Raw genomic sequence first — 72,089 nt, 5'->3', positions numbered from 1 at the left:
ATATATATCAAAGTATGTTCAAAATATATTTACAATACTTTTAATACATTTTGATGTTTTAAGTTTATTAAGTCAGCTGTCCTCATTAATAACCTACAACTAGTTGTCCACAGTTAGATGTACAGAAATAAATCGATAAATATTATCTTGAATCAATCCACGACCCAGTGTATACGTATCTCAGTATTGATCACAACTCAAACTATATATATTTTGAAATCAACCTCAACCCTGTATAGCTAACTCCAACATTCACATATAGAGTGTCTATGGTTGTTCCGAAATATATATAGATGTGTCGACATGATAGGTCGAAACATTGTATACGTGTCTATGGTATCTCAAGATTACATAATATACAATACAAGTTGATTAAGTTATGGTTGGAATAGATTTGTTACCAATTTTCACGTAGCTAAAATGAGAAAAATTATCCAATCTTGTTTTACCCATAACTTCTTCATTTTAAATCCGTTTTGAGTGAATCAAATTGCTATGGTTTCATATTGAACTCTATTTTATGAATCTAAACAGAAAAATTATAGGTTTATAGTCGGAAAAATAAGTTACAAGTCGTTTTTGTAAAGGTAGTCATTTCAGTCGAAAGAACGACGTCTAGATGACCATTTTAGAAAACATACTTCCACTTTTAGTTTAACCATAATTTTTGGATATAGTTTCATGTTCATAATAAAAATCATTTTCCCAGAATAACAACTTTTAAATCAAAGTTTATCATAGTTTTTAATTAACTAACCCAAAACAGCCCGCGGTGTTACTACGACGGCGTAAATCCGGTTTTACGGTGTTTTTCGTGTTTCCAGGTTTTAAATCATTAAGTTAGCATATCATATAGATATAGAACATGTGTTTAGTTGATTTTAAAAGTCAAGTTATAAGGATTAACTTTTATTTGCGAACAAGTTTAGAATTAACTAAACTATGTTCTAGTGATTACAAGTTTAAACCTTCGAATAAGATAGCTTTATATGTATGAATAGAATGATATTATGAACATCATTACTACCTCAAGTTCCTTGGATAAACCTACTGAAAATGAGAAAAATAGATCTAGCTTCAAAGGATCCTTGGATGGCTTGAAAGTTCTTGAAGCAGAATCATGACACGAAAATAATTTCAAGTAAGATTTCCACTCGAAATAAGATTGTTATAGTTATAGAAATTGAATTAAAGTTTGAATATGATTATTATATTGTATTAGAAAGATAACCTACTGTAAGTAACAAAGGTTTCTTGATCTTGGATGATTACTTGGAATGGATTTAGAAAACTTGGAAGTAAACTTGCAATCTTGGAAGTATTCTTGATTTTATGAAACTAGAACTTTTGGAATTTATGAAGAACACTTAGAACTTGAAGATAGAACTTAAGAGAGATCAATTAGATGAAGAAAATTAAAGAATGAAAGTGATTGTAGGTGTTTTTGGTCGTTGGTGTATGGATTAGATATAAAGGATATGTAATTTTGTTTTCATGTAAATAAGTCATGAATGATTACTCATATTTTTGTAATTTTATGAGATATTTTATGCTAGTTGCCAAATAATGGTTCTCAAATGTGTTAGGTGACTCACATGGGATGCTAAGAGCTGATCATTGGAGTGTATATACAAATAGTACATACATCTAAAAGCTGTGTATTGTACGAGTACGAATACGGGTGCATACGAGTAGAATTGTTGATGAAACTGAACGAGGATGTAATTGTAAGCATTTTTGTTAAGTAGAAGTATTTTGATAAGTGTCTTGAAGTCTTTCAAAAGTGTATGAATACATATTAAAACACTACATGTATATACATTTTAACTGAGTCGTTAAGTCATCGTTAGTCGTTACATGTAAATGTTGTTTTGAAACCTTTAGGTTAACGATCTTGTTGAATGTTGTTAACCCATTATTTATTATAACAAATGAGATGTTAAATTGTTATATTATCATGATATTATGATATATAATATATCTTAGTATGATATATATATACAGTTAAATGTCGTTACAACGATAATCGTTACATATATGTCTCGTTTCGAAATCATTAAGTTAGTAGTCTTATTTTTACATATATATTTCATTGTTAATACACTTAATAATATATTTACTTATCATTTAACATAATTAACTAAGTGTATCAATATCTTAATATGATTCATATGTACCTAGTAAGACGTTGTTATAACGATAATCGTTATATATATATCGTTTTCGAGTTTCTTAAATTAATAGTCTCATTTTTATGTATATAACTCATTGTTAAAATACCTAATGAGATACATACTTATAATAAAATCATGTTAACTATATATATAACCATATATATGTCATCGTATAGTTTTTACAAGTTTTAACGTTCGTGAATCACCGGTCAACTTGGGTGGTCAATTGTCTATATGAAACCTATTTCAATTAATCAAGTCTTAACAAGTTTGATTGCTTAACATGTTGGAAACACTTAATCATGTAAATAACAATTTCATTTAATATATATATATATATATATATATATATATATATATATATAAACATGGAAAAGTTCGGGTCACTACAGTACCTACCCGTTAAATAAATTTCGTCCCGAAATTTTAAGCAGTTGGAGGTGTTGACGTATCTTCTGGAAATAAATGCGGGTATTACTTCTTCATCTGATCTTCACACTCCCAGGTGAACTCAGGTCCTCTACGAGCATTCCATCGAACCTTAACAATCGGTATCTTATTTTGTTTAAGTCTCTTAACCTCACGATCCATTATTTCGACGGGTTCTTCAATGAATTGAAGTTTTTCATTGATTTGGATTTCATCCAACGGAATAGTGAGATCTTATTTAGCAAAACATTTCTTCAAATTTGAGACGTGGAAAGTGTTATGTACAGCCGTGAGTTGTTGAGGTAGCTCCAGTTGGTAAGCTACTGGTCCGACACGATCTATAATCTTGAATGGTCCAATGTACCTTGGATTTAGTTTCCCCCGTTTACCAAATCGAACAACGCCTTTCCAAGGTGAAACCTTAAGCATGACCATTTCTCCAATTTCAAACTCTATATCTTTTCTTTTACTGTCCGCGTAGCTCTTTTGTCGACTCTGGGCGGTTTTCAATCTTTGTTGAATTTGGATCATTTTCTCGGTAGTTTCTTGTATTATCTCCGGACCCGTAATCTGTCTATCCCCCACTTCACTCCAACAAATCGGAGACCTGCACTTTCTACCATAAAGTGCTTCAAACGGCGCCATCTCAATGCTTGAATGGTAGCTGTTGTTGTAGGAAAATTCTGCTAACGGTAGATGTCGATCCCAACTGTTTTCGAAATCAATAACACAAGCTCGTAGCATGTCTTCAAGCGTTTGTATCGTCCTTTCGCTCTGCCCATCAGTTTGTGGATGATAGGCAGTACTCATGTCTATACGAGTTCCCAATGCTTGCTGTAATGTCTGCCAGAATCTTGAAATAAATCTGCCATCCCTATCAGAGATAATAGAGATTGGTATTCCATGTCTGGAGACGACTTCCTTCAAATACAGTCGTGCTAACTTCTCCATCTTGTCATCTTCTCTTATTGGCAGGAAGTGTGCTGACTTGGTGAGACGATCAACTATTACCCAAATAGTATCATAACCACTTGTAGTCCTTGGCAATTTAGTAATGAAATCCATGGTAATGTTTTCCCATTTCCATTTCGGGATTTCAGGTTGTTGTAGTAGACCTGATGGTTTCTGATGTTCAGCTTTGACCTTAGAACACGTCAAACATTCTCCTACATATTTAGCAATATCGGCTTTCATACCTGGCCACCAAAAATGTTTCTTAAGATCCTTGTACATCTTCCCCGTTCCAGGATGTATTGAGTATCTGGTTTTATGAGCTTCTCTAAGTACCATTTCTCTCATATCTCCAAATTTTGGTACCCAAATTCTTTCAGCCCTATACCGGGTTCCGTCTTCCCGAATATTAAGATGCTTCTCCGATCCTTTGGGTATTTCATCCTTTAAATTTCCCGCTTTTAAAACTCCTTGTTGCGCCTCCTTTATTTAAGTAGTAAGGTTAGTGTGAATCATTATATTCATAGATTTTACTCGAATGGGTTCTCTGTACTTTCTGCTCAAGGCGTCGGCTACCACATTTGCCTTCCCCGGGTGGTAACGAATATCAAAGTCGTAATCATTCAACAATTCAATCCACCTACGCTGCCTCATATTCAGTTGTTTCTGATTAAATATGTGTTGAAGACTTTTGTGGTCGGTATATATAATACTTTTGACCCCATATAAGTAGTGCCTCCAAGTCTTTAATGCAAAAACAACCGCGCCTAATTCCAAATCATGCGTCGTATAATTTTGCTCGTGAATCTTCAATTGTCTAGACGCATAAGCAATCACCTTCGTCCGTTACATTAATACACAACCGAGACCTTGCTTTGATGCGTCACAATAAATGACAAAATCATCATTCCCTTCAGGCAATGACAATATAGGTGCCGTAGTTAGCTTTTTCTTCAATAATTGAAACGCCTTCTCTTGTTCATCCTTCCATTCAAATTTCTTCCCTTTATGCGTTAATGCAGTCAAGGGTTTTGCTATTTTGGAGAAATCTTGGATGAATCTTCTGTAGTAACCAGCCAATCCTAAAAATTGACGTATATGCTTCGGAGTTTTTGGGGTTTCCCACTTTTCAACGGTTTCGATCTTTGCCGGGTCCACCTGGATACCTTCTTTGTTCACTATGTGACCGAGGAATTGAACTTCTTCCAACTAAAATGCACACTTTGAAAACTTAGTGTACAGTTTTTCTTTCCTCAATACTTCTAGCACTTTTCTCAAATGTTCTTCGTGCTCTTGATCATTCTTTGAGTAAATAAGTATGTCATCGATGAAAACAATGACAAACTTGTCAAGATATGGCCCACACACTCGGTTTATAAGGTCCATGAACACAGCTGGTGCGTTAGTCAATCCAAACGGCATAACCATAAACTCGTAATGACCATAACGCGTCCTAAAAGCAGTTTTTGGAATATCATCCTCCTTTACTCGCATTTGATGATATCCAGAACGTAAATCGATCTTCGAATAAACTGACGAGCCTTGTAGTTGAACAAATAAGTCGTCAATTCTCGGTAGTGGATAACGGTTTTTGATGGTAAGTTTGTTCAACTCTCTGTAGTCAATACACAACCTAAATGTACCATCCTTCTTCTTGACAAACAAAACAGGAGCTCCCCATGGTGATGTGCTTGGTCGAATGAAACCACGTTCTAATAGTTCTTGCAGTTGGCTTTGCAGTTCTTTCATCTCGCTGGGTGCGAGTCTATAAGGAGCACGAGCTATTGGTGCAGTTCCTGGTACAAGATCTATTTGAAATTCAACAGATCGATGTGGAGGTAGTCCCAGTAATTCTTTCAGAAATACATCAGGAAATTCTTTTGTGACGGGAACATCATTGATGCTCTTTTCTTCAGTTTGTACTTTCTCGACGTGTGCTAGAACAGCATAGCAACCTTTTCTTATTAGTTTTTGTGCCTTCAAATTACTAATAAGATGTAGCTTCATGTTGCCCTTTTCTTCGTACACCATTAAGGGTTCTCCTTCTTCTCGTACAATGCGAATTGCATTTTTATAACATACGATCTCTGCTTTCACCTTCTTCAGCCAGTCCATGCCAACTATTACATCAAAACTCCCTAACTCTACTGGTATCAAATCAATCTTAAATATTTCGCTACCCAGTTTAATTTCTCGATTTCGGCATATATTATCTGCTGAAATTAATTTACCGTTTGCTAATTTGAGTAAAAATTTACTATCCAACGGCGTCAATGGACAACTTAATTTAGCACAAAAATCTCTACTCATATAGCTTCTATCCGCACCCGAATCAAATAAAACGTAAGTAGATTTATTGTCAATAAGAAACGTACCCGTAACAAGCTCCGGGTCTTCCTGTGCCTCTGCCGCATTAATATTGAAAACTCTTCCGTGGCCTTGTCCATTCGTGTTCTCCTGGTTCGGGCAATTTCTAATAATGTGGCCCGGTTTTCCACATTTATAACAAACTACATTGGCATAACTTGCTCCGACACTACTTGCTCCGCCATTACTCGTTTCGACACCATTTGTTCCTTTCGTTCTGTTAAACCCTGGTCCGTAGACCTCACACTTCGCCGCGCTATGACCATTTCTTTTACACTTGTTGCAAAATTTGGTGCAGAACCCCGAGTGATACTTTTCACACCTTTGGCATAGCTGCTTCTGATTGTTGTTGTTTTTGCAGTTGTTATTGTTGTTGGGATGATTGTTATAGTTGCTGTTGTTGTTGTTGTTGTTGTTGTTGTTGTTGTTGTTGTTGTTGTTGTTGTTGTTGTTGTTGTTTTTGGGCCGTTTGTTGTAGTTTCGATTGATGTTGCGATTGTTGGGATAATTGTTGCGATTATTATTGTAATTGCTGTTGTTGTTGTATTGGTGATTCTTATCACCGTTTTCCTCCCACTTTCTTTTGACTTGCTTCACATTGGCCTCTTCAGCCGTCTGTTCTTTAATTCTTTCCTCAATCTGGTTCACTAGTTTGTGAGCCATTCTACATGCCTGTTGTATGGAGGCGGGCTCGTGTGAACTTATATCTTCTTGGATTCTTTCCGGTAATCCTTTCACAAACGTGTCTATCTTCTCTTCCTCATCTTCGAACGCTCCCGGACACAATAGGCACAATTCTGTGAATCGTCTTTCGTACGTGGTAATATCAAATCCTTGGGTTCGTAACCCTCTAAGTTCTGTCTTGAGCTTATTGACCTCGGTTCTGGGACGGAACTTCTCGTTCATCAAGTGCTTGAATGCTGACCACGGTAGTGCGTACGCATCATCTTGTCCCACTTGCTTTAGATAGGTATTCCACCATGTTAACGCAGAACCTGTGAAGGTATGCGTAGCGTACTTCACTTTGTCCTCTTTAGTACACTTACTTATGGCAAACACCGATTCGACCTTCTCGGTCCACCGTTTCAATCCGATCGGTCTTTCAGTTCCATCAAATTCCAAAGGTTTACAGACAGTGAATTCTTTGTAGGTGCATCCTACACGATTTCCTGTACTGCTAGATCCAAGGTTATTGTTGGTATGTAGCGCAGCTGTACTGCGGCTATGTTTGAAGCTAGAAAAGTACGGAATTCCTCTTCATTCATATTCACGGTGTGTCGAGTAGTCGGTGCCATTTCCTTCATAATAGTCAAATGGAACAAGTTAATCATACAGAATATTAAGAGTAGTTAATATTATTTCGTAGCATAATATGAACTCATTTATAAAAGCTTTTTCTTCATATTAGCGTTTTATAAGTTTAAATTCGGGTAGTACCTACCCGTTAAGTTCATACTTAGTAGCTAATATACAATTCAACTACTACAATTCTATATGAAAAACTAATTATAATAATATTTCACGTTCAAACTTTTATACAATATTTTAAAAACTTACAATACCGCTTATTTTACATAAAGCATGAAATATAGCACACAATAACTTTGATACAAGATAGTTATGAAGATAATTCTAGCTAGTACACAAGTCATTCAGCAAAGGCAATAAAGACACGTAATTCATACGTCCAGAAACAAGTCATGCATTCTGGTTTTACTAGGACTACTTCCCATCCTTGGTCTTGTGGAACATAACCGTTATGGCCGTTGATAAGACAGCGTGTTGTAACGTCGTCAAAGGGACGAGGGTTACGTAATGACCAACAGTCTCGTAATAACCTAAAAACCTCATTTCTTACCCCAATTACCGACTCCGTCACTTGTGGGAACGTTTTTTTTAATAGTTGTAGCCCGATGTTCTTTTTCTCACTTTGGTGAGAAGCGAACATTACTAACCCGTAAGCATAGCATGCTTCTTTATGTTGCATGTTAGCCGCTTTTTCTAAATCATGAAGTCCTATATTCGGATACATTGAGTCAAAATAATTTCTTAACCCGTTGCGTAAAATAGCATTTGGGTTCCCCGCAATATATGCGTCAAAGTAAACACATCGTAACTTATGGGTTTCCCAATGTGATATCCCCCATCTTTCAAATGAAAGTCTCTTATAAACCAAGACATTCTTGGAACGTTCTTCGAATGTCTTACAAACTGATTTCGCAGTAAATAGTTGTGCCGAAGAATTCTGACCGACTCTAGACAAGATTTCATCAATCATGTCTCCCGGGTAGGTCTCTTAAAATATTGGGTTGTCTATCCATTTTGTGTTTTTAAACTGTAAAATAGACAAGAGTTAGATTCATAAAAAAATACTTATTAATACAAGCAATTTTTACATATATCATAAAGCATAAGCACACTATATTACATATATTACACCACACGAATACAACTATCTTATTCCGACTCGCTCGTTTCTTCTTCTTCGGTTTTGGTTCATTTTACCAAGTTTCTAGGGATATATGATGTTCCCCTAATACTAGCTGTCGTTTTCCACAACGGTTTAGAAAAACCTGGTGGTTTAGAGGTTCCCGGGTCATTGTTACAACTTAAGGACTTCGGGGGTTGACGATACATATAAAGTTCATCGGGGTTGGAATTAAATTTCTCTATTTTTATGCCCTTTCCCTTATTATTTTCTTTTGCTTTTTTAAATTCAGTTGGGGTAATTTCTATAACATCATCGGAATTCTCGTCGGAATCCGATTCATCAGAGAATTGGTAATCCTCCCAATATTTTGCTTCCTTGGCGGAAACACCATTGACCATAATTAACCTTGTTCGGTTGGTTGAGGATTTTCTTTTACTTAACCGTTTTATTATTTCCCCCACCGGTTCTATTTCCTCCTCCAGTTCCTCCTCTTCCGGTTCTGATTCTTCTTTCGGTTCTGATTCTTCTTCCGGTTCCTCTTCGGGAACTTGTGAATCAGTCCAATATATATTCGACTCTTCGTTATTATTAGGTGAGTCAATGGGATTTGTGCTAGAGGTAGACATCTATCACACAATATCAAACATGTTAAGAGATTAATATATCACATAATATATACATGTTAATAATATATAGTTTCCAACAAAAATGTTAAGCAATCATTTTTAAAGAAAACACGGTCGAAGTCCAGACTCACAAATGCATCCTAACAAACTCGATAAGACACACTAATGCAAATTTTCTGGTTCTCTAAGACCAACGCTCGGATACCAACTGAAATGTCCCGTTCTTATTGATTAAAAACGTTCCATATTAATTGATTTCGTTGCGAGGTTTTGACCTCTATATGAGACGTTTTTCAAAGACTGCATTCATTTTTAAAACAAACCATAACCTTTATTTCATAAATAAAGGTTTAAAAAGCTTTACGTAGATTATCAAATAATGATAATCTAAAATATCCTGTTTACACACTACCATTACATAATGGTTTACAATACAAATATGTTACATCGAAATCAGTTTCTTGAATGCAGTTTTTACACAATATCATACAAACATGGACTCCAAATCTTGTCCTTATTTTAGTATGCAACAGCGGAAGCTCTTAGTATTCACCTGAGAATAAACATGCTTTAAACGTCAACAAAAATGTTGGTGAGTTATAGGTTTAACCTATATATATCAAATCGTAACAATAGACCACAAGATTTCATATTTCAATACACATCCCATACATAGAGATAAAAATCATTCATATGGTGAACACCTGGTAACCGACATTAACAAGATGCATATATAAGAATATCCCCATCATTCCGGGATCCTCCTTCGGACATGATATAAATTTCGAAGTACTAAAGCATCCGGTACTTTGGATGGGGCTTGTTGGGCCCAATAGATCTATCTTTAGGATTCGCGTCAATTAGGGTGTCTGTTCCCTAATTCTTAGATTACCAGACTTAATAAAAAGGGGCATATTCGATTTCGATAATTCAACCATAGAATGTAGTTTCACGTACTTGTGTCTATTTTGTAAATCATTTATAAAACCTGCATGTATTCTCATCCCAAAAATATTAGATTTTAAAAGTGGGACTATAACTCACTTTCACATATTTTTACTTCGTCGGGAAGTAAGACTTGGCCACTGGTTGATTCACGAACCTATAACAATATATACATATATATCAAAGTATGTTCAAAATATATTTACAATACTTTTAATACATTTTGATGTTTTAAGTTTATTAAGTCAGCTGTCCTCGTTAATAACCTACAACTAGTTGTCCACAGTTAGATGTACAGAAATAAATCGATAAATATTATCTTGAATCAATCCACGACCCAGTGTATACGTATCTCAGTATTGATCACAACTCAAACTATATATATTTTGGAATCAACCTCAACCCTGTATAGCTAACTCCAACATTCACATATAGAGTGTCTATGGTTGTTTCAAAATATATATAGATGTGTCGACATGATAGGTCGAAACATTGTATACGTGTCTATGGTATCTCAAGATTACATAATATACAATACAAGTTGATTAAGTTATGGTTGGAATAGATTTGTTACCAATTTTCACGTAGCTAAAATGAGAAAAATTATCCAATCTTGTTTTACCCATAACTTCTTCATTTTAAATCCGTTTTGAGTGAATCAAATTGCTATGGTTTCATATTGAACTCTATTTTATGAATCTAAACAGAAAAAGTATAGATTTATAGTCAGAAAAATAAGTTACAAGTTGTTTTTGTAAAGGTAGTCATTTCAGTCGAAAGAACGACGTCTAGATGACCATTTTAGAAAACATACTTCCACTTTTAGTTTAACCATAATTTTTGGATATAGTTTCATGTTCATAATAAAAATAATTTTCCCAGAATAACAACTTTTAAATCAAAGTTTATCATAGTTTTTAATTAACTAACCCAAAACAGCCCGCGGTGTTACTACGACGGCGTAAATCCGGTTTTACGGTGTTTTTCGTGTTTCCAGGTTTTAAATCATTAAGTTAGCATATCATATAGATATAGAACATGTGTTTAGTTGATTTTAAAAGTCAAGTTATAAGGATTAACTTTTATTTGCGAACAAGTTTAGAATTAACTAAACTATGTTCTAGTGATTACAAGTTTAAACCTTCGAATAAGATAGCTTTATATGTATGAATAGAATGATGTTATGAACATCATTACTACCTCAAGTTCCTTGGATAAACCTACTGAAAATGAGAAAAATAGATCTAGCTTCAAAGGATCCTTGGATGGCTTGAAAGTTCTTGAAGCAGAATCATGACACGAAAACAATTTCAAGTAAGATTTCCACTCGAAATAAGATTGTTATAGTTATAGAAATTGAATTAAAGTTTGAATATGATTATTACATTGTATTAGAAAGATAACCTACTGTAAGTAACAAAGGTTTCTTGATCTTGGATGATTACTTGGAATGGATTTAGAAAACTTGGAAGTAAACTTGCAATCTTGGAAGTATTCTTGATTTTATGAAACTAGAACTTTTGGAATTTATGAAGAACACTTAGAACTTGAAGATAGAACTTGAGAGAGATCAATTAGATGAAGAAAATTGAAGAATGAAAGTGATTGTAGGTGTTTTTGGTCGTTGGTGTATGGATTAGATATAAAGGATATGTAATTTTGTTTTCATGTAAATAAGTCATGAATGATTACTCATATTTTTGTAATTTTATGAGATATTTTATGCTAGTTGCCAAATGATGGTTCTCACATGTGTTAGGTGACTCACATGGGATGCTAAGAGCTGATCATTAGAGTGTATATACCAATAGTACATACATCTAAAAGCTGTGTATTGTACGAGTACGAATACGGGTGCATACGAGTAGAATTGTTGATGAAACTGAACGAGGATGTAATTGTAAGCATTTTTGTTAAGTAGAAGTATTTTGATAAGTGTCTTGAAGTCTTTCAAAAGTGTATGAATACATATTAAAACACTACATGTATATACATTTTAACTGAGTCGTTAAGTCATCGTTAGTCGTTACATGTAAATGTTGTTTTGAAACCTTTAGGTTAACGATCTTGTTGAATGTTGTTAACCCATTATTTATTATAACAAATGAGATGTTAAATTGTTATATTATCATGATATTATGATATATAATATATCTTAGTATGATATATATACAGTTAAATGTCGTTACAACGATAATCGTTACATATATGTCTCGTTTCGAAATCATTAAGTTAGTAGTCTTATTTTTACATATATATTTCATTGTTAATACACTTAATAATATATTTACTTATCATTTAACATAATTAACTAAGTGTATCAATATCTTAATATGATTCATATGTACCTAGTAAGACGTTGTTATAACGATAATCGTTATATATATATCGTTTTCGAGTTTCTTAAATTAATAGTCTCATTTTTATGTATATAACTCATTGTTAAAATACCTAATGAGATACATACTTATAATAAAATCATGTTAACTATATATATAACCATATATATGTCATCGTATAGTTTTTACAAGTTTTAACGTTCGTGAATCACCGGTCAACTTGGGTGGTCAATTGTCTATATGAAACATATTTCAATTAATCAAGTCTTAACAAGTTTGATTGCTTAACATGTTGGAAACACTTAATCATGTAAATAACAATTTCATTTAATATATATATATATAAACATGGAAAAGTTCGGGCCACTACAACAATCGAGCAAGAACCACCTATATCAAACATAGGCACAAAAACAATGATTCTCTACAAGAGAATCCGACACACACCTCCCTTAACCGAAGGATTTCACCTTGCTCGCCAAACACGTCCACTTTCTCTCAATCGAGATTTACCGCATTACCACCTTGGTGATAATTCAAATCCAAACCATAAGTACAATTTATCCGAAATTGTACTCTACCCCACTTGGAACTACGTTCCATAACCGCATCTTGTACAACCGTACAATGCTACCAAAGGTAGATTTTACCAATAATTGGGTTGACACTACCCATCACCATATCTTCTCCAACCTTGAGCATACCAAGGATCTTAACAAATCCTTAAACGCTTCGAACGAAAAGTGTACCGCAAATTACACAAACTCTACTCTCGCAATCATCCAATTGCTATAGTTCGTCAACTTCCAACTAGTCACTCATGTACCTAAGGGTTTCTCTCTGGTACCCTAAGTATAATGTAACCGCAGCACCATCGGAGTCGAACACCATGCTAGTAGGTATAAAAGAGGCACCTAATGTCGCGTCATGTAAACTCCATTACCAACCTACATCGAGATCCAAAACACTCGATCTCAAGGGTTCCAATCCACCCGACGAACCCCATGGTTCATTGACTTCAACACGAGAGCGAACACGCTCTAACAACCAAACACCAAAACCATTTACATGGCTTGGTAGAAACATTTCCCAAATACTAAGGAATGCTTGGTTACACCAAGTCTTACGCCCTTCGCCCGACATTCAAAACGTCACCTTAGGGTAATTCCATTGGGAACGTCACCCATAACAATATGCACAACACAAAGCATTAACAAACCCGAACTCATCGGCACAAAATAAATAATCAAAGGACGTATCTATTAAAACGAAACGTACTTTAACGTCTCCTTGCGGCATTCGCCGCCGCCAACTCGGGACAATCCGGCTTGCGATGTCCCTCTTTATGATAATAGTAGCACATTCCGTCATCACTTCTCGGCATTGTGCATTCCCATAACTTGTGGCCCCTAACACCACAATTGAAACATCTAGGCGCATGAGAACTCGTCAAACCTTTCTCCACGTTACCCATACTCGCACTCGCGCCCTTAGTTTTCTTACTTGGAGCACCATACGAATCAACCCTTCTCTTACTTGAAAGCTCCCTAACCTTTGATCGCGAATAAGATTCGAAACCCCTAGCCATGTTAAATAACTCCGCAAACGAGTTCACTTGGCCTACGCTAATTTTGCCCTGCAACTCATCATTCAAAGTCCGATAGAAATCTTCCATAAACATCCGATCATTCCCAATATACTCCGGGCAAAAACGAGCCTTCGACATAAAGGTCGTCTTTAGAGTATTCAAGTCCATCGATCCTTGTTGCAAATTTCGCAACTCATTTCGCATTTCCGACAAATCGGCTGAAGTCCGGAACTCCTCGAAGAATTCCTTCTTAAACTCGTCCCACGACAACGCCATTAACGGTTCACCACCGACAAGATCGATCTTACCATCCAACCAATCCTTCGCCCTACCCCGCAACAAACTAGTAGCGAGTCTCGTCTTTTTCTCAGGAGGGCATTCAATAGTACGAAAACACCCTTCGACATCCGAGACCCAAGTTGTGCTTACCAAAGGATCCGGTTTCCCGTCATACATCGGGGGTTTAGTCCTCATGAAGCTCTTAAGACAACGCTCCATTTCACCACTACACTGAAGTTCGGAATACTTCCTATCCATCTCTTCTCGAAACGCACTCATTTGCTCCGCAACGGCGGCAGCAACTCTAGCGTTAAACTCCACGTCGTTCATCTCGATCCCATTTACCGTCGCCATTCTAAGGAATGAAAAGCGATTAGATTACGAACGTATAAAACCACACACAGAGCACAGCCCCATCTTGCTAAACACTCGTCGTACATCATTTGCTAGACACGATTTGCACCCGTAATAAGGTTTGCAAGTCCTTATTACGCACACACGCCGTATCAACTCGTTAGTACAACGACCGCCTCGCTCGATGGTATAAACAAACACAAACAGAATTCTACGCTATATAAACACACGCAAGAATTAATATCACAACACAATAATATATTAATAATATCCGCATTACTAATATAAACGTTAGTCCACCTACAAACAAGGCACTAACTATAACCTATTCCGACCTGTAATCCTACAAGTCCCGCAACAAATTAAGCACACACAAAAGTCTAAGTCTAGGCACCTATCTCAAGTTACCTAAATCCCTTAGACCATGCTCTGATACCACTTGTAACGACCCAACCCGTTATCCTTCCAAAAACGTGCCATAAAAAAAAATTGGAACAGCACATCTGGACGGCGTCCAGATTTCTGGACGGCGTCCAGCTCTGAAGGACTGGACGGCGTCCAAGCCTTTTGGACGGCGTCCAAATGGTCTGCCAGATTCTGATCAGTTTTACAATTACACGCGGGCGAAAAACCCGCTTCCCGACTTTTAAACCAAAACACTTTCACAATATGTTATAATAGTTAAACCTAAGAGTTTTCCACAATAAAAACGAGTTTTACAACACCGAGCCCACATCGACCCATATTACTACAAAGTGACCATTTCGACCCAATTTAGTTTATACAAAACATAGACCGAGCATGGGATTTGGGATACGCTACCCAATCCTAATCGAACCAAAAGCAAGTCTTCTAAAGCAAACTACGCAAGCTCGCTAGTTCCCGCGCTTACCCGAGCCACCGCACCTAAGCAAATCTATAAAAATGTAAACAACGAGAGGGTAAGCTAAAGCTTAGTGAGTGAGAATATACTACATACATATATATGCATAAAATGGACACGCCACACAAAATATCAAATACCGCATACCGGAGTATCAAAGCATAAAGGCAAGCTAGTCTAAGCATACCGTAAAATCACTAAGCAACGAGCTAAAGATACAATAACAAATATAAGTTCACCAACGACGATGTGAACAACGCCAAAGAGCTACACCCGGAGGGTTAGCTACATCACAACAATACATTAATATATATATAACAATATATAAACGTCCAAGGTTAACCCTTAACCCAATACCGAGAACCGACAACCGATTACCACATGAAGATTGGCCGAACTACACGAGCCTTAGTAATCTGTATCCACACGAGACTACTATCTTCACTAACACAACAACATCGAGGTTGGCCGAACTACCCGAGCCTTAGTGAATCCGAACAACACGAGATCACTACCTCAATAAGATGACCGAACTACACACGTCATCGTGAATCCGAACTACACGAGACTCACTTCCGATAAGATGACCGAACTACACGAGTCATCGTGAATCCGCATCCACACGTGATCCACTTCTCCAACTCAAAACCCACGGTCACGGGATTATAAAATCCACCACATCGGGGTTATCCACATCACAACAATATCAACCCTTCGCCATTGGGGTTATATACTCCACATCACAAACACGTGTGATAACTTACACACAAAACGTGTACCTCGCCAAAGGTGGTCAACCAAAATGCACAACCGTGCCAATTGGACCTAAACGCAAGTCCGTTAAAATCCACCTATATGTGAAGTGAGCTCTATAACCGAGAACCACTTCACCCGACCCGCACCCATCCTACACATACACATGTACATAGGATATTAACACTCACCTTGTCACCTTGAAGAATGCTACTGAATATTCCGCAACTCGCCGATGGAATGTACCTATTCCATTATCACAATACAAACAACACAATTAGGGTTGACTTACAAACCAACCCAATCGACACTTAGTGCAATTTCGACCCAAATGCACTTCTAAGCACAAACCGCGCCCATACTAACCAACATTCACTAACACGAGTGAATATGGTCCTAACACACCGATTAAACACGAAAACAAGTGTTAAACACGTGTCTTACCCATTTTGACACCAAAACCCTAATTCGACCCATTTCAAAATTAGGTAACCAAACACACCCAAAAGTGTTCCAACACTTCCATAATTACTAAACCTAGTGATTAAACTCAAGATCAAAGCCTAATCAAGGCCAATTCGTCAACCAACCCAAAACCCGCCAAGTGATAAGAATAACTAGTCACCACAAACCCATTTCATCATCTAAAAGGGTTTTACACTAAACAAGCTCAAACTCTAACTTGAATATCGAATCTAACAATTGAAATTCGGAGTTTGAACTTACCAATACTACCATAACGTAGCCAAGAACGAGATGAACAACTTTAGAACCCGAGCTTTAGCGAGAATCCGACTCCTTCTTCTCCAAATCAAGTTCTCTCTCTCTAAAACTCTCCTCTCTCTAGATATAGATGTGAGTGTTTGTGTTGGTGAAGATAAGGTTGAATGAGCTCAACCTTTGCCCATTTGTGGCTTAAAACCGGCCACCAAGTGAAAAGACCAACATACCCCTTATTAAAAACTAAAATATCACAGCTGGCCTGACAGAACAACTGGACGGCGTCCCAAATATTGGACGACATCCAGCTCTTCTTTGCTGAACGGCGTCCCGAATCCTGGACGGCGTCCCGATCAACTGAAATGAAAACAGGGTCTTACACCTTTTTCTTGACGACTTCTCTAATTTTCTATGGACTTTCCCACTCTCAAATAAATCACAAGTTTTCTCTACTTTTCTTGCTTTCTCCAAATATATACAAACGCAATTTAATATGCCCATTAAATCTTTTCAGTGCGATAATGGCAAAGAATACAATAATCACTTTTTTCATTCTTTTTGTGCCACTAATGGTATGACCTTTCGCTTTTCATGTCCATATACTTCTTCTCAAAATGATAAAGCGGAACACAAAATTCGTGCAATTAATAATATCATGCGCACACTTCTTGCTCACTCTTCCGTACCACATAATTTTTGACACCATGCATTACAAATGGCAACCTATCTGTTAAACATTATTCCTAGTAAACTTCTTCGCAATTCTACCCCAACACAAATTATCTACAAACGTTTCCATGCTTATGAACATCTTCGTGTTTTCGGATGTTTATGTTATCCTTTACTACCTTCCGCTACTATAAATAAACTTCATTCTCGTTCCACTCCTTGCGCCTTCCTTGGTTATTCTTCTAACCACCGAGGTTATTCATGCTATGATCTCACAACCAACAAAATAATAATTGCACGCCATGTTATGTTTGATGAAACACAATTTTCGTTCGCCAAAATTAATAAACCTTCACCAACATCTTATTCTCCCTTTACTGATGACCCACATCTATTCTTGTGGCCCAGCACTGTTGCGCTATCACTGCAGCCCACTAATATAATTCCACTCCATCTACTCCTTCGGCCCAACACCAAACTGAGCCCACATCTCCCGCTCCCTCGCCTGACCGATCTCCACCCTCCTTGGCCCATTCTTCCCCTATTGTCTCACCTACTTTGCCAACTGTACTGACATCCCCCACAGATAGCCTGTCGAGCCCACTTCCTTCGCATCACACTTCTCCATATCGACAAATTCACACTCGTAACATGTCGGGTATTTTTAAGCCCAAGATTCCTTTTAATCTTTCTACTTCTACCGACCTTTCTCCTATACCACGTAATCCTAAATATGCGTTACTTGACCCTAATTGGAAAGTAGCTATGACCGACGAGTATAATGCTTTAATTGATAATAAGACATGGGTTTTAGTTCAACGAACTAGTGATATGCATATTATTCGTTCTATGTGGGTTTTTAAGCATAAACGTAAGTCTGATGGCACTTTTGAGTGATATAAGGCTCGTTTGGTTGGTGATGGCAGGTCACAACAGGTTGGAGTTGATTGTTATGAGACGTTTAGCCCTGTGGTTAAACCTGCTACTATTTGCACGGTTCTCAGTCTTGTTTTATCAAAGTCTTGGTCAGCTCATCAGCTCGACGTCAAGAATGCTTTTTTGCATGGCACCCTTCGAGAGACAATTTATATACACCAACCTCTCGGATTTCATGATACAAAATATCCGAATCACGTATGTCTCCTTCAGAAGTCGTTATATGGTCTTAAGCAAGCCCCGCGATCGTGGTATCAACGGGTTGCATATTTTGTTACTACCATTGGATTCGTGCATAGTAGGTGCGATAATTCACTTTTTATATATCGTAATGGTTCGCACATGGCTTATATTCTTTTATATGTGGATGACATTATCCTCACCGCTTCTAGTGACACACTTCAAAAATCGATAATTACTTTGTTAGCTCGTGAGTTTGCGATGAAAGATCTAGGGCCCTTGAGTTATTTTTTGGGCATTGCAGTTCAACATTTTTCGAACCGACACTTTTTACATCAGTATGCGTATGCGAAACATATTATAGAACATGCAGGGATGTCTCAATGCAATCCAGTTCGCACACCTGTTGACGCTAATGCAAAACTTAGTGGATCTGATGCCCTTCTTGTTGAGGATCCTACTAAGTATCGTAGTTTGGCCGGGGTGTTATAGTATCTCACTTTTACTCGGCCTGATATTTCTTATGCGGTTCAACAGGTTTGTCTTTACATGCATGATCTGTGTGCTCCTTATTTACACGTGTTGCGTCGCATCTTACGATATTTACAGGGAACTTTACATTACGGCTCACACTTATATAAGTCATCTAATACACATCTTGTTGCTTATACTGATGTCGATTGGGCAGGGTGTCCAGACACTAGGCGTTCTACATCTGGGTTTTGTGTGTATCTTGGGGATAACCTTATTTCCTGGTCTTCTAAAAGACAACCGACATTGTCCCGCTCGAGCACCGAAGCGGAATATCGTGGAGTTGCAATGTCGTTTCTGATACTTGTTGGATACGTAATCTACTACTTGAGTTACATTGCCCGTTACCGAAATGTACTCTTGTGCTTTGTGATAATGTTTCTGCCGTCTTCTTGTCCGGTAATCCAGTTCAACATCAAAGAACGAAGCATATTGAGATGGATATTCACTTTGTACATGAAAAAGTACCTCATGGAGAAGTTCGAGTTCTTCATGTACCTTCCCGATTTCAAATCGCTGACATTTTCACCAAGGGATTACCAAGACTTATTTTTGATGATTTTCGAGACAGTATCAGCATCCGGCCTCCCGCTGAAACTGCGGGGTTGTATTAGGCATCGATTTATTCCATATATAGATATTTGATTATCATTAGAATTATATATTGTTAAGAATTGTATTTACCTATATTTGGTTAGTTAGAGTCTTGGTCACCAAGGCATATCTTTGTATTTAAATATGGATTGATGGAATGAGAATTGATCATTGAGTCTCAAACACTTTCAATTATTTATTAATTACGAAAAATAATTAAACACAATTTTAAAGATTACGATTAGAAGTTACATACATTATAATGGAAAATTTTACAGCCTTTTTTCTTTTATTTATTTATTTTTAAAAAAAAAATTGAGCCTATAATCCAAAACATTTGTTTTAAACACAAATTTATTATGTCACCCTATTCTTAGCTAAAAAAAATGTTTAATTATCCCAACAATGTTATACCTTCGCGATCTCTTGGAACATAAGTTTGGGTGCATTGGATATGTTGGTTTGAAGAGTTGAAGTTAAACCCATTTCACGATTTTACTTCTCAACGTACAATTAAATTAATTGAATAATATTTTTGCCTTCAAAAGCGTAAAAAGAAATTGATTCAAGGCGCTGAAATGAAAGAATTCGGAGTATTCATCAAGAACATTTGATTTCGTTTTCATGTTTTCGTAGTACACTTTGGTTTCATGGATCGCTTCTTTGTTTGTAGCTTAGTATAGTGGTTTTATGTTTGATTTAGGTTAGGTGAGACTCGGTATAGATAGTTCATTTGTTAATCGCTCTCTAGGTACGAGCCTCACTGGGTTTTTTTCTGTTGTATTTCTTGTTGATTTCGTTTTCTTTTCAAAAACGTTATCCGTATATATATAAGTCTTCGTTATTTCGTCAGATAAAAAAATCAGAATCAAATTAAATTATATGATTCCATTGTATGTACATAAATTGAGAAAGAAGAGTGATGTAGTTTGAATGAATTGTAAATTGATTTCATTGATTTGTTCTATCAAAAATTGTACAAGACCAACTATTTAATAAAGTCATCTCTGAAAGGGCCTCGTAAATCTTTATTTTTCTCTTTTTAGTTTGCAATCAGACAATGTAGGCAAAACTAGTATTCATCATAGGCAATTGACAAAAATAATATATGGTCTAGCATAAAAACAAACTCAGCTGCAGATCTTCAGCGAAACTCTGTTCGTCAATGGCCATTAAAATAGATTGTAGAGTTTAATGTATCCAAAAAGAACTTGAAAAACTCTTCACAATACACAATTAGACCATAAAGGTAGAGTTTTTAGACTATTCAAAACAAGATGCGTATACGATCAAAAAGGCCTCAGAAATTTCAAGGTGTCTCTTCATCTGAATCAGACAATGTACGCAAAACTTTAATCCATCGCCCCTATTTACAAATAATGCTTCCTATTTGTTTGTGTATTAATAATGCAGTGTGTTTAAGAAAAGCCTCAGAACTCTATAATTGTCTCTTCATTGTAAAAACAATCAGACAATGTAGGCAAAACTTGTATTCATCATGGACCACCGCCGTTTGAACTTAAAACCAGATGACGAAGCATATAATTTTCAAGAGTTAGGGACTAGCAACGTAATTTAACTAAGACCACAGGGACCACCGCCGTTTAGACTTAAAACCAGAGGGACGAAGCATATAATTTTTAAGAGTTAGGGACTAGGGACGTAATTTAACCAAGACTACATATACCATCAGTGTAATTAGCTCTAATATATACATGTTCTTTTACAATTGGTTAGAAAAACACAAAATAATAATATAATAATCAAACTTGGCCATTGCTTGCTCCGTTCAAACACCACCAACACCCGTAAAAAATCTCACATATATGATCCCGTCAGGGGCGTTTATAGCAGGGGTGGATTTATGTGGGGATCTGGGGTACTCCCCCTCAACAGATTTCTAATTTTCAGCAAAAAAAAGTTTTGGATTTTCGACTTTGCTTTCGGTGAATTTTTTTTGTTGTTGCCTCAAACCTATATATTTGTTCTAAAACCTTCAAAATTTGTTCAAAATTCTCCAAATTTTGCCCCAAAGCCTTCAAATTTTGTCCCAAAACCTCCATAATTTACCTAAAAACTTCAATTTTTTACCTCAAAACCTCCATATTTTGTCTAAAAAATTTGCTACGATTTTAAATTATTTTTTTTGCCCTTAATGAAAAAAAATCATGCATTCCGCCACTGATTTTTAGAGTATCACATCAAAGAAAAACAAACGTTGTGAACGTGTATCAAGTTGTCTTAAAGATTGTTGAATGTTGCGCCTCTATAAAATGCTTGTATAAAAGTATCATAATGTACCTTTATCAAAAATGTTGTAGCTAGGCAATGAGCCGAAAAAAATCTGGTTCACGTTTTTATTAGTTAACTTCAGATCTATAAGTGAGATAATATTACTGTTATTTTCTAATTTCAAGTGCTCAAACTTTAAGTTCAACCATAGATCTATAATTTTTAAAGAAATTATTACAAAAGGTAAAATGTAGCTTCAACTTCTTTTTTTTTTTTTTCTTGGTTAAAAGGGAGTTACCCGGTGAATATATTGATATAAATAACGTTACAAATAAGAACTGAGTTATAGGACATGCCCTATAACCTCACAAAACAACCAAGCTTTAACATGTTAAAGCATACATGAGCCGCAGCTCTTACAAAACAAACATAACATACTCAAGATATTTTCCAATCTGATTTTAGCCTAAGGGCACTCGGAGTAGATTTCCATCTAAAGCTCATAAGCTTCAATCGAACCGTCGAATAAATAGTTTCATAGAGCTGCACCGGAGAACAACCACCTTTCTTGAAAAAACGCCGATTCCTTTCTTGCCAAACATAGTAGACAGAAGCCGCAAATAGTAGCTTTATAACTACAATACGAGCTACATTCCTGCTAGCAAACGGGCTGACCAAAAAGCACAAAGTCCTTCCATCTATGTGTGACCATAGGTAAATCAATGTGATTTAGAACTAAAGACCATACCTGCGCCGAAATGTGCTCATGAGAATCTTGCACCGAATTACAAAGTGGACATAATAATGAAGATCCATGATGGACCTCCCACGTCTTTAGCCTGTCTTGAGTTTTTAATCTTTCGCCCATGAGAAGCCAGGCAATTATGTGAAGAACACGGTACGGTAATCGATGTTTATATCGCACGGAAGCTTTCAAGGAATGGCTATCGATTTGCTTTTGTCAGGTTTCTAAATGTATCTTCCGTCAAAGCAATTGAATCTGCCATCTCTGCCATATGGATCGGTAATTTTCACATTCATGCAGCCTTAGCTAAGTTTGATAGATCAGAATCTTTAAATAAAAAAAATTATTATTCCAACAAAGCTAAAAACACTGATAATCGGCCTCCCAATCCCATACCTAATCCCGGCAATTCACATAACCGTAATAGGAATGGGGGAGTGCATAATTTTGATAAGGACGTTTTGTATGCATCCCTCGTTGGTGGGTCTCTTACAAACATCGCTCGTTCCTCCCCAATGAGGAAGATTACCATTGAGGAGGATGAGCTACTTAACCTCGAAAACTCGGAATTGATTCTCTTCGGGAAGGCTTCCAATCCTGCTCAGATTCCTTTTCTTCACCGAATATGGCATGAGGAAGGAGAATGCTATGAAGCACGAGGTCTTGCTAGAAGACCTAGACAAACATATTGAGATCGGTATCGCCCTTGGATATGAGATGAACGGATGACAAGCAGACCTTAAATACATGCTGAATAGAATGGGTGTCAACAACCAATTTAAATGAATACACTCTCGATCAATACAGGCGGAGGGGCGAGTTTCTCTATCAAACAAAAATGGATTCGAAATCTTTGTAATGAGTTCAAAATTATGGTGTTAGGCATTCAAGAAACCAAGCTCACTCAGCTTGATCTTTTTATTGTTAAGTCTTTTTGGGGTAACTCCTCATTCGATGTTTCTAGTTCTAGTGCAAGGGGGAGGGGATTCTCACAATCTGGGATCCTTCGACTTTCCATAAAAATCGGATTCTCTCTTTCGAAAATTTACTTATTGTTGACGGGTGTATTGCTGGGAATTCATCTCATTGCTTCTTGTTAAATGTCTATGCGCCTCAAGAGAAATTAAAAAAGGCTGCTTTTTGGTCTCTCATCTTGAGGTTTATCTCGAATAATCCGGGGGAATACTTTATTTTTGGCGATTTCAATGCAGTTAGAACAGCCAACGAACGCCAAGGCTCTCTCTTTTGTGCCCCGACAGCCCGAGATTTTAATAATTTTATTCACTCATCGGGGTTGATTAACTTCCCTTTAAGTGGTCGAACATTTACTCATTCCAGTAAATCATGTGACAAGAGAGCCAAACTTGACCGATTCTTAGTGTCCCAAGGTATCTCAGACTCTTTCCCGGATTTGAAAGGCCGAGTTTTGCCTAATCTTTGGTCTGACCATTGCCCGATTGTTATCTTTAATGACCACGTGGACTACGGCCCGACCCCATTTAAACTTTTTTCGTCATGGTTTTTGTTAGATGGTTTTGATGCAGTTGTTAAAAATTCTTGGGTGAACCCAGCAATTCTGTCTTTGTGTGCTGATAAAAACCCCTTTATAGCATTCAAGCTGAAATTGCAACATGTCAAGGGTGAATTAAAAAAATGGCATAAAATTGCAAGAGGCTCTATTGGTGATGATAAACGTTTGATTTTGTCTGATATCGATGACGAGCTGGTCAATGGAGGGGATAATGTCTCCCTTTCCCTGAGAAGGCTTAACTTGATTAAAAAGCTTAATGACATTGATTGTATGGATATTGCCCAAAAAAATAAGAAAAAATGGTCAGTCTTTGGTGACTAGAACTCCGGGTTTTTTCATGCCTCTATCAAAAGAAAAAGACGTAAACATGCGATAACGGGAGTGAATTTGAATGGAGTCTGGTCTTCGTCTCCCCCTTTGGTGAAATCTACCTTTCTCGATTTCTTTAAACACAAGTTCAAGCAGGTTAAAGCGGTTAAGATTGCTAGACCTTCTTCCCAATTTCGATCATTATCTATTGAGCAGGCTGCTGCCATTGAATCTCCTTTTTCAGCGACTGAAATTAAAAACGCTATATGGAATTGTGGTAACGATAAAACCCCCGAGCCCGATGGATTCTCCATTCGATTTATTAAACATTTTTGGGAATTGGTTAAAATTGATGTGGTAGCTTTTATTCAGAATTTTCACTCTTCAGGTTAAATTCCGAAAGGATGCAACTCATCATTCTTCTCTTTAATCCCGAAAGTTGATAACCCCTTGTTTGTGAAAGATTATAGACCAATCAGCCTAATCTGTCTTCAATATAAGATTCTCGCCAAGTTACTTGCAACTCGGTTGGCTCAAGTCATAGATGGTGTCATTAGTAAGGAGCAATCTGCCTTTGTTAAGGGAAGGCAAATTCTCGATGGCCCGTTGATCATCAATGAATTTGTCGATTGGTGCAAACGTAAAAAGAAGAGAGCAATGCTACTTAAGATTGGCTTTGAAAAAGCCTTCGATTCTATCAATTGGGAATTCTTAATCTTTATGCTCAAATCTCTCGGCTTTGGCCGAAGATGGATTTTTTGGATTAAAGGGTGCTTATCATCTTCTTTTGCTTCGGTTTTGGTAAACGGTAGCCCGTCAGAGGAATTCAATATTGGTAGAGGCCTCAGACAAGGTGATCCACTATCACCTTTTCTGTTTATTATTTGTATGGAAGGCCTGCACGGCGCCATCATGGAGGTGATGGATAAGGATTTGTTCTCTAGAATTCGTGTCGGCCAAGGAGACTCCTCAGTCATAACGTCTCATTGTTTCTTTGCGGACGATGCTCTCTTTGTCAGGGAATGGAGCGATAGAAATATTCAAAATCTTATATATATTTTGGAGTGTTTCTACATGGTTTCAGGCCTTCAATTAAATGTTCATAAGTCTAATATTATTGGGATTGGTATTGATGATAATGAAGTTCGAAGTGTTGCTGACAGTTTTGGGAGTGTTCCTGCGAAGCTCCCTTTTATGTATCTTGGTATCCCTGTAGGTGCTAACATAAATTTAATCCGTAGTTGGGATCCTATTATTAATAAAGTCAAGTCACGCCTTGCTTCTTGGAAGGTAAATCTTCTCTCACATGGTGGTCGATTAACCTTATTAAAGTCTGTTTTGGGTTCGCTAGGAACATATTACTTCTCCCTCTTCAAAGCTCCTAAATCTGTTATTAATTCTATCGAAGATATTCGTGCTAATTTTCTTTGGGGTGGTTCTAATGAGGATCGTAAAATTCATTGGGTTAAATGGTGTGTTGTTTGTAAAAGTAAAGAGAAAGGTGGTCTCGGTGTCACTAGTCTTGACTCTCTTAATTCGGATCTTCTTTACAAGTGGAGATGGAGATATGTCACGTAAAAAGATTGGTTTTGGGTTGTGGGCTTGTATTAACCGCATGATCTCGAATATTCATAAAAAATCCCCATCAGCCAACACAGTTATGTCCATAAAGATTGGTAACGGTTCTGATTCTCTATTTTGGACCGACTCATGGATTGACCACACTCCGTTATGTGACCGGTATCCCCGGTTATATGCTCTTGAATTGTATAAAAACTGCCATGTTGCTGACCGTTGTGTAAATGATAGTTGGGTTTGGTTCTGGCGACGCCCCCTGAGATCAGGAACTGAATCCCAGCAACTCATGGACTTGCTTACGTGTTTGAACCAGGTTTCCCTTTCTAATGTTCCGGATAGATGGACTTGCTCGTTAAATTTGAATGGCTCTTTTTCGGTTAGTAGATTACGGAATCTGATTACTGTCAAGACCATGGGTCCTTGGCCGACCCACTGGTGTAAGGTTGTCCCCCCAAAGATTAACTTCTTTCTCTGGCGTACTCGTTTGGACCGTATTCCGGATAAGTGCAGCTTGCTCGATCGTGGAGTTGTCACTTCTAACCTTCTTTGCTCCTCATGTAATACTCAGGTCAAAGACTCTAACCATATTTTCTTTAATTGCCAGATCGCCAAACAAGTTTGGAGTTATGTGGCTTCTTGGCTCGAACTTAATATTCCTCAGTGTAGTCGTTTCGAAGATCTATGGCAATGGTGTATGTCGGTTTCTCAAGATCCCAAGAAGGTGATCGTGACAGAAGTGATTTGTTATGCGGCTTTATGGACTCTTTGGAAATTCAGAAATGGAATTATTTTCAACCCGGAAAAGTTTCGGAAATGTCATATTATAGATAATATTGTATTTTCCTCTTTTGATTGGCTTTCTTCTCGTCATAAAAAAGCCAATATAAACTGGAACACTTGGTTAATTTCTCCTTTATTGTCTCTATAATGTTACTTTTGTCCTAGCTTCTTGCTAGTTTTATAAAATTTTCTCAGCCGTTAAAAAAAAAAGAAGCCATACAAGAAAGGCATGACGGGGAATGCATTGAGAAAACCAAATCATTGAGTACCATTGCACAATAGGAATAGGAGCATGAGGGCGTAAAAATTCCCAAACATGACTGATAGAGAATACACATTTAGTACCAACTATTCAATAATGTACCATCTATTCTATTCTAATATTTGACTAAAAGTGTGATGTCATAAACAAGCATTTCCATAGCTTAAAAAAATCAAAAAATCAAAAAATCAAAAAAAAAAAAAACTAGGGCCTTTGATGATGTCATTAAGGGGTGATTAATTTTTAATTAAATTAATTAAACAAATACAGTTAAAAAAGATATAAAACGTGAACTTTTAAAAAAAAAACCATGAAGGATAAAAAAAATGCAAGCGTGCCTGACAATCTCATTCAACTGCACGCCTCCTAGGCTCCTGCTCCTTTTTCTGATTGTGTGTCTTTTATCAAGAGTTCAAAATTCAAATGTATCTCTTTATTAAACTTCTAGATCAATCTCCTCACATAGACCCTAAAAAATCGTCAAATATGCTTTCATTATCTCATTTTTTCATCAGCATCTCGATTTTTAATCAGATATTCAACATATAAATTTGTTACAGATTCAATCTGAAGACAAAATTAGTTGAGGATTGTTTTTGGATTCAACAGGTAATATTTTTCGGATTCAACAGGTAATGCTTATTTTTTTCTATTTGTTGCTTGATGATATATGTTTTTATCTTTTCGATATCAAGAATTGATCAAGATCAATATTGGATAAGGTTGTCTACTGATTGTTTGATAAGACTTGTGAAGCTTCCTGAATGCACACAAGGTGTTCGATGTAATGTCAACTACGATTCTTGGCTGTTCGGATCAATTATGATTGTAAAACAGGTAGTTTTTTCTGTATATATTCACTATGGATTCAGGTTTGAAGAATCAGACTTTGAAACTTGTGGTTTGGTTAGAGGTATTGACAATAAGGTGTTAATCTATACTTTTTTATAACTAATATTATCTTATTTGATTATACACATTAACTGTTTGCTATAATGCTTGAATGAACTGATTTTTGGAGATTATATGTTTAGTTTGTCATTTGTTGGTCTAGGACTTCAAGTACTTGATGAACTCATATTTGAAGCTTAAGTCTTTAATTGCTATTATAATTTAGACGTTTGAGTTTTTTTTTATGCTAACCTGCTTTTAGACTTAGTTTTATTTCAGTTTTACTTACATGCAGGTCTTGAAGTTGTGGCTGTTCAAGCACCTAAAACTCTTCTTTGTTCATTCATCTCAGGTTCTTTTTCTTTAAAAATTATCTTTTTTTATGTTGCTTCAAAGAATTCAATGTGGATTTAGAAATTAATCGATATTAACTTAGATTTTTCAATATGTACCCATTCACTGTTTGCTCAGTGATAAGTTTTTATGACAATGTAGACCCATTTACATTTATGCAATGTTGACCTATTAACGGATTTCATATTGTATGCTTTTGATAATTGTGGAATGTGTTCTCACTTTTTGCTATAAAAAAAAAAGTGAAATAGTCTATTGATGGCATGCTGATGTTAATTGACATATGGGTTTTAATGTTCTTATGTGTACCATGTATTTGAAATCAACAAATATGATGTCTGACATATTCTTACATGAAGTAAAGATAGTTATCATTCAGTTTTATTTAGTTTTATATGTCAATCTTGAATCATTTAGGGTGTATTAGAAGACTACAGTTTCATTTACTTTGCACGTGTCAATCTGGACCCATATGAAACTACGTGTCAATCTGGACCCATATGAAACTAAGTAAAGCTACCCCTCTAGAAGTTAGAATAGTCAAATTAGTTTTTGGGATTGATAATTTGCTAATTATATTTTGGAATTGATAGTTTATTAATTAGTTTTTAAGGTACTATATCGATGTCCAATATCCACTGATGTTATGCGAGGTGTATACGAAATAGTTTATATTTTACTAGGAAAAACTATTAAATACGATACAATTTTACACAAGATATTTATTTATTTATAGAATGGATATACTTAAACCTTGCTACAACACTTATAGGCAGTGTACCTAATCGTAAAGTAGTGTAGTTTTTAGTAAGTCCGGTTCGTTCCACAGGGAATCTTTTTTAAACAAAGCTCAACGCTATATAAAAATACAAACATATATATAAGTAATATTATTATTATAAAGGGGGGTTTTTACCGTTTAATGACCGGTTTGTCGATTTTAAAACTTTAGTCGCAGTTAAAACCTAATGTAAAATATTAAATAAATAAAAGACTTAATTTAAAGCGTAAAATAAATAACGATAATGAAATTGCAATAAAAGTGCGATAAAATAAAATTGCGATAATTAAAAAGTACGATAATTAAAAGTGCGATTAAATACAATAACAATAAAAATGCGATAATTAGAAGTGCAATTAAATAAAGGAAATTAAATATGAAATAAAAGAATTATGCTTATTTAAACTTCCGTAATCATGATGTTTGACGTGTTGATTTTAGTTTTATGCCCATGGGTTAATTGTCCTTTGTCCTGTATTATTTAATATGTCCGTCTGGTTTTTGTCCATAACAGTCCATCAGTCATAAATATAAAGTGCGAGTGCCCTCGTCAAATTATCCTTATTCCCGAAGTTAAATATTCCAACTAATTGGGGATTCGAATTGTAACAAGGTTTTAATACTTTGTTTAATGAATACACCAGGTTATCGACTGCGTGTAAACCAAGGTTTTACTACTTTGTTAACAATTACACCAATTACCCTTGAATGTAATTTCACCCCTGTTTTGATTATTCTAGTGGCTATTAATCCATTCCCGTGTCCGGTTAAATGAACGATTATTCGTACATATAAATACCCCGCCCATCGTGTCCGATCGAGTGTATATGGTAATTTATAAGGACGCCCAATTGTAAATCTTTATATTAACATTAACAAACTATCATTTAGTTAAACAAATATAAAGCCCATTAATAGCCCATAGTCTAATTTCCACAAGTGTCGTTCTTTTGTCCAAACCCCAATTATGGTACAAAGCCCAATTACCCATTTTTAGTAATTAGCCCAACATCATGATTACTTCGTTTTAAATAAGCATAATAATAACTTAGCTACGAGACATTAATGTAAAAAGGTTGAACATAACTTACAATGATTAAAAATAGCGTAGCGTTACACGGACAGAATTTCGACTTATACACTCAAAACACTCCTTAACATAACCTTATTATTATTATTAATTAAAATTAAAATTATAATTAAATTTATTTATGTATTACAAAAGAGAGATAGAAAGATATATTATGGTGTACATAAAATGGATCACGAACTCGCTTTAAATAGAATGTGGCCTGAAAAAGCCCCTCATGCGAGTCGCATGAAAATGGGCATAGGGCCATGCGAGTCGCATGGCCATGAATTCCAGCTCACATTCGTTTGGCTCCTAGCTTGTCGACATAATTTAATAATAATAAATATATAAATAATTTTAATAATTATTTATATATTTATATTATATTTATATGCATAGTTGAGTAGATATTTTTAGTCCGTTACGTCGGGCGTTTCTTCTAGGCTCAGGTCCCGGTTCCGGATTTTCGGACGTCCTCGCGTACTATTTTATATCGTGTACTTTGCGTCTTGTAACTTGTACTCTTGTTATTTTGAGACGTTCCTCATCAATAATTTGAACCTTTTTGATTGAATCTTGTACTTTTTAGCTTTTTGGACCTTTCCGTCTTCAATTTGTCGAATCTGCCTTTTATCTTCACTTTTTAATATTTAAACGAATAGTGCTTGTAAATCGAACAATATCAACTAAAATCTTGTCTTTCTTGGGGAATAATGCTGTAAAATATGTGTTCATTTTTGGCATTATCATCCACCCATAACTATTATTTCACAGTATGGTCATTTGAGTGTTGTTTTAAAGATAATTTGGAAGATTCGTGGCTGCAACTTGATTGCGTTAGTGAATCTGTGGTTATTGATATCAAAGCTGATCATGAGTTTTCTTTTGAAGTAATAGTGAGAGTTTTTAATTTCAAGTTCAAATGTATGCCTGCATGTTGTTTTAAAAGCATGGGTCAACACTTTTGACCCATGTTATAAGAGGTGATCATGAGTTTTGCTTTTGTTGTTTTAAAAGCTGATCATGCATATTGTAGTCACTGTAAAATGACACGTACTCAACACTTTTGATTAGATTATTTTAATTTACTGTTCCCTTCTTCCTGCAATTTATTGGTTTAGTTTTTTTGATAGAAATTTGGACCCATAATATAACTTAATTTTATTGGTTAAGTTCACTTTAACACACTTTTTCTTTTGTAGTTATTTGAATCTGTGGATACTTGCCCCTATGAAGTGAAATATTATAAATGCTATCACCTAAATTGGTCGGTTTAATTGAACTTTGTTCTCTTGAATAATTTGCAGTTTCGCTTTCGATTTTATTATAATGTGATGATGAATGAAGGTTTTAGAAACTTACTTATTGTTGATGGATCTCCATTCCAAGTTAAAGTATTCAGTATTCACAATGTAAGTTTCGTTCTCTTTTTAGTGTGTAATTTTTAAGAAATTTTTTCATATAGTTCAATTGGAGATTTGTACATGTCTATATGAAGAAGCAAGGTTTGACGAGACTCTATTAATGTTTGACATTTTAATTTAATACGGAGCACTACTATTTGGTCAAAATGGTTCTGTTGTACAGTAGCAAACAAGAAGGCTAGATCTGAAGAGGTAGGATTAGGAAAAAGTAATGGTAATATATGATAAAACAATCACTTTCTTTGTACATAGAGTTATATTGTTATTAGTCTATAGATGTACATAGAGAAACATAAGCATGTAGTTTGGTAAAATATGTTGTAAGATGCTCTTTCCTTTTCTTTTGTAGGTAGAAATATAGAAGATGAATTGGACAAGTTGTTGAACGATAAAGACGAGTTAGCAAGAAGGAACGGTGAATCGAATGAATGATACTCTATGGGAATTAAATGGTTCAAGAGCACAACAAATGTTTCAATAGTTATAGTTATTATATTTTCTTTTAACAAACCCGTGAATTCACGGGTCCTTTAACTAGTTACTTTTTGTATTGGAAAGTCGCTCAACTGTTCGATAATGTATGATTAATTGAATATTAAATAAAGCTATATTGTACTTTTTCAACAATTTCCCCATTTTCATACAAACTAAGCATTTTTTTGTGAATGTAAACAAATACTTTTTTTTTTCTTCTGAAAAACAAGTATATTATAAAATCAAAAGAAACAAAACTAGCAAGAAGCTAGCCAACACACGAGACTAGGGGTGTGCATGGTCCGGGTGGGACCGAAAAAACCGAGGACCGAGAAGGAACCGAGCCGAAACCGAAATAACCGAAAATATTTGGTCCGGTCCTTGGTCCATATATCTTGATTATTTCGGGTTTCGGTCCGGTCCGGGCCAAACCCGAAAAGACCATTGGTCTGGACCGAACCGAGAAAACGTATATCTTTGTGGCCCACATACATTACGTACTGATGATATATCCTTGTTATTAATATACATATTTATTATGGCAATGATCTTATAGATATTAAGTTACATATATACTAAAATACAATACATGATAACTATGTAAACAATATCTAAATAATATTAATAATAGGAATTTTAGTTATCGTAGCATATCTTGGAGCCAAAGCAAATAATGGATTACAATTCGTATATGATAAACTCTATGAGGTTGTTTCTATGTGTATACATATATATAAATATACGCTATAATAGTTCGTATGGTAAACGATAGACTGTGAATTATATACCCAAATGTTAAGTTTGTGTTCTTATCGATCATCATCCTCGCTTTAGTACTTTGATAATTTGGTATTATTTGAAGTTTCGTTTAGTACTTTGATTTTGAACTTGGATTGGTTTATTTATATGATTAAGTTTTTTATTTGTGTATGACATATATTGATAATTATATGAAGTGGGTTATAAATAATGGAATGAAATAATATATATAATCTTTTTCAAAAGTATATATATGGGTCGGGTTTTTACCCGAACCGATTGGACCGAAGTTAGAACTGGACCGAACCGAACCGTATATTAATGGTCCGGTCCTCGGTTCCTATTTTCATAAAAAACTGGGTTTCGGTCCGGTCCGGGTATGGACCATGCACAGCCCTACACGAGACCACGCGCAAACGCACAAACAACCAAAAACTCGATCAAACCTAATTAACACAAGAACAATCTAAGAAGCCCTCAACCCCTAACCAAGTTACAAAAGATTCAAACGAATAACCATACACGAAATCTCAAACCTAATAACCATACACGAAAAGCTCAAACATAAACAATCTCGACACATTAAAACACCACAACAAATCAAGGAAATCTACGTTTCCGAATCCGAGGATGAGCAACACAAGTTTTCATCACATCATCGGTAAAATACCTTTCATGCCACCGATGTTTGTCCCAACGTCTACTACGCTTCAACTTTGTTATTCCCCAAACATATTTAAGGAAATGACTATTAATTAACGGTTGAAATTTTCTCTCTTTACAACGAAAACGAGATGCCGCGTTAGATGTTGAACATTCAAGCAAATTATCCACGATATTAAATAAAAGATGTATCAACACCGCTCCCAATATCCAACTTAAGCCCAAGACCCATCTCACGCGTGATTGCTTTTCATATATATTCTATGAACATATGAAATAATATAAATGAACATTTTGATGAGCTATCAGGGTGGTAAATAAAAGATTGATTCAGGTTTTCATATCTATACATACCAATCTTTATATTCATACTCGTTTATCTAATAAACAAACAGACATGTATATGCTTTGTCGTAATGTCCACTTGTCAAAAATCCTAGATCAATCATCACTGCAAACATCTTACTATACCTTAGACTGGATACAACGCAACGTCAAAACCCATTGCGTCAGACGAGGTGGCAAAATCTGACTCCCCTGACGCCTCCAACGCGGCGTCAGAATCTGACGAGTGGGGGCGTCAGTTCACTATTTGGCGTCGGGTCAGAAGGCCGTCAGGGACAGGTGGCAACGCGTGATGGGCTAGAGATTACAACGGATATATATCCGTTTGTGAATTTTTTTTTTTTTTTACTTCCGAAAATAATTTATCTATTTAATTTATCCCTTCCATCTTCCATCTTCATCTTCATCTTCTTCCTCTACCTCTACAACCTTTTCAATTTTTTTTTTTTTCAATCTTATACAAAAATACTATGTCACATCCAAATCAACGACCAAATACTCCACCCGATTGGTACGGAACTTACATGGGAGAGGTTCTTCAAACTCGAACAACTATCAACAAGTTCCGTTGATCGCGCCTCAATTCCGAGTATTGACACCCGAGCAACAACATCAATTATTTTTGGAACAAAAAAGGCGAATTGAAGAAGCCCAACAATTTCGCAACTTTCAAACCCCGATGACTCTGATTTACCAAGAAACGGTGCCGGAAACTCCTACCGAAACGGTTCCGGAAACACAAGATCGTGCCAAACGAAAGCACAAAAAAAAGAACGTCGAGTTAGGTATTATTTTTTTTCCAAATTATATTTTTTTCTGTTTTTTTAATTTTTTCCGTTTTTTTACTTTTTTTTCTGCTATATATTTCTGTTTTTTTTTTCAATTGTATGTGAATTTACATATTTGTATTAAAATATGTACATTTACATATTTGTATTAAAATATGTACATCTGTATATGTATTTGTTAGTATATGTATATGTTTATATATTTATTAATTAGGTATAATTTTTGTCCCAAAATTTTTTTTATGTTATTTTGTTTTTTGTTTTTTTAACTGTTTTTTTTTCTGTTTGTTTTCGGTTTTTTGTTGTTGTTGTATATATATTTTATTTTATGTTTTTCAAGTATATGTATATGTATTTGTTGTATTTTGTTAATTGTTTATTTATATTTGTAGGCGATGATCAAGTTCGTTACACACCGGCAACCAAGAAGGTCACGACGTGGTCACCTGAGGAAGAAGCGTGGTTAGCTCAGTGTTGGGTTGATTTTTCCGAGGATAATCGAAAGGGAAATAATCAAAAGTATGGTTCTTTGTGGGGTACGATTCACAACAAGTTCAACAACAATAACAATGGGTGGGTACGAGGTGACGACCAATTGTCATCAAAATGGCGAAACATCAACAAGGCTTGTAGTGAGTTTGCCACGGCGTTCAACGAGGCGGAACACAATTTGAAAAGTGGATCAAATGATGTCGATGTGTTGACACGAGCCTACCAAATCTACGTGTTAAATACAAAAGGGAAAAAGTTTAACAATCTAGCCGCTTGGTATGTGTTGAAAGATAAATCAAAGTGGCATGTTCCGGGCACGGGTGATCGAGTTGATCTTAGTGCGGATGACGAGAGTTTTGAACCTTCGTTGTCTCAAAATGATCTTTTTGATGATGATTTTGTTCGTAGGCCAATGGGACGTGACAAGGCTAAAAAGAAGGCCAAAAAATCACGACTTCGATTCTAGTCAATCGTCTCGTTCGTCAAAAGCGGAGGATGCTTTGAACGCAATTTCGAAGCATAAAAAGGCACAAACTAAAAGTATTAAACTTTTAGATCAACAGGAGCTCCTCTGCACCGCTTTAACGGGTGCAAGTGTTTTATCGGTGAAAACCGAAGATATCACCGACCCGGAACAACGAGACTTCCTCACTAGGCTTAAGCGAATGTACCTTGATAATTTTAAGCCTTTGCTCGACAACCCACCGAAACCATAAAATCTAGACACCGACGAAGAACAATCCGATGAAGATTAGTTTTATTTAATTATTTGTCTTTTTTATGTTTTTTTCTGTTTTTTTTATTTCGGTGTGTTTTTTTTTAAGCGTTGTACTTTTTTTTTTTTTGGAATAAAGTAAATTTGTTTTAATAATTTTATGTTTTAAAATAATATGATAAAATGAACAAAATAAATAAAATGAATAAAATAAATAAATTAGTGGACCCTACAAATATTTGACACCATACACTTGACATTTTGGGTTATTGGGGGTCAAAATTTGATATGGTCCAGTCAGAGTCACTGTACACTTTTTGGGCAAAAAAGTGCACTTTTGCCTGTGATGTCACAGGCAGGGTTAGAAACAGTCTTAAAAGAGAACTTTTATTAACAAATTAGTCTTCCTAATCTATCCTTTAATCACCATTAGATTAACATTGGACTTTTATCTACCCTTTGATCTAACGGTTCAAATTAATCATGTAAAACCATTACTTAATCTAGAAATTGCCTACTTAGTGGTACAATAATAACTAGGGGTGTTCACGAAACCGTCAAACCGCGAAAACCGGCCGGACCGGACCGATTTATTGGTTCGGTCCAGTTTTAGATATTAGCGGTCCGGTCGCCGGTTTTAAGATCTCCAAACCGCGAAACTCGGTCCGGTTTGCGGTTTCATTAGGCCACCGGCCGGTTAAATCGGACCGGACCGGATTGTATATACGTCACTGATATTAATTTTATGTAACTATATACTTCACTGAATAAACATATTTATACGTACATAGCAGATGCGAACATGTTTAGCTTTGTTTGTGAGTGAAGTAAATAGATGCATTTGTATTTGATATGCAGGATGTATATGTAATATGTAATTATATATAAAGGAGGAATATAATTATATAATATGCATGACACATTCACTTAAAAAGGATGTATACTGATATAATTTGGAGATGTAAAGACTTAATAAAGATGTATCTACAAAGAATGTTACTTAATAATAATAACTTATGAATCACTTACGAAGGATTCACATTGTTTGTTTTGCCTTTTTTGGTACAAAAGGAGAAAAATGTACACAAACTTAATAATAATAACTTATGGAACTTGAAACCATCAAACCGGTTAAACCGGACCGGCCAAAACCGGACCAAACCGTCCAGTTTGACGACTTTCTTGGTCTAGTCTGGTTTGATATATGTTTAAACCGTAGATGCCGGTTTGGTTTGAGATTTAATCAAAACCGGACCAAACCGGACCGTGAACACCACTAATAATAACCTTTTTAAATAAATCCATATCAATTTGAATTTTGAATTTTGAATTTTAAATGCACCCTATAATTATAGAATGTTGACCAAAATTTTAAGTCTTCATTTGAACCATCCTAAAGTTTTGGCAGTTTAATGTTTATCCAATATCCCTCCCATTTAAATCGATTGAATCGGATCTCCAATACCCCATTTCTTCTACGCTTTTGCTTCCCTTCCGATTATAGGTACACATCTGATGTCATCCAAATCGAAATTTCTTTCTAATTGTTTGCGATTACAACTCATTGTTCTTATCTTTTTTTTTTTAATTTTAAATAGCGCAGATAAGTGTAATGTCGTTCACTAATTAGGTTGTTATTGTTCAATCATAAGTTCATACCTTCTCCATTCGTGATCTTCACAAAGGAATCGCAACCTAAAAAATCTGCTATCCGTGTGCAGCTATGATTCATGGCCATCGAAGCATTCCACTAGATGAAATTAGGGTTCACAAAATTTATTACGTATCCAAGAAATCGACGGGATCCCAAAAATATTATGTATACGATCGAAGCATTTCAGGGTATGTGTTTTGATTATTGATAGGGTTTTCTTTACCATACCTATTATCGTCATCTTTGTACCGGTGGTATCTCCACCATAAATTCATCACTTACAGGTTCTGGTGGATTTCTTAGTTTTTTTTATTTTATTTGGAATTAATATTTTTCGTATCCATGGAAGACATTCATCTTCATCTTCTTCGCTTTAATTGTTATATCCTTAATCTTAAATTTTGTTGTTATTTAATCGTACAGACTAAAACCTTAGGTGACCATTTTTAATTTTGTTTACAGATTTTGTTCACATGATGGATTTAGAAGATGATATCAATGGCCAACGAAGTTGATTCTTATTATGAACACATTATGGTAGTGGTGATATTTCACTCTTATTCCAGGGTTAATATATGTAAAGGTGATTCAAACTCTCTGCTAAATTATAATATGTTACATATGTCTATATAATTATGTATTCTATATATAATTTTTAATATTTACGGTGAAAAGAAGTGAATGGATTCAATGGGTTTGAATCTTAAAGATTCAGTCAGTAGAAATTTATTGTTCTCCTGTAGATTTGATTGAAATCGACATAGAGTTTATTCCTGAATGATGAATTTCTAACTCTTTATGGAACTATTTTGGATGTGCTTTATTCATATATGAACTTATTGCAAGCAGCTTTTATGCAAACCAATTGTTTATTATTTTCTCTATGCCAAATATTTGGGAGCCATGAAAAAAATACCATGATTGAGTTACTGGAAGTCATATGGAGGCCTGTCATATGTAAGTTCAGGACCTGCCCTTCTTACTTATGTTGGATGCACCATTCATTTCATTTATTTCAAATTATTATCAATTGGATGTTTGCTAAGATACTATGTAAAATGAATTTTTATTGTCAAAAAGAGATGTGAGGTGTTGTATTTGTATTGATTTCAAGTTTTAATATGTAAGAAAATTTTAAGTTCATGCTAAAGTGTTGATGCAGAGATATACACAGCTTATTATTGATCGATTAACAGCATGCCATGTTACTTGTGGGAACTGAATCCATGCAAAAATGAGTAAGTTGTTACCTTTTACGCGCATTATATCTGAATCCATGCTAACTGTGGTACAACTTGATTGGTTATTGAAGCAGTATATATACCTTCTTGATATCCTCGGGTTCGAGTCTGTTCCATTCTTTTTTTAGTATTTGCTTAATAATGAGTACTGGTTTATCTATGGCCACGTGTTATGTTTATAATTTATTTTCGAAGCAAAAAGCTCTACATTGGCGTCTTCTTCGCAACACAGCTGTTCTTTGACCCATCATCTGTAGGTTTTTACCATCTTTTTATCTTCAGTTGTTATTCCTCATTTATTTCATCTTATTAGCATTGTGTATTTATTTATATACTCTATAAATAAACCATATGAAGATATACATGTTTTTTTATTCATCTGTATTTTAATTTTAATTGCAGATTACAGATGCATATGAGATTATATGTTTAATCGATTCCACCTTATTCAGCAGCGATGATGGAAATCCTATTCAGCAGCAATGGTGAAAACCCTTACATATGTGCATCAAGTTCACCTTATTCATATACCATGAGGTAACCCCTTACATCGAGTGCACCGCTGTTCAATTGTATTGATTGGGTCAATTAGATACCCGTTTGAAGGCATAGATTGCACGGTCGATTTCAGGTTAACTGTTGGTAATCGTTTTCCTAGCTTGAAAAAGGGTTCGAATATATTCTTTTTGTGGAGTGGAGTAAATATGTAAGCTCTAGAACACTCTTCCAATCATTTTACAATAGTCTAGTCACATTATGGTTGATCCGAGGGCGCTGATTCGATGACAAGGTAAATCATATGTTATGAATATCAGTGAACAAATAGCATATATTGTATTTATGCTGGTAATTTAAATATAGGTTCAAAATGAGCGTACTACTTCGTTTGAAATGCAGAACAGAAATGTCAATGGTTCCTTGAAATATATAGAATGGTACAAGCATCATAAAATAGCTTTGTAGATCAATGCCTTTGCCATTGTTACTAATAAACGTTTTTTTCTTTACCTTATTTTCCAATCTTTATAGGGAATTAAACTGCTTTTATAGTTACGCACGTAATGTCTATATACTATTTATTCGTCGGTTATAGGGAACACTTTACGAATTCGTGATATTGTGTATGTTATATTGAGTACTTTATGTCGCCGACTAATGGTCTTCATATGTTATGGTATGTTCAGGGTTTGCAAGGGTTGACATTATTGGTCAGACAGTTTGTGATTAAAGGTTTTATCCATTTCCTCTACAAGTAAAAGGTCACATGTATGTGTCTAAAGGCACTATGTTGCAATTAACATGGTCAAATCTTGTCAGGTTTAAAGTTGTACGATTAACGTGATAAAAATTACAGGGTAAAAAAGTCCTATATTGAACATCAAATGGTGTCAAACTCTCTTAACTCTATAGGGATCCTCAACCAGTAAGTGTATTTTTGTTATTTTATCATATATACTATTCATATGTTATTTACAAATCTGAATCCAAATATAAGAGAATAAAGGTATTTCTTGATTGACCCATCAAATATGCAAAACAATTACACACAAATAAACTACAAGTTTCCATTAATGAGATTAACACCATCAGGTAACAGTATTTCCCGTTGATGACATGTGTTGAGTATTGTTAAATCTTACATCTAGGCATTAAGGTTTATATGCGATGGTTTTGGTACTTCTACAAAGTTGATGATATTGAGAGTTATACCTTAACAGAAGGTACTTCAATGAATAGATGGTTGGTTGTTTAGGTTGTCATGTTTTTCCTGAGAATTACATTCATTTTAAATTTAGATGTTTTTTTTTTCTTTTTTTTTTTGTTTTGTTTTTGCGTGTGTAAGATTTTTCCAAACGAAGTTTTTTTAATTCTCGAAATTGTAGAGATGATTACATATGATACTATCAGCAAAATCAAAAGCATTTTGATTGACCAAAAGTTGATTGATGGTTCAGATGCTAATGGAAGGGGAAAACGTTCATCTCTCTAATCTTCGAATTTCAGGTAAGCTACAAAACTGTTTTTTTAAAAGTCTAATATAGTGGTGGCTATATGGGTAGGATAACTATCGTGTTAGTAGGCTAAGCTTTGTGTGAAACCAAAACCATGATACTATGTAATACAACTATTAAAGTATCAAATTAGAATCCAAATGTAATAGTTAAGAAATAATATGTACATGAATGAAGACAATAATTCTGTTAAAACCTATTAGTTAGTTTTTGAGACTGTTATTTTAAAACGTAACAGTTGTTGGGGATGTATATTGGATGATAATCTGCAAGCTTAAAATATGTGATATTATAGTGGTACTAATTGATAAATATAATAGAGGATCATTCTCTGAGACCCTTTGTCTGCAGGGATTGCATTTTGTTGTTGCAACTTGCAAGATTAGTGGTGTTTCTTATGAGTCAAACGGGTGGGGTGAACACATACAATTGGTATTGCTTTAATGATATTTGGGTCATATATACATAGAAGCTACTGTCTATTAGTTTAATATATCAATACATTCCATGACATTTTATGACTTGATGTTACATTGTAAGAGACTCTTGACTGGTTTGAGCAATCCAAACCATGTTTTTGGGACCCATTTCTCTTATAGAAGTTGACCATTTTAAGTTGTATAACTTTGTATATATAACCATTTAGGTCTGTATATGGATAGCCTTAAATCCGCTGATATATAAATATTGCAATCAGATATGATAGATTGGTAAACAGGTGGGTTGAGCCGGTAGGATATGGGTCAAAACTGGTCATCTTTTGTATTACTCCAAACGTGCCGGGATGGGTTTGCCTTTAGGAGTTTGCGTTTTTATTATGATTCTTTTCACTTCAACGAGGTTTAGTAATTATTAAACTTTGCATAATAAATGTCAGCTTGGTTAATGTGAATTTTAACCCGTTATTCTTAAGGGTTTGCCTTGACAAGCTGAAGCTTCTTCGAAGTTTCTTTTTGATAGCCGATTCTTGAGTTCTATAATGGCTATAAATTTTAACCTGCTTATCTTTGGATAGTGAAATGCATTAGTATGGCCGTTTCTATGTACCTAATCAGGCTCAAGGAAAAAAGATGTGTAAGCTAAACTATATGCCTTTATAGGGTACATGAAATGCATCAGTATGGCCGTTTGCCCGTTTCCATGTGCGTAATCAGATTTCTGATTATATAGAAGTGTTAAAGTGGGCGTTTTAGGTGACGATTGAAATAAGGTTAATATAAGGTTATAGGTGAACAGTGAAATAAGGGTCATGACTAATGGTGCAATCAAACTTACCGGTGACAGGTAAGGAGAGGCTCTTGCCTTTGCAATTGTTTTTATTTCTTCCTTTAAAAAGTTTATTATTATTTTTAGTTGTTAAATAATAATTTTTGTTAAGATTGACTAATTGAGCAAAAACTGATTACTTTTGTATGCAATCATTAGGGGAAATCATATGTGTTTGTCTTATAAATAATAGTTTGATCTTAGTAATAGTAATATGCATATCATCATAATGACTTTTTATTAAAGCAGGTGTGGATTATTGGAGATGCTAATGGGATATAGATGATTGACCACAGTCATTTTTTTGATGATGTGGTCAATGAAGGAAGATGTATAGTATGTCATCTGACTCTACAAGATTTATTATTGTAGGTTATGAACATTTTATGAGTAGATTTTGATTAAAAAAATGTTTTTTCAAGAAGCATGTTATATCAAATGACATGTTTGGACATACCGAAGGTCTTGGTACTGAAATAGAGCGTCTTGGTATTCACATCTTTTTTTCCCTTATTTTCTCAAACATCTAATAAATTATTAAATGTAGTTTGTAATATGTAGTTTATGACATTGTATGTATTGTCAACTTTTTGTGCATGTTTCTTGTGATTATATTACATACCTGTCAAAGAGCATTTGCACTGCATTGCATGGAGATCTTGCAAGGGTAATAATTATGATATAACCATACGAAATATAAAAGATCGGGCTATATTAATGTTATCAAATTGGATCAACCTCATTGACAGGGAACGCACTTCATAGTTCAAATGAAGTACGCTACTACTTTAAATTAATACATTGATTATAAACATTACTCGTCAATAAACCCTCACAAAGCTCCGCGAATTCATGATCACCTAAAACGGTCAACTACTTTGTCAGACATGTGGGAAAGTACAATAAACCTTTGAGAAAACAGCACCAACACATGAAGATTATTTCACTTGATTTTACTTATTTAAATTTTAGGAATAATTGTTGCTAATCTTTTTATTGCAATTTCAATATGTAACGCATAATTCGCTATTATTTATTTCGTTATTTCTAAATAATCTAAACGTGCACAATTCACTCAAACTATTTGAATGTGTGACCCATAATTCATTATGAGTATAATGTACGTTCATCATTGTTGGTATATTTTGTGTACATTAATATACACCGTTTATTGTTCAACAAACATAACTACAAAAGTCCCGCGAAATCGCGGGTCTTTAACTAGTTATTGTCATAATATACTTGATTCTTATCAATTGTTTGTATCTGATGACTTACTCCTCAGGTAGCGGGTGTTTTTGATGACACAATAGGATATTTTGATGATGCGATAGCAGTACAAATCAGTCATACAAAATGAGTGCCACACAATAAACCAAACTTGAAAGTTAGATATACAAAATGACGAACATGAAATCAAGTAGCTGTCACTCAAAAACTTGATTTTTGACCAAAAACCAGACATTGTTTTAGGTGTAATTGTGTAAACACTGATGAAATAAGTCTATTACACTACAAACCAAGGCCCCTAATAACAAGCTTAATACATGGACATTCCAAATCGACGATCATGAGATGCTGGGTTTCAGGAGGCGGAATATATAAAAATGTCAATAGATAAAAAAAAAAAAAAAATAGGGTACCAGCCTATCTCGAGCATTTTGCTATAAGTGCTGCACATCAAAGAAAATAAGCTTCACAGGAATGATGCACTAATTAGTCTTAACTCATTCAAAAACGCAATTAAAGGTATTAAACGAGAATTTCATTAGTTAAACCCGTATTTTTACTCATTGCAAGCACTTCGAATCCATCCAAGATAAGCGATACAATCCATTCAAGAAGCAAAAATAAAAACACAACTAAAACAGTGACCCATCGCATAATTTGTACTACACAATCATCACAGCAATCATTGTCATAACTGAGTTTTAAGTTTACCTCTTTTGGATCAGGATGGCATCTCAAACGCTGCCTCACATGATCAAATGCACCCCTTTAGACATGCAGCATGTACCAGTCCTCCATGAAAATCAAGAAGAAAAAGAACAGCAAAAAATCACATGAAAAGTAAAAAAGCAACTACAATGCTAACAGTAAAAATGTACTAAAAGGAAACAACTTTAAACACAGTTATAATGTGGATAAAAGTAGCATCCAAATTAGAGTTTAAACAGGTAACAACATCAAACGACAGTATATGATAGAGAATAACCCATGGAATATTTCAGCCCAACATCACTCAGCCCAGGCCCATGATCTAGAATGAATATTTTATTATAAATAGTGTAGGTTAGGGTGAGATAAGCAGGCAGTCAGTTATTTTGTATGTTTTAGGTATGGGCTATTGTAGTTTGGGCAAGGAGTAAGCATGGTGCTTCTTCTTGATTAGGCAGAGTGTTCTCCATCATTGGGTTCCTCTGATTTCAGTTTATCTTCTCTAATTATCAATAAAATTATACAACTATCTTCTTCTTAATTTGTTCTTTATACTTGGTATTCTGTTGTTATAATCTGCTGCTGCTATATTTCACTTCTTATCAGTATACTACTAAACCCTAAATAATACTCCATTTCAAAAGCATCAAGCACTTCAAATAAACATAGTCAACTCAGGCCTAGTGTATACGTTCTCTCCCTCATTCTCCGACATGGGATAAGCAGCCACTTCGTATGTTCTAAATCGTCAAAACTATAAGGAGGTCTTTTAAGCATAATAAGTAGGTCTAAAGAATCTCTTCCACTGTATAAAAGTATTATATAATGATATACAAGATAATGCCGTTAAGAGATAGATTTACAATAATTGTTTCTTCTCTTATATCTATCATAACATATACATATTCCCAGGCTATTGGGTGAATGTACTAATCAACTACAGTCATATTAAGTTATTAACGAATATGGCAGCAAGCAAATGGCTCAGGGGTGGCTTTAGCTGCAGCTACTTTGGGAAACACGTTCCAAAGTCTCATCTCCTGCAGATGCAACTGTACATCCATCTGGACTCTGCAAACATATAGTTGCATTATTGATCAGTTTTTAATATTTAATACAAAATTTGAGCACGCTGCACAAGTTGAATGTTTGACTTTGAAATTTTGACAATATTATACCTGTGCCATGAAACGTACTTTGGATGTATCACCGGTAAGCTCAGCCATCTTGAACATTGAAGGGTACTTCCATAGAATCAATTGGTTCTGAGTCGACCCGTGTGAGCTCAGCAGCTCACGCTCGTTCTTGTTCCATAAAAGTCCAGTTACTTGTGACCCAGTTTCAACTGAGTTCAAACAGGCACCTGTGCGCGTGTTCCAAAATTTGATACACTTATCGCCAACACTACCACCAGAAGCGAGAAGATTAAATTGAAAGGGACACCAGGCCAAGGCCTTTACAGCCGCAGTGTGATCCTGAAGTCGGTGAAGATATCGATTTGGGCCATTCATTGATTTGATGTTCCATATGTGAAGAAGTTTGTCCTTTCCACCACTGGCTAATTGCTGACCCGAAGGTGACCATTTCAACCCGCAAACTTCTTGACGGTGGCCAGAGTACGTTTCAACTATATGGGATCTTATTCGAACATCATTGTTTACTATTCGACCATCTTTGCCTCCTGTTGTCAGAATATGGTTGTTCCAATCCATTGCTCCAACTCTCGAACGGTGACACCCTTTCAAAGTTCTCAACTGTTTCAAATGGACATAATAATTAGTAACATTCCAACAACAAACATATTGGATCACAGACCTGTAATAAAATGAAGAAGTATGATATGATAATAGTTAGTTAGTTACCAATCGGTTAGAGGTGGAATCCCATAGTTGGATATCAGAACTGTTTAATCCGACTGCTATGCGCCTGCCGTCAGGTGTTTGACACTTGTTATGGGACCATTTTCATCATCAACAGTCCCACTTTCATCATCACCAGTCCCAAGTTTTGATGTTTTACCATCTTCAGCATCCCGAATATAAACTTTGTTCCTGAGACCAATCACAACAATATTGCTGCTTCCCCAATCCAATAAATTCAAGTTGTCATCATTAACAAGATTTGGTGCGTCCAATGTTCTTTCAGGAGTCTAAATAACATATACAAAACCATGTCTCAGTAAAACAATACTCAAATTTGTAATAATACAAAAATCTTGCAACTAAAATATATTTAAGAGCTCAATGACAATACACTGATTAAATTTAACATCAATACTTGAAGACAAAAGTTTAAGCCAACAAATTAACCTTCTAAAGGTGCACATTTTACTACTTTAGGGCTTAAGAGCAGGACACAATTTCAATCTGATAAAGAATTGATCTAGTAATGATATCATAACTTAGCCACATAGAGATTGAAAACAAGAAATGAATTCTAATTAAATAACGACGGATCATGTTGATGCTTACCTGAGGAATGAATCTACGAGCCTTCGGGGGTTTCGAGTACTGGATCGAAGTACATTCACTAGGGATCGGATCTATAGGTATCGGAGGCTTGTTCTTGAACACGAGTATCCTTCTGTTCATACTGTAGCTATCCTCCAAAAGCTTCCTGTATGCTTCCATGGAAGGCGAGCTAGCAACTGTTTTTTTCTTAACTTTATAACCTTTGGTTAACATGAAATGCGCGTAATCGAAATCTATACCTGATGGATTCGGTATGAACCTGTCCAACTACACATTAATAGATCAAATAAACCCTAATTCAGTAACTGAGTCAATAATTAAAATTAAAAAGAAAAAATCTAATTTACAGAAATAAAATATTACGTTTTCGCGACGTGATCGTGAATTGAAAGCTGAAGACGTTATAGATCCTGCAACCATAATATTAAAAGCAGAAGTAGGTACAGATCCTGCAACCATAATGTCAGTAATAACATATATATTATATATAAACATATAAAATAAAATATATACTGTATATAATCTCGATGAAATCCTGCAAAAAAAAATATAAACACAAAATAGATTAACAAAAACAAATTTATCGAAGATCGTAGCGGCGAGCTTCGAGCGACGAGCGACGAGCGGCGGTAATAGTTATTTTCAGCGGCGGTGTTCGTGATTTTAGCGGCAATTCGTGATATCTAGCGGCAAATAAGGTGAAAAGTGAAAACTAGGGCTTAGTAAATGTTGTAAATTGTAACAGGTCCAAAACCTGTTTTTTTCAGGCGCAAACGTAATTAATTAGACCTTGCGACCTTGCGTCTCATTATAGTCGAGGGCGCAAGCCTCGTGTTTAGCATCAGGCGCAAGATACGTCTTGCGTCCTTGCGCCTCGTGTTAGAAGTGCTTCTTGCGACCTTGCGTCCTGTTTAGTACCAGGCGCAAGGTCCATCTTGCGACCTTGCGCCTGTTTTTATGGTGGCGCAAGGTATGACTTGCACCTCAACCTTTTTGATTATTATTGTAACAATAGCTTGTGCATTCAGTATTACAACATATGAAGTAACACACGAAATCACATCATAAAATAAAAATTAAACAGGTCCAAAATTAAACAATATTACAACAAGGGACGAAATCACACCTTAAATTGTTCCTGAAAATAAACGTATTCCGGGAACTAATTACTACCTAAATTGTACGTACAAGGGACGAAATCACACCTTAAATTGTTCCTGAAAATAAACGTATTCCGGGAACTAATTACTACCTAAATTGTACGTTGGATAAAACTGAGATTGATAAGCTTGAGATGGTTCGACTGTCTCATTCGACTTTGAGGTTGTGTTTCTTGCCCGTTTAGAAGTTGATTCACCTGTTCGGTCATAAGCAGCTGGGCATGTTGATCGAGAATGACCTGGTTCTTTGCAACGATTACAAGTTCTTACTTTTTTTGTAGTGTCTTCACCTTTTGAAGGAATGCGTTTTTTACCTTTAGGACGTCCAGGTTGTCTTTTCTTTAGAACTGGGGGGTGTACAATTTGCAAAATCCCGAGCACCGGATCCGACCATTCAGACCGATGGGGGAGAGGAAGAATGTGTTCGGAATACGTATTTATGTATATTTGAGAGGTGAATTAATGTGATACATAACAACTAATATCCTCTACTCCGAAGAGTCGTGCTGATGCAATCACATGACCGCAGGGTATGTCTGATAATTGCCATTGATCACATGAACAAGTTTTATCTTGTAGATTAACCAACCCATTTTTTCGTCCATCATGTACCTCTATTAGATCATTTGTCGATGAAAATGCTCGCCATCTTCTTGATTTGTCCGTCCTCTTAGCTAGTTTACGTTCAACATATGGAGTAACCGGTGAAGTAAGACTAACTGATTTGTTGCGATGTTTGAAATACCAATCCTGTATTGAACAACGAAAAAATTCGAACAACATGCAAACGGGTAGTTTACGAGCATGTCTTGATAGAGAGTTTATAGACTCTACACTGTTGCTTGTAAGGTATGAATACCTAATATGAGTAGATTGACTTCTGGACCATCTATTGATACCATCCTCACATAGCACTTTATAAGACGCTTTCAATCTCCTTCGAAATACATCAAGATGATCCTGAAAATCTTACGCAAGGTAAGCCTTAACCATTTTCCAATAGTGCCATTCGAAGAATTTCATTTTGTTGGATTTAGTTTTGATGTTCATGAATAAATGACGTGCGCAATGAGCGTGAAACGCTTCCGGAAGCACATTTGCAATGCCGTGTGCTATTGAAGCAGCACGATCAGAAATAAAAGTAATCTCTGACATACGATCAACCATAACATAACTCATTAAATGATCTCTTAGGTTGCTATTGAAGCATGTGTGTACGTCATGCAACTTCTTAACCATAAAGTTTTCAGTGTGTCTTATTTTGTATGCACTACATTTTCACTCACAATTTGGCAACACACATTTAGCGGTGTACCGAGATTTGTCCGACTTTACAGGCTTTATTTGAAAGTTTTCTTCAAGGCATTTTGTAAATAGCTGGTTTAGGAATTCTTCCTTGTTCGAAAACGTTTGACGAACTTTGACCAAATCAGATACCTGATACGTGGTTGGAATTGGGGTCGTAAATTCTGGGTTTTCTTCATCTTGCTGATTGTGTAGAGTTGGCATATTCCAGAATAAATCTTGTTTTTCTTCATCTTCCTCGTCACTTGCTTCATCCAATTCACTAGACGCAACAACAGGTATAAACGGGTTCTCTATTTTTTTTATTTTACACACGTTCTCGGCGCCATGGTTGAAGAAGTCAAATTCTTCTGTGTTTGGAGGTGGTATTTCAGCCAGCTGTTGTTCCAAATGGTGTGTTTCGAGGTTTGGTTAAGAATTGTGTATTTCATCCTGTTCTTTTTGCAGATGGTGAGTTTGTTTGTTTGGTTGAGACTCGAGTATTCGGAGATTTTGTTGGAGATGGTGTGTTTGTGGATTTTGTTGGGGCTGGAGTGTTTCTAGGTTTTGTTGGAGATGGTGTGTTTGTGAATTTTGTCCGGGTTGAAGCATTCTAACTTTGTCGACAACATAAATATCAATAGGCTCGTTTGTGACAGCGTGTTTTAAAAACTCAAAAAAATCTCCATGATCATCAGTAATATCAAAAATATGATTATTATCAATATATCTTAACGAAACAGGTGCATTAGGTGGCAATTCAATTTTTTTAAGAATTATCCTTAACAATACTCTTCGATTTATTGGTTTTTGTGGAGCAAGTGCTAGTTTTAATCTGGTTCTAAAACAATCAAGAGGCAGATACATAGGTATGTTGTTAACAAATTCAAAATTACCCCCACAACATACATGAATAACAAATGCTTCATCATTACTACAGCTCATTAAGACACAAATTAGTGAAAAAATAGATAAAAGTTGGTACCTTGACGATGCTCTAATGACATGATCTTTTTGGAAATGAAGTGAAATAAAATGATTAATCTGGAGTTCTAGCCTCAATAAATACACAGGTACATAATCTTATCCGTAAAGGTACAAAAAATCTAACAAAATCTTATTCAGAAATCAGGAAAAATCCATTCTGATAAGACGCAAGGCGCAAAGCCGCAAGGACGCAAGTCATAAACCTTGCGCCTTGCGCTTTGACCTAATTTATTAACACTAGGACGCAAGGGCGCAAGTCGCAAGGTCGCAAGGTCGCAAGGACTAATGATCCTTGCGCCTTGCGCGGGCAAATTCTCAAAAAAAAAAAAGGGGGTTCCAGCTCAGAAAGGGGTAAAAAAATGGGCAAAAAGGTGATAAGCCCTTTTGAATAAGGTCGGTGTGTGTAAGCTGGGTCCAAAATAAAAGTTAACGGCCTAGCCCAAAATAAAAGTTAACGGCCTAGCCCAAAAACAAAAGTTAGAGGTTTGAGTGTAAAAATTATTGAACATAACGAGGAAGAACGACCCGCGATTTGCTGCGGGGTTATTTTTACGGTTAATCAAAAAGTGTGATTTTCGTCGGTTAACGATTGATTTAATGAACGTCAAAAATAAATAAAGGAATGAAAATTAAAGTGCAAAAGGTTGTAAATAAAATTTAAAAAGGAGTTTTCAAAATTTTTTTAAAAAGGGCAAATGACGAATTTACCCTTAGAATTGGGGTTATTAAGTGAGTGTTACTTACGTAGTTTGAAACGGTGTTTAGTATAATCTCAATATAGTTATGTTTTTTTATTGTTGTCTATTATGTTAGTTTTTTCTAATAACATATTGTAAACGATTAAGTAATCTTAGGTTAATTAATAAAGTGATGGCTAAAAGGGAAAAAAAAATCAATAAGTAACTTCACCCAGTCAAATCCCAATTTTTGTTTCAAAAATATGTGTATCGGCAGGGACATGTTAGCCATGTGTTGACTTTGTCAACCCATCCAGCGGTCCCCGGTAGCCCACTGGAACCTGGCGAAACACCATCACCCATTTCCCCACAGCATGCCAGGCTCGATAAATGAACCTGCATTGTCATTGTTTCAATCTTCGCATGCATGAGACCAAGGGATCATTTGGGCCCGGTAAGAATGGTTCTTGATCCAATTATTTGGAAAATCCTCACCTAGTGGGAATCGAACCCTCACCTCCCCTAAGGGAGAGTGAGTCATTCACCACGAGTCAAACCCCAATTAAACTATATTTACCTTCCCAACCTATTTCATGTTTCAGTGCAAAAAATATACGGAGTAATGGTTTTTATGCATATTTCAAGGGAAATGATATTTCCACCATCATATTTACTTTTTCCACATAAATTTTTTAAACTGTCCTTAATGATAACCTTACACAAAGTTTTTGTTATAAGTTATTCGAGGATATTTTTGGAACAAAAACATATAAAGATGGTGGAACAAGTAAATTTAAAGGTGGAAGTATCAGCTCATATATTTCAACATTTCAATACGTACACACACATATCTATGATATTTTGAAATTTAAACGTTACGGACTCTCTCTTCGTTTTTATTTTTCTCTCTGCATGTACAATCCTCTTTTCATCTTTCCACTTTTTGTAACCCTAATCCTTGCTTATTTCTTTTTGCGCCATCATTAATATGTAGCTAAGGTATGTTTTCTTCTTTGTTATCGTGGCCACCTAGTTGACACCTTGCTGGTGGTCCGGAGGTTCTCTCCAATATTCCTCTCTTTTTTTCTGGTCGAAAACTCTATACTTTAACTTTTCCGGTGGTGGTTGATTTTTCCAGCGGCTGTAACCTCTAAGGGCTGCGGATGCTTGATCTCCATTCCTACCATCGCTGAGGTTTCGTTTCCGTTTCTCCGATGAGTGTTTCTACCTTTCTTTTCCTCCTTTTTCGGTTGTCGTGATGCCTTCTTTCGACTTTGGTTCTCCGGTGGTCGTAGTCAGTTTTCACCACCGTTATGGAGGTGGTTCCAACTATGGTTGCTTTGGTACTCAATCGCTCGTCTTCCCTCGCAGTGCTTCTCCGGTGACTGATAGACGTCGAATCTAACCAAGTCGGCGGTTTCCGGTGGTTGATGAACCAAACTTTGGATTTAAAAATCTATATATTATGTTAGTCACCGGTGGTGATGGTTGAAATGACCCGTTCATATACATTATAAACGATTCACAATAGTTGATTACATTGCGAGGTATTTGACCTCTATATGATACATTTTACAAACATTGCATTCGTTTTTAAAAGACAATCTTTCTTTACATCGAAAATTGACAGGCATGCATACCATTTCATAATATCCACTATCCAACTATAAATTGATTTAATAATAATCTTTGATGAACCCAATGACTCGAATGCAACGTTCTTCGAAATATGCTATGAAAGACTCCAAGTAATATCTTTAAAATGAGCAAATGCACAGCGGAAGATTTCTTTAACACCTGAGAATAAACATGTTTTAAAGTGTCAACCAAAAGGTTGGTGAGTTCATTAGTTTATCATAATCATTTATTTCCATCATTTTAATAGACCACAAGAATTTCATTTCCAGTTCTCATAAATATACGTCCCATGCATAGAGACAAAAATAATCATTCATATGGTGAACACCTGGTAACCGACATTAACTAGATACATATAAGAATATCCCCTATCATTTCGGGATCCTCCTTCGGACATGATATAAATTTCGAAGTACTAAAGCATCCGGTACTTTGGATGGGGTTTGTTAGGCCCAATAGATCTATCTTTAGAATTCGCGTCAATTAGGGTGTCTGTTCCCTAATTCTTAGATTACCAGACTTTAATAAAAAGGGGCATATTCGATTTTGATAATTCAACCATAGAATGTAGTTTCAATTACTTGTGTCTATTTCGTCAAACATTTATAAAAGCGCATGTATTCTCAGTCCCAAAAATATAAAGGGTAAAAAGGCAAATGAAACTCACCATACTGTATTTCGTAGTAAAAATACATATAACGTCATTGAACAAGTGCAAGGTTGGCCTCGGATTCACGAACCTAAATTAATTATATATATTTATGTGTTGGTCAATATTTGTCTAACAAATTAGGTCAAGTCATAGTGTACCACAATCCTAATGCTCGAGACTAATATGCAAAAGTCAACAAAAGTAAATTTGACTCAAAATAATTTCTAAAAATCTATACATGATTAATATATAGTTTAAATATCGTCGTTTTATATTTTTAAATATTTTTAAAAGATTTATTAGAGTAAATAATATAATCTATTTATTAATAAATAAAATTTTATATTAAATTTATATAATAAAATATACTTTTATATATATTTAAGTAATAAAATTTATAGGGTTCATTTAATATCATAAAGATAATATGATAGGTATTATTAAAGTAAGTTATTACACGTAGTAAAATATGTTTGTATCACATATTTATTTGATAAAATAATATCTATAATGATAGTAAGTAAAAGTTGTATTATTTTGTAATAATAATTATTATTATAAAAATATCAATATTTATAATTACTAAGATGACATTATGATAAAACGATAGTTCTAATTATGATAACTTTAATATTTACGATAATTTTTAATATTATCTTTAAAATAATAATTCTATTTAAAATAATAATAATACTAATATTTTATAGTAACAATGACATTTCTATTAAAATGATAATTTTTGTTAAAATGATAGTTTTAATACTAACGATACTTTTAATAATAATAGTAATGATAAAAATAATAAGAACGATAATTTTATCTAAATAAATATCTTATAATATTTTAATTTCATCATGAAACTCTTACCCATTATTTCCTAAACGTTTCGTTTAATAGCTTGTAATCGTCTTTTATATCGTGTTCTAGACTCGTTGCGTACATGATGTCTGGTCTTGTTGCTGTCAGATAGAGTAGGCTTCCAATGAGACTTCTGAATCTTGAAGCATCCGCTTTCTCCGATCCATCTTCTTTTCTCATCTTCTCATTTGCAACTAATGGTGTGGCGACGGTTTTGCAACCGTATAGTTTAAATTTCTTCAGGAGATTTTCTGTGTATTTCAACCACGTGCTTGGTATAGCCGCATTGACAGCTACTTCACAAGTACAGGATTCAGGAGGCTCGGAGTATGTTAAAGAGCAAAAGGATGCCTAAGGAGTTTTGGGCTGAGGCAGTGGACTGTGCGATCTATCTAGCAAATCGCTCGCCCGACTCAGTCTAGCCTCATATGCTTCGAGAGAGCCAACTAATTCTGTTACTGACAGAGTCTCGATGTCTTTTGACTCTTCAATAGCAGTAATGACATGATCGTATTTTTCAGTCATACTGATAAGTATTTTTTCTACGATCCTTTTATCAGTTATATTGATAATAATAGTAATCAAAATAATTAGGTGTTACAAATATTTGTTTTAATTACACTAATATTAATAATGATAGTTACTATAACATTATTAACGATAATACTAATAATTATCTTAATGATAATATAGTAATAATAATAATAACAATAACAATGACTATTTTTAAATAATGATATATATATTAATAATGATAATAATAATAATAATACCAATAATAATAATAATTGGATAATAATAATAATACTAATTATAACTTTAACGATAATAACGATAGTAATAAAAAAAATAACAATTTTTAATGATAAATCCCTTTTATTGATAAAGATAATAATAATGATAATAATAAGATAAAACTAGAACGACGATAAAAACGACGATAATAATAATAATAATCATTTTTAATAAAAATATCGAAAATTCAATTGATTATAACTTCTAATCCGTTCATCGAAACCATTCGATATCTAAAGGAAAAGTTCTTAATTTTTCACTAGCTTTCCAAGGACATGCATATCTTATACCTTATCTCAACCGCAAGTGTAACTAATTCAAGATTCAACCTAACCTGTCTAAGGGCAATATCAAAAGTACAAGCATGCATAATCCTAAATACTCGAGCACTAGTCAGGGATACACTATTAGTATGTAAAAGTTAAATTATGAGTACTCACGTATCAATATTGAGATTCAATATTGCAGGAAAGGTACGTAGATGCAACAGAAATGATAAACACTATATTGACCTCACGAGCATACCCGTGAACCATACTCAATCACCTCCATAGCTATAACCCATAATTTCCTTAATCCTATCCTACTCGAAAAACAATTTCGAAATCACTCGGACGGCACTCCGTCGTAATATTTTATGTATACTAATAATATCTTGAAATAATACGGAGTAAATATATATATGTAAATCGATTGAGAGAGTTTAGAGAAAAATATTTTCAAGTTTCTATGAAATAATGAAAACTATTGAATTCTATTTATAATATATTTTTGAATTATTAAAGTGAATTATTAAAGTATGAATTATTAAAGTGAATTATTAAAGTATGAATTATTAAAGTGAATTATTAAAGTATTAATTATTAAAGTGAATTATTAAAGTGAATTATTAAAGTATGAATTATTAAAGTGAATTATTAAAGTTAAAGTAAAGTAAAAATAAAGTAAAGGTAAAGTTTAAGTATAGTAAAAGTATAAAACTATGTACGTATAATACGCGTATAAATATATATAATATTAATTTAAATCATTATATATATTTAATAAAATAAAATATAAATATCGTTATCTTTATCATACTAGTTAAGTAATGAGTTGTCAAAAGTGGTTCTAGATATTTATAAAAGTTATATACGTTTTAATAATAAAGTTCTTTTTAAACTGAAAACGTTTTTGTACGTTTGAAACTAAATAGATTAATCGAGTCTTTATGAGATTCAATCTTCCACTATCCTTTGTCTAGTTCTCAATGATTGACAATTTGTTCTTATTTATAAATCACTTTACCATTTTCTGAATATTGTTAAAATAGAAAGATTTCTCAAATCAACGTGGGCCTTTCAACAGAGACTTGTAATCATAATTCAATATATCTGATAATTCAATCATTTGATCTTATCTTCTAATTCCATTGATAAACATTTTGAAACAGATACAATCATATAAAGTATTTAATCTAATATTTTGTTTACGTTTCAAGTTATAACATATATACACATATACATATATAATCATATTCATTTAAATGTTCGTGAATCGTTGGAACTTGGTCGAGGTTGAACGAATGTATGAACATAGTTTAAAATTCTTGAAATTTAACTTAACAAATATTGCTTATCGTGTCGGAAACATATAAAGATTAAAGTGTAAATTTGGTTGGAAATTTCCGGGTTGTCACAGTACCTACCCGTTAAAGAAATTTCGTCCCGAAATTTGAGTGGAAAGGTCGTGAATGATAATAAGTATGTTTTCATGATGCATACGGGCTGAAAATTAGAGTTTTATTATCAGCGAATAATTTGGATAAACAATCCATTTATATGAAGAGTACGAATGAAGCTAACATAGAAGAGTGAAATGAGTAAGTGTAGATTCATCTTATCATTTGACGTAGATATGATTGATTCCCAGATTTCAAGGGATTTGAAGAAAATCTTCTTAATATGATTTGACTCTCCGGCAAGGGAATTAGGATCCGCTTTAAATGTGATCGTCCATTTTAATTGTTCTGTCAGAGATTTTCTTATAAATTCACCTCCTTCGTTTCCTTACAACTCACACCTTCTGTTGATGCATTTTATGCAAGTCCCTAGACATCTACCTACGTCCATTGCAGGTACAATAGTTTACAGGCCACCATGATTGCTCGTTATTATACTATCCGTGTTTGTATGTGGTTACAGGAACTACAGGAAAGAGATTTAGATGTTTGACTATGTTAGACTTAGTCGGCTTCACTCGTACAGCTGACAGGCTCATACGCATGGTTGATGCTGAGCTAAGTCACAATTACAACCTAAATGAGAAGACACGAGTGAGTGATCACCCGTACGGCTGATGAAGCCAACTCGTACGTGTGATGAATGAATCGTATGGGTGAGTCAACAGCAGGGGTATATAAAGTCTTATATTCTTCATTTTAGGTTAAGCCTCTCATTTGTTACACACACTCAGATCTAGTGAGCTCCTCCAATTCTCTCTCAATCCAAATCACCCAGGTGGTGAATAATAGCTCTAGGTGTTGATCTAATCACACTTGATTTAGCTGTGGTTTGACTAAATTAATCAAAAAAAACTTAACCTATTCACTAGAGGGTTTGATTCACTTATTCCACCATTGTGTGAGTTAAATATGTTGATTTCTAAGTTCCTAGTCATGTTTCATCACCTTCTATTCTTTCCCCCTCAACTCATATTTTAAAGTATTCATCAATATGCTCCATCCAGTTCTGATTCTCGATATACTTCTAACTTTCATATCGGTCATTCTTCTTTTTCATCTACCGCCGGAAGAATCTATTTACTTCTACTATACTCTTGGGTTTATAGTGTTTCTAGTTCTCCCGTGTCTTTATATTGCTATATGCATTGATATATATGGTTTATAATTCCTGGTTTATCGTTGGGCTTTATATGTTCCCTTATATTTCAAAGTCTTTGCTTATGTCTTCTATAATCATTATCATTCACAGTTAATGCTCTCTTTTATTTGCTGCAATTTATACCTCAATTTCTATTTCGGAGTTTTGTCATTTCGTTTCTTCTTCTTGCGATTAAGCACCGCTTGTAATGGTCCAGAATTCACAGATATGAATTTCGGAATGAACATTGTTAATGTTCTAGGAAGGAAATTGTGATGGCACGATCTTGACTTGTCAAAGTACTAGAATACCTTGGAAAAGGCCGAATCATCAAGAAATATTTTCTTGATATTTTAGAGGTTAAATAGAATACAAGAGTCGTATAACATGGCACATGATGATGTTATGATCTGTGAATCATCACGTTCAATTTAGAAACTCAGCATGACTTACTATAATATAATCACGTTGATCAAGTGTCATTATATAATACTAATTCATGCTTCAGTTCCTAACACTACTTCAAAATATTCCTATTTTAATCTTGAATGTTTCAGAATTTAGAAACTAAAATAGTTTCTTTTATGATGTAATACAGATAGCGCGAAGAGGTAAATGATTTCAAATAAGAAAAATTAAGAAAATATCTTCAGAAATATGGAGGATATTTATAATGAAAGATATGATGATATTTTAGAATATCTAAGATCAGAGGATGATGAAGAATATTATTCACAAGGGTTTAGAGTCAGGAGTAAGGTATTTGATAATAATTTCAGCAGACACTGAATCATTTGGACTCTTTGAAGGCAGGTTTAGTCTTTGTGATTTTTCTATAGCCTCCTTCATGGTTTGTTTAATCCATTTTCCAGTTCCAAACCTTCTCTTTTTCTAAGATTTTCCAACACACTATCCTTTATTATCAAACTTTTGACTGTTAAGGTCGTTTACAGTTTTTGCTGCTTCATCAGCATTTTCCAAACTTCGGAGAACTAGTTCGCAGTTTAGGGTGTTTTTCAAAAACTTCACATTCAAAGTATATAAGTCTAGGAGATAGACGTTATATTTACACCTATAACTGTTGGCAGAGGCATGCTGCAAGATTTCAAAATACTAATTGCTGATTCCCAGTAATTGGCATGACAATTCTTGTTACAAGATGCGGATGAGTAAATGATGGGGTTTCGATAAATATAATGACTTTTCGGAAAGTCAAAGATCAGTGAAGTTGTTGGTAAGTTTTTTTTTTAATGTGGTGAGATATAAAAGGTTCTCCGGTAACGATGACGAAAGGGCAACGTCTAAATCAAGGTTATAATAAGACTGTTTCAACTGAAAAGTCGAAGTTGACTTGTTAAAGCTGTGACAAAACTGACTAATTTGAAAAGGAATCGCAAAGTTATTTTTGCTAATAAATGCCAAAGGGTCTGACACGGATACGTGTTAAATTATGACTCTGGTTTTGAGAGCTTTTCAGATGCAAGACTGTGGTTAATATGTGGTTGGATCATCATCTCGATTGTTTATTATTTGAAGTGTCTTCAGGAATTTCGAAGGGTTTTGAACATAGATTGTAATCGTTAATATACATATGATGTTCTAGCACAGTTTTGAAGTCAAAGTATAGCTTGTGAAAGATGTAAGGATCTAAGAGTGATGATTTCGATCATATCTCGAGTTGAATTCTGAGATTTTAAAATCAGAATATGCAATTAAATTTTGAATGAGTATGGTTGTTTTGATTTCTATAAAAGAATATATATTGTTTGAGAAAATAGTGAGTATAGTTGATGATTGCTGAATCAGATTCGAAGAATGTAACATATTAATTGTGAATTTATATATCTCTCGGGTATTACCTACCCGTTAAAAAAATATTTCACAATTAATATTTTGTACAAAAGAATTTTTATTACAGTCTTTTTGAAATATATATATATATATATATATATATATATATATATATATATATATATATATATATATATATATATATATATATATATATATATATATATATATATATATATATATATATATATATATATATTTTCTTCAGATGTAACATCGATTTAATGAGTTAATATTAAATTAAACTCATTTAATTTACGGTTGAAACTAGAATTGAATAATCCCTTAAAGGCTTTAGAGATTACATAAGTATTACTTCAATAATATTGAAATTATGAATCAATACTTCGTTATTTGTTGGGGCATGATGTTGGTTTTCATTAAATTCTTGTGAACTTCGCAAAGTACGAATGATGTTATCTGAAAAGTTTCGAGTACATTGATGGCGAAAGTGTAAAATCAACATATATTTGAATAATACACTTGATTTATTATGAATTGGAATTTATTGAATTGAGACAGAGGTTGTAGTTAACGATAGTTAAGTTGCGGACGAAGGACGTGCATTGTTGCATATTAGTAATATGAATTAACCGAGTAGTTAAGATTCACACATAATAGCTTAGTACGGAAAGATTTATTATGGTTTAAAGATTTATATATAAGATATACATATAAATCCTTCAGTGGAAATGAGTTAATTCTTCATAACTCGTTGATACAATATACTCGTTGTTGATTCATAATGATGTCCGCGGTGATTCTTGAACTGACGGAGCTTGTGAGGTTATAGGTGCTGCTAATGCTGATGCTGACAACACTGACGATGCTGGTGATGCTGGCGGTACTGTTGATGCTGTTGGTAAAACAAGTCTAGTTTGTAAATCGTGCACCATTCTGGTCAGAATTTCTTTTATCATTTCGGTCCACTCATCTGATTTATGGTTAGATCTAGAATAAGTAATCTCTAAAATTTTAGAGATTACATAATCACCGTAAAATATTTCTCCGATGAAGTCATGAATTAATACTTCATCGTTTGTTGTTGTTGGTCTTCCATGTTATTTATAGGACGTATGACCTTGATACTCGTGGGACAGATTGTGGAGTTGAGGTTTACGACGCAGTTGTGGTTGGGGGTGGTAATGGTACTGTTGACGTTGATGTTGGTGATACTGATTATGCTGCTGGTGCTGCTGCTGGTGTTTGTAACCTTTGCACCATATTCTCCAAAGCCACTACCCGAACGCGAAGCTCGTTGACTTCTTCTATTACACCGGGATGATTGTCAGTTCGGACAAGCGGATAAATAAAATCTAGAATTTGATGTAGTATATAATCGTGACGAGATACTCTGGAAATGAGAGAGAAAATAGTGTTTCGGACAGGTTCGCCGGTAAGTGATTCAGGTTCTTCGTCAAAAGGACAATGTGGTGGATGGAAGGGATCACCTTCTTCTTGTCTCCAATGATTTAGGAGGCTTCGAACCCATCCCCAATTCATCCAAAATAGGTGATGACTGATTGGTTGATCCATTTCGGTCACACTGCTTTCGGAGCTTGAGTGGGATTCCATTTCATAATCTGAGGAACTTGAACTAATGACGAATTCCATTTCGTACGATTGAATAAAGGATTTTTCGATATGAAATGATTTTTCGGCTATCGAATGGTATTCTAATTACATAGAATATCTATATATATAGAGAAAAAGATTTCGTAGATTACGGAGGAATTTACGGAATATGTCAGACAAAGTTTAAAGTAACAGATACGATAAGATATGATTTAGCAGATACGCTAAGATATGAATTTTGTCTATACACTACTCATGCAATTAATGTAGCAAGACGTGTTTAGACTAATAATGATAAGCAAGTAATTTCCTAAGGATGATAAGCAGATGATTTCCGACTAGAAATGATAAGCAAAACTTTTGACATGTAGACACGGTCGAAGTCCAGACTCACTAATGCATCCTAACGACTTATCAGTTAGACACACTAATGCAGACCTGGTTCGCTAAGACCACCGCTCTGATACCAACTGAAATGACCCGTTCATATACATTATAAACGATTCACAATAGTTGATTACATTGCGAGGTATTTGACCTCTATATGATACATTTTACAAACATTGCATTCGTTTTTAAAAGACAATCTTTCTTTACATCGAAAATTGACAGGCATGCATACCATTTCATAATATCCACTATCCAACTATAAATTGATTTAATAATAATCTTTGATGAACCCAATGACTCGAATGCAACGTTCTTCGAAATATGCTATGAAAGACTCCAAGTAATATCTTTAAAATGAGCAAATGCACAGCGGAAGATTTCTTTAACACCTGAGAATAAACATGTTTTAAAGTGTCAACCAAAAGGTTGGTGAGTTCATTAGTTTATCATAATCATTTATTTCCATCATTTTAATAGACCACAAGAATTTCATTTCCAGTTCTCATAAATATACGTCCCATGCATAGAGACAAAAATAATCATTCATATGGTGAACACCTGGTAACCGACATTAACTAGATACATATAAGAATATCCCCTATCATTCCGGGATCCTCCTTCGGACATGATATAAATTTCGAAGTACTAAAGCATCCGGTACTTTGGATGGGGTTTGTTAGGCCCAATAGATCTATCTTTAGGATTCGTGTCAATTAGGGTGTCTGTTCCCTAATTCTTAGATTACCAGACTTTAATAAAAAGGGACATATTCGATTTTGATAATTCAACCATAGAATGTAGTTTCAATTACTTGTGTCTATTTCGTCAAACATTTATAAAAGCGCATGTATTCTCAGTCCCAAAAATATAAAGGGTAAAAAGGCAAATGAAACTCACCATACTGTATTTCGTAGTAAAAATACATATAACGTCATTGAACAAGTGCAAGGTTGGCCTCGGATTCACGAACCTAAATTAATTATATATATTTATGTGTTGGTCAATATTTGTCTAACAAATTAGGTCAAGTCATAGTGTACCACAATCCTAATGCTCGAGACTAATATGCAAAAGTCAACAAAAGTAAATTTGACTCAAAATAATTTCCAAAAATCTATACATGATTAATATATAGTTTAAATATCGTCGTTTTATATTTTTAAATATTTTTAAAAGATTTATTAGAGTAAATAATATAATCTATTTATTAATAAATAAAATTTTATATTAAATTTATATAATAAAATATACTTTTATATATATTTAAGTAATAAAATTTATAGGGTTCATTTAATATCATAAAGATAATATGATAGGTATTATTAAAGTAAGTTATTACACGTAGTAAAATATGTTTGTATCACATATTTATTTGATAAAATAATATCTATAATGATAGTAAGTAAAAGTTGTATTATTTTGTAATAATAATTATTATTATAAAAATATCAATATTTATAATTACTAAGATGACATTATGATAAAACGATAATTCTAATTATGATAACTTTAATATTTACGATAATTTTTAATATTATCTTTAAAATAATAATTCTATTTAAAATAATAACAATACTAATATTTTATAGTAACAATGACATTTCTATCAAAATGATAATTTTTGTTAAAATGATAGTTTTAATACTAACGATACTTTTAATAATAATAGTAATGATAAAAATAATAAGAACGATAATTTTATCTAAATAAATATCTTATAATATTTTAATTTCATCATGAAACTCTTACCCATTATTTCCTAATCGTTTCGTTTAATAGCTTGTAATCGTCTTTTATATCGTGTTCATAATAATGATAATAATAGTAATCAAAATAATTAGGTGTTACAAATATTTGTTTTAATTACACTAATATTAATAATGATAGTTACTATAACATTATTAACGATAATACTAATAATTATCTTAATGATAATATAGTAATAATAATAATAACAATAACAATGACTATTTTTAAATAATGATATATATATTAATAATGATAATAATAATAATACCAATAATAATAATAATTGGATAATAATAATAATACTAATTATAACTTTAACGATAATAACGATAGTAATAAAAAAAATAACAATTTTTAATGATAAATCCATTTTATTGATAAAGATAATAATAATGATAATAATAAGATAAAACTAGAACGACGATAAAAACGACGATAATAATAATAATCATTTTTAATAAAAATATCGAAAATTCAATTGATTATAACTTCTAATCCGTTCATCGAAACCATTCGATATCTAAAGGAAAAGTTCTTAATTTTTCGCTAGTTTTCCAAGGACATGCATATCTTATACCTTATCTCAACCGCAAGTGTAACTAATTCAAGATTCAACCTAACCTGTCTAAGGGCAATATCAAAAGTACAAGCATGCATAATCCTAAATACTCGAGCACTAGTCAGGGATACACTATTAGTATGTAAAAGTTAAATTATGAGTACTCACGTATCAATATTGAGATTCAATATTGCAGGAAAGGTACGTAGACGCAACGGAAATGATAAACACTATATTGACCTCACGAGCATACCCGTGAACCATACTCAATCACCTCCATAGCTATAACCCATAATTTCCTTAATCCTATCCTACTCGAAAAACAATTTCGAAATCACTCGGACAGCACTCCGTCGTAATATTTTATGTATACTAATAATATCTTGAAATAATACGGAGTAAATATATATATGTAAATCGATTGAGAGAGTTTAGAGAAAAATATTTTCAAGTTTCTATGAAATAATGAAACCTATTGAATTCTATTTATAATAGATTTTTGAATTATTAAAGTGAATTATTAAAGTATGAATTATTAAAATGAATTATTAAAGCATGAATTATTAAAGTGAATTATTAAAGTATGAATTATTAAAGTGAATTATTAAAGTTAAAGTAAAGTAAAAATAAAGTAAAGGTAAAGTTTAAGTATAGTAAAGGTATAAAACTTTGTACGTATAATACGAGTATAAATATATATAATATTAATTTAAATCATTATATATATTTAATAAAATAAAATATAAATATCGTTATCTTTATCATACTAGTTAAGTAATGAGTTGTCAAAAGTGGTTCTAGATATTTATAAAAGTTATATACGTTTTAATAATAAAGTTCTTTTTAAACTGAAAACGTTTTTGTACGTTTGAAACTAAATAGATCAATCGAGTCTTTATGAGATTCAATCTTCCACTATCCTTTGTCTAGTTCTCAATGATTGACAATTTGTTCTTATTTATAAATCACTTTACCATTTTCCGAATATTGTTAAAATAGAAAGATTTCTCAAATCAACGTGGACCTTTCAACAGAGACTTGTAATCATAATTCAATATATCTGATAATTCAATCATTTGATCTTATCTTCTAATTCCATTGATAAACATTTTGAAACAGATACAATCATATAAAGTATTTAATCTAATATTTTGTTTACGTTTCAAGTTATAACATATATACACATATACATATATAATCATATTCGTTTAAATGTTCGTGAATCGTTGGAACTTGGTCGAGGTTGAACGAATGTATAAACATAGTTTAAAATTCTTGAAATTTAACTTAATAAATATTGCTTATCGTGTCGGAAACATATAAAGATTAAAGTGTAAATTTGGTTGGAAATTTCTGGGTTGTCACAATGGTGGTGGTTGCTTAGGGTGGTGGTGACAGGAGGTGGTGGAAGTAGGCTAGTATATGGTGTTGGTGAGCTAAAAAAACTAAAATGTGGCAGGAGCTATGAGGTTGATGGTTGTAAAAGTTGCAGGGTTGGTGGAGTAATAAGTAAGTAATGTGTGTAAAAAGACAAAAATACCCCCTGTAAGAAAAAAAGACGAAACTACCCCTTTATACTTTGAATTTGTAGTTTTTTAAAGGTAAACAATCATTAAAAATAACATTCAAATATAATTATTACAGCGAAAAAATCTGGACCCCATGAATTTCGGTTTTGAAACTGCCACTAACAAGGTGCATAATTACATACATTTATACATTATAATATAAATAATAGCTACTTTAAAGTTGTGTGTAAAATTTTATCGTAAGTTATATCTAATCGGCTAAGAAAACTGATATCCAAAGTTGTTAACAAGGAGCAAAGGAGATCTCATGAATGCGATGTAATTTGTTTTGGAAACATGGGGAAATTTCTAACGATTAATAGGTTTTTAAATAACCATCACTAACAACTAAACATAACAAAGAAAATATACACTGTTACACACATGGATATTGAATTAATCAAGAACAGGCACATATAACATACTCACTCAGCACACCTAGCTAGTCATCGACATCCATCATCATAACATCATCTTCATTATCATCATCCAAGGGTGGGTGTAGAGGAATAACTCGCTCTTGGAAATCCTTTCTTGGTTCAACAAGCGAGTAATAGGCAAGCAATGAAAATAGCCGCAACTGAAAGGAACCAGTTGGTTCATCATCAACAATTGATTCAGTTCTAATTAGCTCCATGTTCCAATTTGGACGAATCATGTTCATTATATCACCATCGCCTCCAAATATATCACCATCACTTTCAGTGAAATCTGTTTCAATTTCATGAGATCCCTTATATCACAATCCATAATCTTCAAAGTAATAAGCGTTTCACTACAATTTTTCGCAAGTAACACAAGATCGTTTGTATCACACTTATCGATACCCATTTTGTAAAAATTCAACGATTCCATACACGTGTTACGTAAAGCTAATTCGTGCAACCATTCCCCATCTTTCTCCAATATTTCACTCTTTTGCAGACACAAAGTTCTCAAATTACTACAATTGCTACTCAGTTTCAACAATCCATCAATTGAAAACCCTGAACACGTGTTAATATCTAAAACCCTAATTTGCTTCCCTAGTGATCCGGCTAACATTTCTAAATCTAAATCAGTAACAATCATTCGTCTAAATCGTATCGATTTCAAATAACGAAATGAATTAGTATTAGAAATTACCTCTATCCATGGGGGTGACATAACTTCCCCAATCGTGTGGGACCGCTTGGAAAGTTTCAGAAGGTGGTATGGTGGTTCCTGGTTTGTAGAGGCGGAGCCAGAATTTAACAATAAGGGTGGCTTACACAATAATTTTTTTAAACAACCGACAGGTATGCCTGTTGGTACCGACGGTGTGAACTATTCGAGTACCAACACCAATTCACAAAACGGTGTGCACAATGTCAGTGACAACACCAATAATACAAAACTTCTTAAGCAGCTAGCCGCCTCAAAATCTCGAGTCAAAGCAACCCTTAGCTCCTTTCCCTCCAATAAATTTAATGTTTCCACTTGGATCATAGGCTCACGTTACTAAGCCAAGCGACTTACACAATAATTAAATTATTCTGAAAAATTTGAACTCGCGACTTCCACTTTTGAAAGGTAAGACCACCACCGTGTGGTTGGTTCTAGTAATATTTCATACGTAAGTTATTCCAAAACAGTAATTCAAGAAAATATATTAATTTATTTTCATAGCTTGAACATGCTAGTAGTAGTAAATATTTAAAAAAAAAAAAAAAAAAAAAAAAAAAAAAAAAAATTAAATATCGAAACTAACATCAATATTATTGATGGTTAAACACATAACTAATAAGTAATAATGATTAAATAAACACAACTAGCTAAATATTTACTAAATTAATCTATTTATTTTCATTAAACAATCATGTCAACGAGAATCAAATTCTTGTGGGCACAAGGTGGAATTACGTAACCGACTAAGGTGGAATTTTTATTTAATTAAAATGTTTGGTATGGGCTTAGAAGTATTCTGGACCAGTTGCGGGTGGCTTAGTAATTTTAGAGGACTTGGAGTCTTGAATATCTATTATTTCATATATAGTCTCGCTTAATGATATCCAATGGAGTGGCAGAGCATCCTCTGGCTACCCATTGCCTCTGCTGGTTTGCCTTTTGGGTTAGGGGCTCAAGATATGGAAAGCGTCGACTAAGACGGTATGCTGACATGGTGTAACAAAAGTGGATGGTGACGCGCTTATGTGTCATGCAATCGAAGTAGAACCATTTACGGCAGACTAAAGGGATGGAGTTACGGTTATCGGTGGCGTGGATGTAGGGAATGACGTAATCAAATACTCTGTCGATTGAGTCTGGTTCCATTGAAAATGATTTGGAGTTTCAAATGAAATTGATTTTGAACTGGAATTAGGGCTTTATTTTGGTGAGTGTTTTTGTGTTAGTACGAATTTGGGTGGTTTTTATATTACCGGTTCGGTGGAGGGAATTGGAAATTTTTGGCACTACAGTTGTGTTGAAGGATGGCACGGGCGATATTACTAGTTGCACAGGAGTTAAATGTTACTCGGTAATTGACAATTATGCCCTCAATTCCATAAAAGAATTCTACATTTCTACCTATTCTATTTTTTTTTATAACGGCAATTTTGACATTTAATCCTCTCATTTTTCAACCACACACCCGTTAGTAAGAAACTACTCACATCCATTGCGCAAAGCGTACCCGGAATGCTTTATGTTAACTTTTTAACCCGCACATAGTGAAGGATACCAGAGGCACAACCTTGGAGAAAACTCCCCCAGGATTTGAACCTGCACCTATTTTTCAAGAATACATGCCCAGAACCAACTGAATCTTTTTACCACTCAATCAATAGTTCGGTGATAACCTAGTCTATTTTTGTTTATGGGTAAGGTCTTGAAGTAATCTGTATGTGTGTAAAATTTAGTATCATTACATTTCTGATCTATTGTATTTACGTAACATTTTATTCTAAACAAAATTTAGTGGATGCATAAATTTTAGTGTTCTGAATTTAATTCAATTTGAAGTTTTAAGGGTATGTTTAATATTTTTGAATGCACATTGTTTTGTACTTAGTTCTAATAATCACATCATTAACTTGTTTTTTTTTGTTTTTTGTTTTTTGAAAGGCAGCAATTTTTATTAATATGGAAACTGTACATGGCAATGGGGAGATGCATATGAGTAGCACATCCCCCTTATTACATGAAATACCACATGAAAACAAACAACGGATGCCAAGCTAGTAACCTATTGTAAGTTTCACTAAATATTCTCGAACACTTGAGGATTGTGTAGCCAATTATGCCAATCTATTGTCTTCGACTTACATCTTCTCGCTATCCATTCATAACTTTTGACTTGGATTTCGTTCAACGCGACCGGCACGTTCCACACTTTGTTTTTGAAAACCTTTTGATTCCTATTCTTCCATATAAGGTAACCGCAAGTCCACTCTACTCCTTGCCAAATTTTCGCACCTAAATCCGACTTCGATCTTGATGAATATCCACAAAAAGCATCGCCTATATTTGTATTACCAATACCTCCCAATCCCCACCATTCCCGAACTTTGCCCCAAATATCGAAAGCTTGCTTGCAAAGGAATAACGAATGATCCACTGTCTCGATATCCGCATCACAAATTGGACAACGCACGGAGTGTAAATCAGTACCCCTTTTATCTAGTTCTGCTAAAACGGACAATCTTCTCTTTTTCGCCCTCCACACAAAAACCTCGACTTTTTTAGGAACTAAATTATTTCGTAATGTTTCCATAGCATTCGGACCATCTTCAAGAATACATTCATTGATTTTGCACGTAAGAACACTCGTAGCAAACCTTCCATTCCTGCTTATTGACCATTCCCAGTAGTCCCGCTTGTCTGAGTTAATTGAGACCGCCGATAGCAACCTGCACAGTTCGTTGTACTCGCCAAGAGTTCTGCCCGAAGGGGCTCTCGACCACTGCCCTGAAACAGTGTACTTCGATCCATCGCACTCGAACCTGTCGCCAACCGTAGCTTGCTTATTTATCTCTAACCTGAATAGCCTGCAATATATATCTTTAAGAGGACCAACAGTTAACCATGTATCGCACCAGAAGGATGTATTCATCCTATCGCCAATGACTTTCTTGAAGGAGCAAGTAAAAGGAACCCCAAGATTATCAATAGAGTAACCTGACTTAACAATATTTGACCAACAAGAGTTATTTTTTGAAACAAGCGATAACCCACCCGACCCAAGACAACCCGAATCCCCGTAAATACTTTTGATGACTCTAACCCACAAGGAAGTGGCTTCGGTTTTGAACCTCCACCACCACTTGCCGATTAGAGCTAAATTTTTACTTTTTAAGGAACTCAAGTTTAGGCCACCCTCTTCGTAAGGAAGAAGGACCTTTTCCCACTTGACCCATGCAATTTTTGCACCATTTCCCGACCCGCCCCAAAAGAAAGAACGCCTAATACACTCGAGTTTTTGTTTTTTTTTTTTTTTTGTTTTTGTTTTTTTTTTGTTTTTTTGATAACACCTCAAAGACCTTAATGCACCATTATTTAGTATTTATGAAAAAAAAAAAATTAAACACAATTTTAAAGATTACATTTAGAAGTTGCATACATTCAAATGGAAAAATTTACAGCCTTTTTTTCTTTTAAAATTCCTTTTTTATTTATTTTATTTATTAATTTTAAGCCTATTCCAAAACATTTGTTTTAATTTTTTTTTTATTATGTTACCCTATTCTTAGCTAAAAAAAAGTTTAATTATCCCAACAACGTTATACCTTCACGATCTCTTGGAACGTAAGTTTGGGTGCGTTGGGTATGTTGGCTTAAACTTTTACCCATTTCACGATTTTACTTTTCGACGTATAGTTAGATTAATTGAATAATATCTTCGCCTTCAAATTCAAATTCAGAATCAAATTAAATTATATATTCTGTAAGTAACTAGAGAGGGTGAATAGTTACTTAGTATTTTTTGAAACTTTTTTGAAATCTTTAACAATCAAAACATAAGTTTTAAGTGTGAAAGCGTTTGTGTTTGTTAATGCAAGTAAAAAAAGAATGTAAAGTCCACAAACACAAGGATTTATAGTGGTTGGGGTGGAGGTTAACTAATCCACCTTAATTCACTTCTCGATAATCCATATCGAGAGTTAGCTCCACTAAGATTTTTCTCCAAACCCGATGGAGAGCCATTTAAACCAATAGTTCTTTAATAAGTCACACCAACTTACTTAGATTAAACTTGTCTTCACCTTGGACAAGTATTAATTTCCAATGAAATTAATCATCTTTCTAGATCCCTTTAAGGAAGAAGAATCACTAAGTCAAGTGATGTTCTTATTACAAGAACTAATCTAATTCCTTGATCACCCCAAGGAAATGATTCACAAGTAAACTTAAGAATACAAATAATAAGCATAAAGTTTACATCATGATTCTACTAATTAAGTAGAATCTCTCTTTCTCTTTTTCATGATCTCTCAAATGATATGTAGTTGAAGTTTAAGAGATCATCTTGATTTGTATGTGAAAGTTTGTTGGAACGAGGTAGTCTTCAAGCTTGGATAAGTAGTGTATTTATAGTCCAAGAAAAACTTGACAGACACAGTTGCGGTCTGGACTACGGTCCACTGTACTTCGACCGCGTAGCCTCTGGACAGCTTTTCAATATATCTGTCGGAGCTCTTTTGACTTTGAATTTTTAGCTTCTTTACTCAATATAGAGTCTTCAAAAGATGCTTAATACACATGGAATTCCTTAACCTTCATCTTATTCTTTGGATGCATTCATTGAAGTGTACATGAGTTTGTAAAAGAAGAAAGTCAAATAGTCCGTGCATTGTGTCATTGATTTCCAAAATGGTATATGCAGATTTTTATCCCTTGACAAACCACAAGCTTTCAAAGATCATATCACAAGTCTTCCATACATTTTGTCAACATTTGGTTGCAAGTATATACTTTCATTGGTTACTTGCAACACTCCAAATAAGATCAATTTGTTTTTCATACGTAAGGTAGACCGTGGACCTAGCCATGAACTACATGGGTTTTGCAAAGGACCCTTTTGACTTGTTTATTATGTGTATTGATCGTTTGCTAGAGATCATGTAGGTTTTTGAACGTGTGTTGTTCTATATGCATTAAGCACCTACGACTTTGTTTCATCATCAAAACAAAGTGATTAACATGTATGTTGGGGGAGAATGTTGGTTTATGCTTAATGATCATACTAATATTAATACTAATCTTAACCCAAAACAATAAGTGTTTTGATGATGACACATGCACATAACTAGAGGTGATGGTAGACATCTTGAGATAAATATACAAGTTCACTAATCCACACTTACTCTAGCAAAAGACCAAAACCAAACAAGGCTTAGAATGAAAGCATAATGGTTCACGGTTTGGTCCACGGTCGACCACATGTTAGACCGTGGAACCCTGCACCTTGGTTTATGAAACCAGGGATGCACGGTCGACTCTACGGTCAACCGTGGGTCGACCGCAGAAGGTTCTGTCTGAATTTTCTGCAAATTTAGTTCGACCACTTCGGGGCTTCTATAATTTATGAAACTTGTTTAAACATGCTTAGAACAGTTGCCTAATTCATATCCAAAAGAGTTTTGGTCACTAGAACGCTAATCTTGGTTAATCACACCTAATGATACCTTAATGATGATTTAGCCTTAACACATAAGTGTTACAAGGAAAACATATGCACCTAAAATGTATTTAGACATACTTAGGATGCTCACCAAGTCCCAACTAAGAGTTGCTTCTTCCTTTTACATGTGTTGGATATTAATGTATACTTATACATTAATCTTGCAAATGCCACTTTGCAAGTAAACCTTACATAGCTGATGATGTGATGTTGTGAAACGATACATCTTTTACCCAATAAATTTATATATGATTCAAATACTACAAATAAGCACACACAACTAACGAGCACTTAGAACCCGGTTATTATAGCACTTCAA

General features: G+C 34.3%; 1 protein-coding gene, 2 non-coding genes and 1 pseudogene across 3 annotated transcripts; all 4 read right to left on the bottom strand.

Annotated features, from left to right (window-relative positions):
• Positions 1-20,760: 20,760 nt before the first annotated feature.
• Positions 20,761-20,843, bottom strand: LOC139856466 (small nucleolar RNA SNORD34). Its single transcript, XR_011761950.1, has one exon. It is a non-coding gene; the product is annotated as a small nucleolar RNA SNORD34 (small nucleolar RNA).
• Positions 20,844-21,172: 329 nt separating this feature from the next.
• On the bottom strand, positions 21,173-21,257 carry LOC139856465 (small nucleolar RNA SNORD34). Its single transcript, XR_011761949.1, has one exon. It is a non-coding gene; the product is annotated as a small nucleolar RNA SNORD34 (small nucleolar RNA).
• Positions 21,258-44,846: 23,589 nt separating this feature from the next.
• On the bottom strand, positions 44,847-47,248 carry LOC139852410 (cell division cycle 20.2, cofactor of APC complex-like; annotated as a pseudogene).
• Positions 47,249-68,350: 21,102 nt separating this feature from the next.
• On the bottom strand, positions 68,351-69,202 carry LOC139854608 (uncharacterized). The gene has a single exon (XM_071843905.1). It carries the CDS (start codon positions 69,200-69,202, stop codon positions 68,351-68,353), a length of 852 nt encoding a protein of 283 aa, XP_071700006.1.
• Positions 69,203-72,089: the final 2,887 nt, after the last annotated feature.

The sequence above is a fragment of the Rutidosis leptorrhynchoides genome, chromosome 6 (assembly GCF_046630445.1).
Source record: "Rutidosis leptorrhynchoides isolate AG116_Rl617_1_P2 chromosome 6, CSIRO_AGI_Rlap_v1, whole genome shotgun sequence".
Lineage (NCBI taxonomy): Eukaryota > Viridiplantae > Streptophyta > Magnoliopsida > Asterales > Asteraceae > Rutidosis > Rutidosis leptorrhynchoides.
The sequence above is the reverse complement of the archived record's forward strand: the minus strand, read 5'-3'. Positions and strand labels throughout refer to the sequence as shown.

What these genes read in the sequence shown, in the direction of transcription:
- LOC139854608 (XM_071843905.1), bottom strand. Translation starts at nt 69,202, where the DNA reads ATGAATACATCCTTCTGGTGCGATACATGGTTAACTGTTGGTCCTCTT.